The sequence below is a fragment of the Dipodomys ordii genome, unplaced genomic scaffold (genome assembly GCF_000151885.1).
Source record: "Dipodomys ordii isolate 6190 unplaced genomic scaffold, Dord_2.0 Scaffold35, whole genome shotgun sequence".
In the NCBI taxonomy this organism is placed as follows: domain Eukaryota; kingdom Metazoa; phylum Chordata; class Mammalia; order Rodentia; family Heteromyidae; genus Dipodomys; species Dipodomys ordii.
This window is the reverse complement of record NW_012267251.1, coordinates 7410860-7478895: the sequence shown is the minus strand read 5'-3', so window position 1 is coordinate 7478895 and position 68036 is coordinate 7410860. Positions and strand designations below refer to the sequence as shown.

At 51.0% G+C, this 68036-nt stretch overlaps 1 protein-coding gene across 1 annotated transcript; it reads right to left on the bottom strand.

The window, feature by feature from the left end:
- Positions 1–12992: 12992 nt before the first annotated feature.
- Igfn1 (immunoglobulin-like and fibronectin type III domain containing 1) lies at positions 12993–59344 on the bottom strand. The gene is made up of 26 exons (XM_013017308.1): positions 59339–59344; positions 54283–54334; positions 53676–53798; positions 52021–52160; positions 51000–51099; positions 49620–49664; positions 49363–49408; positions 48815–48992; positions 47789–47902; positions 46226–46394; positions 44270–44542; positions 41798–43456; positions 39323–40948; positions 38725–38849; positions 37767–37908; positions 37116–37415; positions 36245–36544; positions 35525–35698; positions 34240–34368; positions 33379–33681; positions 32534–32622; positions 30951–31146; positions 29114–29413; positions 27531–27857; positions 14288–14367; positions 12993–13085 (listed from the first exon to the last, which is right to left on the bottom strand). Exons 1-26 carry the CDS (start codon positions 59342–59344, stop codon positions 12993–12995), a joined length of 7089 nt encoding a protein of 2362 aa, XP_012872762.1.
- Positions 59345–68036: the final 8692 nt, after the last annotated feature.

Below are 68036 nucleotides of genomic sequence, written 5' to 3'. Positions count from 1 at the left end.
CAGCCCCCTCCCCCAAAGCCAGGTACCAGCCCTGAGAGTGGGGCGGGAGGGGAGGGGGGCGCGGTGGCAGAAGCACAGCCTCTGTCTGGCCCAGGGGCCTACCATTCCACTTCAAGGCAGACTGCAATGGGGACCAGATTGGAAATACAAAAGCACAAGGTAGCACTTCCTGGATTTTCTCCCCTATAAGATCAGTGGATCTCTGGAACTCCATACACAGCCCTTAAAGCAAGGCCTGGTAGGCAGAGTAAGCAACTTCGTGTTTTTGAATGGTTGACGTTAGCTAGTTAGCTAGTAAATTAAATCCTACCCAGAGCCTTACTGAAAATCCAGAAGTTCTCATATCCCTATAATGATTCCTCCCCAAATTTGTTGTTTCAGGGCTGTCTTCCTACTCCTGGACACACTCACACCCATGGGGACCCAGCAGTATGCTTCATGCATGAGGAAGCCCATGCCAATGAATTTAGTGAGTGTTTTAAAAAGTATTTAAGAGAAGCCACAGGCTGGTGGGTCACACCTGTAATCCTTGCTACTCTAGAGATGGACAGCCAAAAGATTTCAGTTCAAGTCCAGTCCTGGCAGAAAACAAAAGTTTGAGAGAGTCTAGTTCAACAACAACAACAACAAAAATCAGCAAAAACCAGATCTGATGGTATGGCTCAAGTAATAGAGCACCAGCCTGGTAAACACACCAAGTGTTGAGTTCAAATCCCAGTACCTCAAGTTCTTTTGTGGGGAGAGGGTCTTTTTAAAAGGCATCACATCTAACCTTGCCTCTTGATGACTGGGCTTCTGGGTCTGGGACCCATCATTGAACTGTAGCAATGCCCTCTGGTCCATCAGCTTAGGTTTGGGGCTCTCGTGGCTGTGTGATGTTGTCATAGCTGTCATCTTGCTGTCAGTTGTGGCTGTCCCTTTTACCTTGCCTTTCTGACCCAGAGAGGCAAGAATAACCACAAAGCTGTGTACTACGGGAGGATCAGGAAGACTGAAGGACCGGCCATCTCAGGCATCACAGAATGTTCACTCTCCCATTTCCTAAGAGGTGGGAACCCAGCTCTCCCCAAAAGACCTTGCTGGGAGTCACCTGCCCAGAAGATTATTCTAAAGCAAGGCATAGTTTCCTCTGGAAACACTTCAACACTTGAGAGTTGTGCTCCTGAGAACTTAGTGACAAGTAACTCAGAGATGCAACCGAAACCATGTCACAGTTAGAGGCAGAAGTCCCACAGCGCACATCCTTTGCCATCACTTGATATCGTCATGGCTTCCAGCCATGGACTGCCAGAGCCCGGCTCGACACGTCACTCACAAGAAGGAGTAGCTTGCCCACGGTGTCGTGGACAGTGTGGCCTCTATCCTAGCCAGTTGTGTTCACTCCTGGTCCAGTGTTCATTCTAACACATGATCCAACCTCTTATAAAAGTCCTATAAAATGAGCATTAAAGTACAGTGTACACTGGTTATATAAGAGCCTAAGTGTACTATAAAGTAAACATGACAGCATATAAAAACACAACCCTATTGTATCATGCTTTTGGCCTATCTGAAACCTAATATACAGCCACAAGAAACCTTAATTGCATCTTTAGATAATGATAATTTTGTTACCTTCTAGGATTTGGAAGAGCCCTGAAGGAGATAATAGAAGCAGCCTATATTCTTATTTAAAAAAAAAGTCTAAAATGTCTAAACGGATTATCTTTAAAAGTGTTTCCAGGTATAAAGTTCAGTTTTCTAGTCGCTTGTCTATTCTTTTTGTATTGGTATTGTTTTGTGATTCTACTGATCACTATGGGCAGCATTGGCTCTGTGCCTACAAAGTTCTATGCTTACAAACTGGGCATGATGTTGAGCTCTTTCTATGGAGCATGTCATCCTTATAATGTTTTAAATCCTTATCATGACCTATGAGGTGGGTACTAGCTCTATCACCCTTCTTTTACAGATGAAAAACAAGAGGCTCGGCAAAGTGACCCAGCTGGTAATTGGCAGAGACAAGACCAAAGGCAGGCTTTCTGGATTGAGAGCCTGAGCCCTCAGTGGAAGTGAATTCAAAACCCTTCCGCAGAAGTCAGGCTAGCTGGCTAGTGAGGCTGGCTTCCAACTGGAAGCCAGCTGTGCTACTGACTTGTTTCATGATATCCTCTTCGATGGCTATGATGCCTTTGTCCCTTACACCAACTCTCTAGAGTGACGTGATACATTTGTTGGGAACGGATATCCATTCTAGCTCCAGTCCTGTACGTCTGATGTTGTTCATGGGGTTTGTAGAGCAAGAGAATCTCGAATCAGTCTTTGTCCTCCAACTCTACCCTCCGCATCAAAGCAGTGAGGACTCTGAAAGAGGCCACAGGGAGGGCAAAGCCACCTGCCAGCCATTGCTGGGCCCCAGCGGCAAGTCTGCTTTGCATACGTTCATTTATCTAATCCTCCCAAGAACCATGGCAAGAGGTTTTTGTTTAGTTGAGGAGACACACCGAGAATGGCTAAGTTGGAAAGGCCTGACCTTTGAGCTAGGAAAAGAAGAGGCAATCAACCCACACATGTGGGGCCAAGAGAGGGAGGAAGAGGTGTGCCTAGCCCGGAAGGACTGGTGTGGGGTTCAGGTGTATGGTTTCAAACTAACAGAGAGCTGGAAGAAGAACCACCCTTATACTTGCCCCAGTAAAGCACCCCTCCCCTTCTTTATCCTTCTCCTCTGTGCCACTCTTAGGCTTGAACTCAGGGCCTGGGCCTGAGTTTTTTTTTTTTTACCCCTCAAGGCTAGTGTTCTATCACTTGAGCCACAGTGCCATTTCCAGCTTTTTGGTGGTTAATAAGACTCTCACAGACTTTCCTGCCCGGGCTGGCTTTGAACTGCAATCCTCAGACTCCAGCCCCCTGAATAGCTAGGATGACAGGCATGAGCTGCCAGTGCTCTGCTATTTCTTTGCCTCTATTCCTATTTTCCTTATTCTGCTCATCTCTCTGAACCTGCCCTTGTTTCCAGGTATTTAAACTCCCTGCATGGCAGCCTTGGGGCCAGCTCTCGATCATTAAGCCCTTTCTAGCTGAGATCCTTTGATGGCCACCAGGATCTTCAGTGGCTGCCTAAGGGCTCATGATGCCCGTGATGAACTCATGCCCCCTATCCCCAATCTCTACATGACCATTGTGTGTTTCCCCTTTTCATTCCATTTCTCTCCTAGCCTTCGACTCACTCACCTCACGCTGATGCCTGCCCCTGCCTTTGCATGAATACTATTCTTGTGTAGAGCATGCTGGGCCAGCCACTTCAGTACATAAGTACCCCAAGGGGACCAGGTACCACACCAGCCTCAGGAGATGGTAAGATGAAGAATACCACCTCTTGCTCTCCCGTGGTTTACATTTCTAGAGGGTTGGCCAAAGGGTACACTTGCAAATGAGCTAGCAAAATGCCTCCAAATGATATTAGGTGCCATGGAGACATCCGCTGAGAGGGACGCTTGCAGCTGTGGTGGCAGAGAGCGTGACAGCAGCAGGCCAAGGCCTGAAACAGTGAGGGTGAAAAGGCCATAAGCCTGGCCTACCCTTGGCACCCAGACCAGTGACAAGTAGGCACATGAGGGGCAGTCCGGCAGCACTGCCCCGAGTAACAACTGTCTGTCATCCTGGAACTGTTCTGTCTGCAGCGCTGTTTAAAATCAGCCAAGATGACACACACAATTCCTAAACAAAACAGCCACTTTTCTTTTTCTTTTTTTCAAATTCTTTATTGTGATTAAGTGATTACATAATTTCCCAAAATTTCACAGTATTGTGGGATAGTGATGCTCAGTTAAAGTCACAAACACATTCTAACTTTCATGGGGCAAATGGTCTATCATGGTCTATACCAGGTATGAGTTCTATGAGCTTTGTAATACAGTTATTTCTTCCACATTGGGTGGTATGTACATTTCTTTTGTTCTGCATAGCATCAGCTGTTCCCTCTTTTCCACTTGTTCCCTCCCTCCCATCGCTGCCATTGAGTTGCTTAGTTCATTTTGGTCAATGTCCAGTGCAGCTGATGGGGCCCACTGTTGTATGTTTTTCCCTGATTCCCTCTAGTTCTGTGTCCTCCTCCTGGTTTCCCTCTGGTGTGCACATATATACCATGTGTGTGATCAGCGGCATGGGGTTATTTAGTAGTGATTTGACCAGATGAGTGGAAGTCCTTTGTTTCTTAAGTCCTGTTAATTTTGTCGTATTACCTTACATTTTGGATTTAACATCCACTTATCAGGGAGACCATGTGCCATTTGCCTCTTTGCTCTTGGCTTACCTCGCTCAAGAGGATTTCTTCTAGCTCCATCCATTTCCCTGCAGATGCCATTATTTTGTCCTTTCTAATGGCAAAACAGCCACTTTTCAAAAGCTCGCTTGCCATGCGGGTTACAATAGCTTCTGTACCATCATGTGAACTTTCTGCCTGTAAGTATAAGAGTGACGAGAAGCCATTGGAAAGCCGTAATAAAGGGGGTGGCAAGACACCACCTTCTTTTTTGCCACTTTTGATCCTGTTATCTCTGCAGATGATCCCTAAGTCAGATTCAGTACCCCTCCTTTGACCCTTTGTACCTGGTGCCTCACTGTGTGACAGCCCTTGTTCCGTTTCATTCTATCCAGGGGCCCCCATGCCTGGAGCAGCTTGAAGGGAGGGATGTGTGCTGTCCGTTGCTGCTTCCTCCTGGTCCATATGAAGTAAATATTGGGTGCTCAATAAGCACTTGTTTGGATGAGCCCAATCTGAGTCTCCGCCATCTTTCTCGGGAGCAAGACCTGGTACGGATCTTTCTCAGGATTCTTCAGGCGACTGGGCTCCAGGCATCCTGGCCAAGCCTTGGCTCTAAAGGCCAGTGTCTCAGGCTCCCTTTCTCCTGCGTGTTCAGCTGCTCTTGGAAATGTGTAAGGCCCCCAGCCCACCTCTATAGGCATCCATGTGAATGTAGGGAACTTGTCTTTCTCAGTTCCCAAGGGAAATTTATATCAGGAAGCCACCATTTGTTCAATACTCTGCCTTGTCCTGGACACCCCAGGAACCATCTCTCCCCCTGCCAGGAAGTCATTTTACAAGAATCCCAATTTAATAGAAAGTCCCATAGAAACTCCATGGTAACTCCTTCACAACCCTGGATCCTACCTGCCCTCAGGGTAGCAGGCCAGGAATGGACTAGATTCTGTCTTACTTCTGGTATGACCATTGGCATCAGGCTGAAGGGCCATAGGGGCTGGAAGGCATGGTGGGGGGCAGTGCCCAGAGGCTCCCACCTTGGGCAGGGAGGAAGGGAAGAGCTGAGGCCACATTCCCAGCCCTGCAGCAAGCATCTCAACTGGAGGACTTGGTCATGTAACCCCAGCTTCCCTATGCAGGAGGACAGGGGCTGGAGGACCAGCCTGTGTCCATGCAAATGGATGTACCATCCAGCTGCTCTGGTAGGCACTGAAGGGCAGGGCTGGCAGAAGGACGGGACAGGGAGCAAGGGCCTAGGCAAGAAGCCCAGAAAGGAGAGCCTGGATGAGTCTAGGGCCTGCTGGGCTCGCCAGCTGAGGGGTGAGGCCAAGGTGTGCATCCAGAGCGCCTCGGCCAACGGCCAGGGCAGTCTGGGAGCTGCCCTTCTGGTCTCTCGGGGTGCGGTGGGTGGAGCAGCAGACGGCAGGGAGGGACCATGATGAAGAGAGCAGTGACCCAGCCCCGTGCTGACAGGCTGCTGTCAGCACCCAGCTTGTACTGCGCCCTGCCCCTCTGCCAACCCAAATTCTAGCTCTGTCCTTTGACATGTCCTCCTGGAGTTTTGCCTTTCCTTTTACCCTCCCTCCTCCAGCTGGTGGTGCTGCTTTGAAATCCTCAGAGCCTGTGGCCCACCAGCTAGCTGTCTCTGGGACCAAAAGCCATCTCAGTGCAGACTCCAGACAGGGCCCAAGAAGGATCCTAGGGAAATAAGAAATAGGACTATGGTGTGGATTGACGAAGCTGGGCCCTTCTTCCTGCCTCCCCACCCCCACCCCAGCGCCCCGCATTGCCTCCTCTAGCTGTATGACTTTGAACAGCCACTTACCCTCTCTGAACTTCACTTTCCTCATTTATAACATTAAGTTAGTTACACCTACTTTCCAGGTTCTTGTGACCAGCAATGGGTGTTACATATAAAATGTGCCCAATACACTATAGGTCCTTAAGAAGAAATAGAACTTCTCCTGTCTCCTTGCCTAACTGCTCAGTCTTGCACACTCTAAGCCAATCATGCAGAGCTACATTCCCAGCTCAGGCCCTTGATTCCTGGCCTCACAGTCCTCCACTGTCTGCTCTCCCTGGCATTGGGCCCATGTTCCTTCATGTTCCTCCATGTTCCTTGTGGCTTCTCTCCTCCTGCCCACACCTCTCCTCTCCACCCTACCTTGAATGTGTGGTTCCAACTGTTCTCTGCCACTAGTGTCTGTGGACACAGCAGAGGTGGATATTTAGAGATCCCCTCGTTTAGTCTCTCTGCTCATCAGAATTGACAAGCAAGTTCTAGGAGGTCTGGAGGTGTGGGCTTGCAAATGTTTGGGTCTTTGGGTCTTGCCTTCCCCTTTGTAGGGGTACAAGTTGCCTCCTGTCTGTTCAGTAGGCGGTGGAGTAGGGGGCTGGGTGATGGAGCTCCAGGCTTCAAAGAGAAACCATGGCAGCAGAGCAGGAACCTAAGCTTCACGGGGTCCCTTGCTGGCATTGCTCTGCTGCTCTGGGCTGAGAGAGTCGCTGGTGTTCAGGAGGTGGAGTCGCTGCCCAGAGAAAGGCCGTGGGAGCTACAGGGCTGGCCAGGAGCTTGGGGTGTGTGCCCAGAGCTGAGCAGGTCCCCGCATTCTGTATCTCACTGTCTCCTGCCCTGCCTGGCCTCCTGGTGGTGTGATGAGTCACCGCCTTGCCTGCAGGCAGGGCCGCCACACCCAGGGCAGCTGGCACTCCCCACAGCCTCTGCGTGGAGCTGCTGGGCAGGCAGCCTGCCAGAACATGGATGGGCACTGCCAAGAGGCTCCGGGCGTTTGAGCCAGGCCAAGAACCTGCTGAGTGTTAGAGGCTCCTGTCTGCACTGCCCCATGGCCCAGCCAGGTGCCTTCTTCATAAGATCACCGGTATCAAGGAATGGCACCTCTGAGAGCTGAATGCAATCAGACCTGGGCTGCAGGCTGCTCCCAAAGGGTCTGGAGTCTGTCCTGGGCCTAAACAGGTAGCCACTACCAGTCATGTATGTCTGTCACTGCTGTTCTGCACGGTGGCTCATCGGATCCTACCACAACTCTTGTCCTCAGCCCAACCCTGTTTCTCCCCTCCCCCTCAGCCCCCAGATGTGCTTGGCTAGAAGTAGCTCCTCCCTCTCCCAACTCTTAGCGTATGGGCACTTCTCTTGTGCTCCTGGGCACATCATGCTGTCTGTCCTGCTGTGCACCGTAAGCATTCTGCATCACCAGCACACCTACGACCACACTCTGAACATTGACATGGCCCAATAAACGTCTATCTGGTCAACCTACATTCCATTCATGTGTTCTGTTACAACATCCCTGTGCCCAGATGCCACATGGTGAAGAACACCCAACATGCCCAGCCTTCAACGTCTTCTAGGTGGGGCCTGGGCCTGGGCTCATGTTAACAGAAACCCCTCAATTCTCTGACACCCCATTCATCCAGTCATTTCCACTGTCAGGCGATTACTTGGCAAAGCTGGGCACAGCTGGGCACAGCTGGAGAGGCCCCTCTCACTCCTTTCCTAATTGGCACCTACTGATCCTGATCTTTTTTTTTTTTTTTGTCAATCTTGGGGCTTGAACTCTGGGCCTGGGTGCTGTTCCTCAGCTCTTCAGCTCAAGGCGAGCGCTCTAACACTTGAGCCACAGTAACACTTCCGATTTTCTGGTGGTTAACTGGAGATAAGTGTCTCACAGACTTTGCTGCCAGGGCTGGCTTGGAACCGTGATCCTCAGATCTCAGCCTCCTGAGTAGCTAGGATGACAGGCATGAGCCACTGGCACCCAGCTCTGATCCTGGCCTTGACTGTCGGACATCAAGCATCTAGGAGACTCCCTGCCCCAAGGAAGACCTTAGGCAGTCTTTATCATAGAAGATTCTGTCTTCCACCCTACAGTTTTAGAAGCTGGTCAGTCAATCAGTGATTACTGGGTTGAGTTGGCAAGATGAGTCATTTTGGAATTCTTCTAGTGTCCCCCAGATGATAGCTTAAGCCAAGTGTGCTAGCTCCGCAGCTCTCAGCTCTAGGGCTCAGGCTGGAAGTGAGGAAGGGGCTAGAGATGTTGAGTGAAGTAATAGGACAAGATTGAGATGGGATCTTTAAGGATCTAGGGAACACTGGACACCACAGAAATTGGAAAGGTGAGTTTGCAATTCAGGGTAAAGGGCTTTTAAGAAATACTGCAGAGGGAATTCATTTGATAACTCTGAAAAAGAGTGAGTGCATTTCGAATTACCCATTGGTGTCACAATTTTGCCTCTGTTTCTTTTCCTTTCTACACCATATCACGGTAACACTTGCCATCGATGGGAACTAGTACTCCACTTAGTGATTTCCTGACCTACACAGCTGGGGATCTGCCCTTCAATCCCTCCAGAATTGCGACTGCCCCTTCCCCTCTATATCTCACCCCAATGTAAGGATGAGGGGACTGAGGCTCACAGAGGGCATATGGCTTTCCTAAAGCCACTGCTGGTTAGGGGCAGAGCTGGGCTTCAAAGGAAGCCCTTTGTGCCACACCCTGCATGTAATAAGACATTGCTGGGGAGCAGAGAACTGTCCAAGTGCACACTTTTCAGTGGATGCTTTGGTGGGCTGAATGGTTTCACCTCTCCAAAAAGAAAAGTGTTCATATCCTACCCCTTTAGGACCCATGACTGTGATGTGTTTTAGCAAAGGGTCTTACGACATAATCTGAAGATCTTGAGCTAAGATCAGGTGCTTTTCTAAGTGAATACACAGGGAAAGTCTGAGATGCAGAGCCAGAGGCAGGGATAGGACTTACATTAGCACATGACAAACAGTGCCTGGGCCACCAGCGGCTGGAGAAAGGGTGAAGAGAGCCTCTAAAAGGGCGAACCCAGCCAGCACCTTGATTTGGGATTATGGTTCCCAGAACTATGGAACTATTGGGTTTTGTTTGTCTGTTTTTATGCCAGCACTGAGGCTCAAACTCAGGGCCTCTTGCTCTTCCTTGGCTTTTTTGCTCAAGTCTGATGCTCTATCACTTGAGTTGTACCTTCAGCTTTTTGGTGATTAATAGGAGATAAGAGTCCCAGGGACTTATTTTCTGTCTGGGGCTAGCTTTGAAGTGGGATTCTCAAATTTCAGCCTCCCAAGTAGCTAAGAGTATAGGCGTGAGCCACCGGGTCCTGGTACGTTTCTAGTGTGTTAAGACACCAGGTTTATGGCAATTTCTCCAGCAGCTGTAGGAAACCAATACTGACACTAACTCCGAAACTCTCCCAGCCAGGCTGTGTGAGCTGTCGGCTTGCCCCAGCAAACCCACTTGGCGTGTAGCTCAGGGGGTGTGAGACTCAGAGAGGTGGGGGTGGGAGATACTGGAATGACATAGTCCCTCAGCAATGACACAAAGCAAGGACCAGCTGGCTCCTGTCTAGCCCTGGACAGCCAACCTCTCACCCCTCTGCCCTTCCCCTGTGACACCTACCTTTGTTTTTATGCTTGGTTTCACCATACACCAAAGAAGAATGATGCTTCAGTGGGCCTGAGCAGAGGGAAGCGGCCATAGCGACATCATCATCCGTCAGGAGGAATTTATGAAGCCAGTTACACCTGTGCCAGGAAGTGGGCAGCGCTCAGCCTCTAGTAACTGCCAGCCTTTCAGCCTGGTGGCCCATCATTTTCCTACTTAATAGGATGTCTTCAGGCAGTTAAAGGTAACACAATTAAACACAACAAGAAAACATAATAGTACTTTGTCTTTCAAAGCCCTTCCTTTCATTCTGAGAGCTCAGGCAGCTTTATGGCCCTTGGGAAGCTTCCTCTTACTCCTTAGATGGATGAATTGAGATCCTGAACAGGAAGAGAGCCAGAACGGAGGCTGGCCAAAGTATCAGGTAAGGCTGCCAGGCAAGAGTTTGGTTCTGATGGTCTTTTGTGGATCTGAAAGATCACCAGACTTTAATTGGAAGCTTTTCAATTATATCCTTCTGCATTTTCTTGGAGGTGGTCAGAAGAGATGGCCTGCCCAGCTTGGTGGACATAAAAGTTTGGCAGGGCCCTATCTCAGATAGTACTCTATTTCAGGGAGCTAGAGTACTACATGGTGGTCCTAGCTACTCAGGAGGCTGAGATCTGAGGATTATGACTTGAAGCCTGACAGACAAATCTGTGAGACTCTTATTTCCAATTAGCCAGCAAAAATGCTGGAAGTAGAGGTGTGACTCAAGTGATAGAGCACCAGCTCTGAGCAAAAAAAGCCTAGCAGGAACACAAGGCTCTGAGTGCAAGCTCCAGTAGTGGGGCACACACACACACACACACACACACACACACACACACACACACACACACACACACTGAATGGCAGGGTTCCTTACTTGACCTGGGACCATGCAGAGGTCTGAGCCTAACTTGTCTATCTACTTGCTATGTGACTTTAGACAAGTCACTTGCCTTGTCGGGGTTTCAGTATCCTTGCTTGTAAAACCAGAGTGTGGGAGTTGATGCTCTCAAATCTTAAGGTGCATCTAATCACTGAGGAATCTTGCTAAATGCAGATTCTGGGGTAGCAGGTCTGAGGCGGGGCCTAAGGCTCTGCATTTCTCACAAGCTCCCAATGGATGCCACGTTGCAGGTCTTCTGAGCACACTTGAAGCCAGTCTCAGGCAGGCCATTCAATCCTGATCTGTAAGATGCCATCACCCCATTGTTACCACCTTCCTCAGGCTGCTGTTGGAAGAACAAATAGGCTAATGTGTATAAGGGCACATTGCAGGCTATACCATCCATCTTCTGTAAACATAGATCTTCTTTAAAAAAAAAAGATTACCAGGGCAGGGAATGTGGCTTAGTGGTAACATTCTTGCCTAGTGTGCATGAGGCCCTGGGTTCGATTCCTCAGAATCATATAAACAAAATAATAAAAATTTAAAAACATGATTACCAATAATATGATCAAAACTTGATATTTGGGGCAGGGTGGGGGGAGGCACTGGTGGCTCACACCTGTCATCCTAGCTACTCAGGAGGAGATCTGAGGATCTGAGGATCATAGTCCAAGGCCAGTCTGGGTAGAAAAGTCCGTGAGACTCTTATCTCTAATTAACCCAGCAAAACAATTGGCCGTGGAGCTGTGGCTCACGTGGAAAAGCACACCAGCCTTGAGTGAAGGCTTGGTGTTCAGAGCCGAAGGAGTTGGCTCCAGATCAAGTTCCAGCATCTCACCAGCTAAGAACTCCCCAGGCAAGCACTGCTCAAGCGGGAAGTAAACTGACCTTGTGGATTTGTTGGAAGGGTCAAAAATAAGAGGATGGAGAGCAGCAGGGCACAGAGGATCCTGGGCATGGAGGACCACCTGTCACCTGTCTTCCTGTTAACCATCAGAAGTCAGGAAGATGAGCTCTAGTGAGCTAAGCTGCTGGGACCTGAGACAATGGTCACTAGTCCCCAGGTTGCTCCTACAACACCAGGCGCCTCCACTTTCCTCCCAGTTCTAGAGACTGGACCACCACATCCTCACGCCTCCCCCACCCGCACTGGGAGGGTCTGTGGACATGGGCCTGACCAACCACACCCTAGCACTGGGGCTGTGTGCAGGAGGGAGGCCACTTGGCTTGAGTCAGGGAGTTCCGCCTTTCTCTTCCGGTGGAAACCAGCCTGCTTCCTAAAGGTGCTCTGGGCTTGGCGGGAGCAGCAGCCAGTCTCCCTGGCATGGCCCCTCAGTCCCCCATGATACACAGCTTCCCACCCTCTCCCAGGCCTGGACAAAGACCTCCTTTCTGCAGGCCCTGGATTTCCCTTTTCTCATTCTTTCCCCTAGCATGAGCCACATGCAGACAGACAATGAGGTATTGGAGAGCAGCAGGCTCTGTGCAGCCCTCTGGACCAGGCCTGCCCTCACTCCCCCAACCCGTGGCAGTGAAGTCTGGCTAGGTCTAAACAGAACAATTACCCTAATTGCTGTTTGTGCTAATTATATTGTCATCATTGGTCTGAAGGTAGCATGGGATTACTCACTCCGCTGGCCATGGAACAGGAGCCTTGCTGCAGGCCAGAGCCCAAGCTGTTGAGGGGTTGGGCCAAAATGCCGGTAGGACCTCCTGTGCCCAGCTCCTCTGTGTCTCTGTCAACCATGCCTCCCACTTTAGGCCTTAAGGACCCTTGACCCACAAGGAGATACCTTGTAGTTCCTAGATAGGAAGATTCAAGTGTATGTATGTTCTGTGTTCCCATAACATATTTCAGTGTGCAACCCCCCCCCCACCCCGAATTCTCTATAATCAGTTCTGCTGAACTGAACTCACAGGCCCTTTCTGATGGTAGTGGTGGAAGGTAACAGCCAACGACCAAGCAAACTTGCTCACTTAAGGTAACTGAGTTAGCCTGGATTCATTCAATTGTTTGGTTGAGTCAGCAATTCAAAATGGAAACACCCTATCAGAGCTGTTCTTGGTCATCCTGAAGGGAGTTTCCTCTTTCCTCCTGTCCCAAATGTCTGTCTGAGGGAGAAGAGCAGTTCCAATCTGTCTTGTTTTTAGAATCATTTGCTGTTTGAGCTAAGGGATCAAGAGAGCTCTCAGGGACAATGGCCGGACCCCATGCCTGCCTTGCTGGTCCTGGGTGCTGCTTTTGACAGGAACTCGTCCTTGCTGGGGTGTGCCAGCCTGCAGTGATCTGGCTGCCTTGCTCACTCCAACAGTAACTCCCTGGCAAATCTGCCAGTCAGCATTCTCAGCCTCATTTGTATGTGGAGCATGTGGAAGCCTCTAGATACCCTGCATGCCTCATGAAGGCTTAAGGAGTCTCCCTCAGTTGTCTGTCATCTGCTGTTCTTCCCACGAAGACCCCGAGCATGCTGAGCGACTTGTGATTGTCTAGGTCTATGTCCTGCAAGGTGAGACACGATTTTGTATAAGGATCACCCACCAAACCATTCTCTGGGTGTTCTCACTTGAAGGCACATCACCTCCCCTCTCTTCTCTGCTCTTGAACCTGGTGGTGGAGAGTGGAAGAAGCTCCCGGTCTCCTCAGTCAGGATGCAGAACGGTTTTCCTTCTCTTTCCTCTTCTTGCCCAGTGGAATTCTGTCTGCCTCATCCTTTCTTCTACATCTGTCCATGGGCAGTAGCTTTCTGACTTAGCCTAATCACAAGAGAACTACAGGGAAAGGAATGGGGGTGGGGAAAACCCTGGGGATGATATCAGGAGAGATTTGAGATTCACCAACTGCACTTCACAGAAAAGTCAAAGCAAGCTGGGAATGAGCTGGGCTCATTCGTTTCTGTCCCAACATCTCCTTCCTAGCTATGCCTTTTCTAGGCAAGAGATGTAGGAAAGGTTCGGGGCAAAGCTGGAGATTATCACATGCCACACAAAGGAAAATCTGCACTGTTACGCAGGAGTCATAAAAGTGATATTGGACTGTTGGGGTTCAACCTTCTGAATGACTCTCCTTTCCAAATTCACCTGGGTACAACAGCTCATTTTTGTCCATAGGTAGATAGATACACACACACACACACACACACACACACACACACACACACACACACACACACATACATACATAGATGAGAGAGAAAGAGAGTCAGTCTTGGGGCTTGAACTCAGGGCCTTGTGCTTGAGCTTTTTTGCTCAAGGCAAAAAAGTACTCTACCACTTGAGTCACAGCTCTACTTCTGCTGATTAATCAGAGATAAGAGTCTCATAGATTCTCCTGCTTGAGCTGCCTTCAAACTGTGATCCTCAGATCTCAGCCTCTGTAAAAGCGAGGATTACAGGTCTGAGGCACTGTCACCAGTTTTTGTCCACTTTATTAATAGCATAAAGAACCCTGCTGCTGAGAGAGAGAGAGAAAGAAAGAGAGAGAGAGAGAGAGAGGAGAGAAAGATTTAGTAGAGCCACAAGAATAAAGAGATGGTGTGAGCCTCTGTAGACTTCTAGCTGGCCACTTGGGCAGGCTTTTGGCACCCACATGTTTGGGTGCCATGATAACAAACCACGGACTGTTTTGAGCAAGGGCGGGGCCTCGGCTTCGGAGAATAGAAGCAGTGATGACAGCACCTCCATTTACTGGGTGACTCCACCAACCTGGCTCTCATCATGGTCATGTCTCTTCTGGCCAGCAGCCAGTGTCCACCCTCTCTCCGACGCCTCCTGTGGACACTTCCCTGTGGACGAAACCTCTGTGAGTAATGAGTCACACTGGGACCCAGACATGGTACATGGGAGTCTGGCGGTAGTGGAAAGAGCCAGTGGGCCGGACCGACTTTTCCCAGGGTGAGAGCCTCATTCTGGAAACAGCCCTGCCAAGCTGAGGACCCAACACCTGCGCACAGACAGGAACGGTGCTGGCTCCCGGAGGGCTCCGGGGGCAGCTCTGCGTGTGGGAAGCCAGTGGTCACTTCTACAGAGGCTACCAGTTCCATTGTCTGTCACTCGTCAGGCCTCGTATTGCTTATACTGACTCCAAATGAGAGAACATTGGAATGGTCTGATGATAGAACTTTTGTTTTCCCAAAGGCCCACTTCAAGCCAACGAGTGTCACAGGAGATAGAGCGCTTGCCTAGCATGTGCAAGGCCCTGGGCTGTGTTCCCAGGCCCCTCAAAGCACGCAAAACAACAACAACTCATTTTTAGACTCCCTTCAGGTCTGGAATGCGGGCTTTGAAGGACACCTGAGTGTGTGTGTGTGTGTGTGTGTGTGTGTGAGCGCGTGCGCGCGTGCTGGCACTACAGCTTGAACTCAGGCCCTCACACTCTCGCTTGGCTTTTTCACTCAAGGCTAACGTTCTACTACTTGAGCTACAGCTCCACTTCCAACTTTTTGCTGTTAATTGGAGGTAAGAGTCTCATGGATTTCTCCTTCCCAGGCTGGCTTCTAAGTCCCCCCCACCCCCACCTCCCTAGGAACCAGGGTTACAGACCTGAGCTACCAGAGCCTAGCTCCAACCGATTAATGAACACTTTTTAATCATGGTAAAGAATAGGTCACACAAAAGCCACTATTTAAGTTATTTTAAGTTAGTGCATTTATATCGGGAGGAACAACAGTGCTCTCCATCTCCAGATCTTAGGTCATCCTAAACTGAAAGTTACCCCCCTCCCATCTGCCCCCCTACCCTCTCAGACCCTGGCAGCCACATTCTACTTGCTGTTGCTGTGATTCCTCTATTCTATGAATCTCTGCCAAGTAGACTCACATCGTGCTTGTTATTTCAGTCTGGGTTATTCAGCACAGCATAAAATATCCTCCAAGTTCCAGCATGTTATAGCATGTGGCAGAATTTCCTTCCTCTTTAAGGCTGAATAATATTCCACGGTGTGTACAGACCCTATTTTGTTATTCTTATTTTCCTCTATCAATGGACACCTGGGTTATCTCCACCTTTCGGTCTTTGTGAATAATAGCAGTATTATACAACTATATAGCCAGCTCCCCGTTTTCCATTCGTATTGTCTGACACGCAAGCATTTCTCCCACTTTTCACTCTGCCACTCCACCCTGTTTAGTTGCATTACCTACAAAGCCTTCTCCATTTCTACCTTTCAAGTCCTTTAGCTTGCTCAATTCCAAGAGTCTGCCTGCTACTAACTTACACTAAGTCCTGGAGAGGGTGTCTCCGTGAGGGGAGGGGGTTGGATGTGCGTGTCTCCTCCAGGTGTAAAGCTTGCTCTACAAAACTCCACAGCACACACCTATCCCATCAAGAGCGGCTTTCTAGAACCACCCACCAGGTATTACACACCTGCTCTGCTTCCCTATGCTTTACGTTTCTCTCCCCACTTCACACCAAGTTATGTTTTCTGAGTAATTTTCATTTCTCTCACTGTAATTAAAGCACATTGTTATCTTGTGTTGTCCTCAATAAGCTCCCAGAACAACCCCTCGGAGCCCTCTGTAATTATACATTTAGAAGTTCTCTAGGACCTGGGAAGTTCATATAGCTCCAGCCTCCAATCACCGCATTCAAAACTCAGACATCCGTTCTGTGGGCCTGTGCCCAGAACATGCCAGGGAGAAGCACCAAGACTGGAGAGGAATGAAGCGTGGCCTTGTCTCTGGGGAGGCCGTAGGCAGGAGGGCAGGATTTATGGGCATGAGGCAATCCAGGGAACAATACAAGACAGATGTGATTCATCTGCTTTATATCAAAGCAAAGAGAGGGTGTGGACCGAGCTGCTCATGTTAGCATAAGCAATATGAAAAGAAATAGCACAGCAACTATGAGAACATGGTAGGGGGCAGGGCATGGGAAGAAAGGCTGGGATCGGGCCGGAACACAGCATGGAAAAGCTAGGCGAAGAATCGAGTCTGAAAGAAAACTTAAGCCAAATGCAGAAAGAAAATTCCTCACTAGTGTTTCATGTGTCAAAGTGTGTTTATGGGGTATGAATTCAAGGACTAATTATAAAACCCAATGAGATGAAAAGAGATATCGGTGTTAGGAAAACAAATTGAGAAGGAAAATACAATTACCTATCTAGTAAGTGATTTCAAAAGTAACCGCCAAGGCTTAAGGTAGAATTGGCAGCATGGGAAGGCTTGAAGCCATCCCAATAAACGCAGAGGAAAACTGAGATTGGAACAGCTAGAGAAAAAATGGCAGTTTGGAGATGAGGCTCAAGTGATAGAGCAACAGCCTTGAGTAAAATAAGCTAAGTGGGAACTCAAGACTGAGTTCAAATCCCAGTACTAGCACAAATGGAAGTTAAATGATTTTTTAAAGCAAACAAATAAATATAAGAATAATTATCTGGAGGTATAGCTCAAGTGGTAGAGTACCAGCCATGCAAGCATGATCACAAGATCCATGAATTCAAGTCCCGGTGCTGGCAGATGTGTAAGCTCATTGTGAACAGATATTCAGTGAGCTCTGGCTGACTCAAGCTAAGGAGCCTGGGAACAGAGGACCCAGGTGAGAAAGGCTGGTGGCTAACCTTGGCTCCATTTAGAGACACATTTGTTGCAGAGCAAAACTATAAATGTGTAACACTCCTAAGAAAATGATGTAAGCAACAAAAATCAGGAGGTGGAAGAAGGGCAGGGCAGGCACGGAAGCATAAGAGACCATTTCTTCTTTCACACTAGGTCATCAGCCAGATGACATAAAATAAAAGCATAATTTGAAAAAAATCGATGACTATAGCCTATAGAATGAATTTTTGAGGGAAAGATACTGAGGTTTGAACTCATAGCCTCGTCTTGAAATGATTTTTAAAATAACTTTTTATGAGCTGGGTGCTGGTAGCTTATGCCTATAACCCTGGCCTCCTTCTGGAGCCCAGTTGACAGTCTGGGGACAGGAATGAATGGGATCCAGGAGAAGCTTATTTTTTATTTTTATTCATTTATTCCGATGCTGGTTCTGGAGTTTGAGCTCAAGTGTTCTTGCTCTTGCTTGGATTTCATACACACACACACACACACACACAAATTTGGCACTCAAACACAAGCCACACCTCCATTTCTCATGAATTTTTCTGCCTAAGCTGGCTTTAAACCACGATCTCAGATCTCAGCCTCCTAAATAGTTAGGATTAGCAGTGCCCAGCTCCAGGGGAAGGCTTCTGGAGGCTGCAAGGCTTGAGCTGAGTCTTACAAAATGGGAAGGGCTTGGAGTGGAGGAGGGAGGCGTGTCTTTGCCAGGTATCACATGGATTGACCTGTCTAGGCAGATGGAGAAGTTAGCACAGACTCCATTTTAAGAAGCAAGAGGGAGAATGCATGGGAAGAACATGCTAGACAGAAGCACCAAGCACTGGTCCTTCAGGGTAGATGGGAGACCTCCGGATAGTGGGAGAGCCATTGGCAGTGTGGAGACCTGTCCCCAGAGGCCTAACCCGAATAGAACTCTGAGAGAACACATTCCAGCAGGATGAACCAGGTCCCCATGAAAGGCTCCGAGGTAGAACCTTGTTACTGTGAGAAAAAGGACGGTGGGTGTCCTCAGAACTAAATCCCGCGGCAACAAGACCAGACAGGAAATGGCGCAGTCACGGTTCGATGTGGGGACCAGCAATCAGCAGTGGAAAGAAGCCTCGATTTGGGTTGCAGGCCCTGTGCTGAAGTCCCCACGTCTAAGAGAGGAGAGGCCAGGGTGGAAGCTGTGGTAGTAGCTAAGGTCATGGTGTTTACACCCACCCAGACCTGCAGGGCATGAAGACTCAGCTCTCCACTGGGGTCATGCTCTCAGACATCATAAATAGCTCTCCTGGCTCCTTTTGCCTCCCAAAAGGTCATTAAGTCATTAATTATACAGCAAGTGGCAATAAAATGGTCTTGGTCTTCCTCATCTTCCCCCAGCTCAGGGCTTCAGGATTCAAGGGCTCTATCTGGAGCCAGCTCCCTTGCTCCATCTGTCCTTTGCCATATGCATTGGGTAACTTCCTGAATAGAGGCAGAACTGTCAGAGCACAGGAGTGCCAGCCCCTCTACCTACCCACTGGATGACCATGGCAAAAGCATTCAGTCCTTCTCACCACAAACACCAGGGATGAATCTGAACCCAGACGTGCAAAGGGACTCAGAATGTCCCCAGCAAACATCGGGCTGCTCACCATTGCCTTGATCTGTGATGTCCATATCTTGTCTCTCTCCAGGGACAGAATTCCTCATCCCACTCCCCAGTCTGAGATGCTGAAATAACCACATGGGACACGTGGAAGCATCCAGGTACCGAAGCCCATTCGATTTGAGTGGCATCACGGCTCTGCCTCTCACTAATCTTGGGATCCAGGTGAACTGGTCAACCTCAGTTTTCTCAGACATTAAATGGCGATAAGATTATCTACCGCATGTGCCTGTCATGAGGTTTAGACAAGATGGCACGGATAAGGTGTTTCCTTATTGTCCTGTTTGCTGCTTCCTCCTCGCTCCTGGCTCTCCTGAGCCTGGATGCACTGGTGGCCTAGGGGCAGTGATGCTTCCTCTTGGCCCTCAGTTCTTCCTTATCTCTGACAGGCTACGAGTTGAGCCCAACGTGTAAGCCATTGGTCATCTGCCCTGCCCTGACCCCACATTCTGCCAAGCCCCATGCTAGACAGAGCCCTAGGATTCTGGAATGAGAGAGAAATCCATGGGAGATATATACAGATCACTGATGTCCAAAAGGAAGAGCATATGATCCATATATATAATTTTCTAACATACTCAAAAATGTTTTATTATGTCTTATTTATGCCAACCTATCAAAGAATATTTTGATCTTATTTAAATACGCCATCCATGTAAAATTTTACATCCTTTTTTTCTCCCACAAAGTGTTTGAGATCTGTGTGCTACTGGAGAGAACAGATTTTTTTTTTAACATAAGAGAACCTAAGCCAGGTGCCAGTGGCTCACGCCTGTAATCCTAGCTACTCAGGAGGCTGAGATCTGAGGATTACAGTCCAAAGCCAGCCCAGGCAGGAAAGTCCCTGAGACTCTGATCTCCAATTAACCACCAGAAAACTGGAAGGGGCACTGTGGCTCAAGTGATCGAGCACTCGCTTTGAACTGAAGAGCTCAGGAACCAAAAGAGGGAGAGAGAGAGAGAGGAGAGAGAGAGAGAGAGAGAGGGAGGGAGGGAGAGAGAGAGGGAGATCCCAAAATGTAGTGGTGAGGAAATTGGTGTGGTCCAAGGAAGTACAATGAACCATTCATTCATTCATTCACTCATTCAATAACACTCTGGATTCTGCCTGCATATCTCCCCAGGTTCTCTGCAGGAGGCCCCTGATTTGGGTCACCCCTCCCTCTCTGGTTGCAGTTATAGCCTGTCCCTCACCTTCCTCCCTACCCTTGTTGACATGAGTCCTGCTTGCCCTATCTAGGGACAGCTCTGTCCTAAGTTGTACAACATGGGTCCTCTTCACAGCAGCAGTGCTCATCAGGGGTCCTAGACACGGGAAAGGCAGGGAAGAAGAGGGGCAGAGACAAGGCACCCCTGGATTTCTGTCCCTGGGGGATTTGGGGCCATCTTCTCCTCTCTAATTTAGTTCCTCACATTGGATGAGGCAGTCCAGTGGCAGGCCCTCACGGGAGTGGAGGAAGACAGGACAAATGCCGACCTCACAAGCTTCCCTTTCAAAGGGAATGGACTTGCTCGGCGCTCATGAGGTTTGACACAAGTCTGGAAGAGGAGTTCCTCACCACCCTGAAAGGCTGAGCAGGTAACAGGGGAGCTCCTCCTATAAAATAGGACATGCAGAACCCAGACCCCACACACCAGCACCAGCCTTCTCCTTCTGCCTCCAGCAGCTCTAGGTGACCCAAGCAGACACTTGGTCTCTGCTCGGGAGCCCAGCCATCTGATACTCATGGTGGCATGGGTCTCATCAGGCAGGTTGGGCCCCCATCCCCTACTTCCCTCCGGCCCAGTGCAGGGATGCTGGTCTGCACGGCCACTCAATTCCTGAAGGAAAGGAAGATCCCATGCTGTGGCGCCATCAGGGAGGGAAACATAACCCTCAGGCCTCCTGGTGGCCACAGTCCCATATCTTGTCCCCACTGCATACCTGGCATGCTTGTTGAGTGACTGGTCTGGCCATTGTCGTAAATCTTCCAATACAAGAGTGACGTCCATTGGAGCCAGGTTTTTCCCAACTCACTGGACTCCTTGCCATGACCCAACTTTCCCAGGGGATGGGGTTTCTGTCACGAGCTGTTGTGTCATCCTGAGTAGTTCCTGTGTACTCCCTGGATGCACTTCCTCATCCACCAAACGGGGTAGGAGCCCCTGCTTGTAGTCGGTGGTGAGAACTGATGGGGTCATGGATATGAAGATTGACTCACCTGCTAAGCACTCACTCCATAGTTATCTGTTTCCTCTCCCTTTCACTGCTGTCCAAGGGGGAATGTACCCACCTATCCCCCAGCTTACAGTAAAGGGTGCCACGGAACCCAAAGATCTCTTGGGGGCTTCTGCTCAGGCATGAGGCTTACAGTGCCACTTCCTAGGAAGGGCTCAACCTCAGCCTCAGTGCCAACATCTGGGCACAGGCAGTACATTGGCATTTCAGACAGAGGTTAGGGGACTCAGCGAGATTGGGGTAGAGCACAAAGTCAGGGCACATTAAGACCATGGGAGAGGATCTAGCCTGACCCCTAGGAGCTCAATAGGGTGGTCCTAAGTGTGGGTACACAGAGACCCCTTTAAGAGGGAGTCAACATGTGCAAGGAAGATAGATCAGTCAAGACAAGCCTTTCCACATACAACACCGGGCACGAGGTGTTGGAGGGATGGATGCACAGGTGGTCAGGACACAGGTCACTATTCTCAGGAGGGTGTGAAGAGAAGGTGCTATAGCTTGGATTTTATACACTGAACCCAAACTTGTCAACATGTACACATGTAAGGTTTGTGCTGTCTACTGTATATACATTGTACTTCAATGACTTTTAAAAAAATCACCAGCCAGGCACTGGTGGCTTACGGCTGTAATCCTAGCTATTCAGGAGGCTGAGATCTGAGGACTGTGGTTTGAAGACAGCCTGGGCAGAAAAGTTCCCATGAGACTCTTATCTCCCATAAACCACTTAAAACCTAGAAGTGTGCTGTGGCTCAAGTGGTAGAGCACTAGTCTTGAGCAAAAAGAGGCTCAAGGACAGCATTCAGGCCCTGCGTTGATGCCCCACAACTGTCCAATAACAACAACAACAATAATAATAATAGATCACCAGAGGGCATTAGACCACCACCCCCAAAAGCAGATAGATAGGACTGTGCCTCTTCTCCATAGGTATGAGGAGAGATGGGTGTGGCTCCCGGTCTCCACTGAAGCCCACGAGTGACAAGATGGGTATTCAGTCATAAGCCAAAGCTGGACACACCCATCTGTGTGCTTGTGCATGCATTTTTACCAGAATCTGCCCTCTGCCCAGACCTTGCTTCAGTTAGAAGGCCACACCAAGACCTGTGCCTTGAGTCCGGCCTAAGTCCCTTCTGTCCTCAGCCCCACCCTTAGGGAGGCCGGGAAAGAGGATTTTTCAGCCCACAGAAGACCACCGACTGTCCTTCTCCTCCAGAGACAGGGTCCCCAACTGCCCCTTGTGGGGGAAGGTGGGGGGGTAGCAATGGACCATTTGCAGAAAGGGGTTCTGGGGAGCCCTTGGGGAGCTGCAGCTGCCCCAGATGACAGGGCGTGCGCTGTCAGAGGCTTGAGGAGGCAGTCCGAGAGCCATGTCTCATCGCTTGGGAAGCCGGGTGCAAGCGCGGACAGCTCCCCTGACGCAGGTGGGGTGTGTGTGTGTGCGTGGGGAGGGGGGTGAGGGTAAAGCAGCTGCTGCCAGGGGAGCAGAGACTCTCGCCTGCCCTGCCTGCTGTGCCAGCCCTCACTGGAGAGCCTGCCCGGGCCGGCGAAGGAGGAAGGCCACAGCGGGGCTTTCCATGGCCCCAGAGGAGCCTGGGGTTGAAGCCCGATTGCTCTCCCTTAGCTTTTCCCTTCCTTCCTTCCTTCCTTCCTTTCCCCCCCCCTCAAGACTACTTCTCTAACACTTGAGCCCTAACTCCACTTTTGGCTTTTTAGTGGAGTAAGAGTCTCTTGGACTTTGCTACCCAAGTTGGCTTCAAGTCATGATCTTCAGATCTCAGCCTCTTAAGTAGCTAGGATTACAGATGTGAGCCACTGGCACCTGTCTTCTGGGCTGTTCTTTTGGGAAAGGGACAGCACTGTCTGTTTTTGTAGTAGGGGGCTTCTAAGTAATCCCTTTCCCCATGCTGGAGAGAGAGAGGGGGGCGCACTAGATATGACCCCCAGGAAACAGACCAGTCATACCGCTCTGGCCTAGAACAGGTGTCAGCTCCCATTCCTAGCCTCCCTGGGTCCAACCCATCCCTGCTCTCCCTTCCCCCTCACCACTGCTACCATGAGGCAGGCAGGCCCTGTCATCTGTCCCCTGCTGAGCGGCCCTGGACCAGAGGGGATTCATCGTAGCTCCTGGAGGGAGGCCAGCTTTGTGGACCCCCAGAGGAAATCATGAGGGAAGGAGCAGAGGGCCCAGGGGGGTGTCTCCAGCTCCAGGGCCACTCAGGGAGTTGGGAGGTGTCCCCAATGCTGCCAGGATGAGTGAGGTGGAGCAACACACAACGCCCAGGAAGGAGTCTGCAAACGGCAGCTCAGCAAAATGGGGGCTGTGCCTCTTCCCCAGAGTGAAGAGCCGCAAGACGAGGAACTGGGGGGGGGACTGGAGGAGGGCTTGCCAGGGCCCATCTCAGAGCATACAGTGGCTTGCCCTCCCCCTCCCCCAAAGCAGGCCCGCCTCTGGCCTAGTCCGTCTCCACACCTCACCCGTTGCCCAGTGCTCCAGCTTTGGAGCTGGGAGTGGCTGGATCAGCCAAGGCTAGCATCAGAGATGGACCGAGACAGCAGAGACTAATAATGGACATCCATGCCAGCCACAGGCTCCTGATGTCTAGTAATCTGAAGACTCCTCAATCCGGACCCCAGGTGGCCTTCTGAGACTTCATAACTGGAGAATCGGCCCCTGGCTACCCTTGGGGATAGGAAGGGGACAGGAAAGGGCAGAGGGCCAGGGAAGATAAGCTCTGCCAAGAGCTGCCAGGGAGGCTGTCAGGGATTGGCCCTGGCTAGAGGGGTGTGGGGCCAGGAAAGCGGTGGTTGGAGATGGAGGCCCTAGCTGAAGGGGCAGAGGGGACCGCCCTGAGCTGAGGGCCTGGGGCTCCATCCCAGCTACTCGGTGCACAGCACCTGCAGACAACTGTGGAAACACTCCTTCCCTTCCCCCAAAGCCCCACCCGCCCAGCCTGTGCCCAGTCCGTGCCCAGCCCATGCCCCACATCTCGGGCACCTCACCCAGGACACCATGTCCCAGGAGTGTGACAGAGCTGTCAGCAGTTAGGCCGCACCCCTGAGGTACTGCCAGCTCCCCGGGCCGAGGTGCGTAGGGTGAAAGGAAAGGGCCCTGCTCTATCTTCCAGTGAGAATGTCTCGTGGAGAAGTGCAAGGCCGGTTCCTAGCAGCGTCTCCGGCTAGGCCTGGCCTTGCGCTCCTCTCTCTCCAACCCTGTCCTGGACCATGATACTTGATGGGACACTCCACAGGCCTGTGCAGTCTATTCATCTGAGCGGAGGTCCTGATGGAGCCCCACTGTGGCCATGCCTTAGATTCCCCCTGCCCCTACCTCAGAGAGACTCCACGCTTTGGCCCAGAGAAGAAGAGAAAAGGGTCTGCTGTATGGGCTTAGTCTCTGCTCGACACCTAAGTCCCCAGACTCTAGCAGGGTTGAGGATGAGGTTTGGGGTCTGCCCAAGATCTGGGGGGTGGGGGAGAGGGAAGCAGAGGAAGGTGCCACAGAGGAGAGGTACAGGGCCAGAAGGCCAGGTAGATGGAGGTGGCAACAGGTTAGTTCCTATCAAGGGCCCCAGTACTGGCTCATGAACATGCCATCTGGGACACCCAGGCTGCCCAGGGCCCTGCCCATTGCCCTCCACTCTGAAGACCTTGTCAGTGCCACCCAGACTCTGAACCCCAGCCTCCAGAAGATCCCAGGCTGACAGTATGCTCAGGTGGAGGCCTGTGGAAGGCAGGGAACAGGCACCTGGAAAGGGAGAAACCCTCCCGCTCTCCCCAGGCACAGGGGTCCTGAGGCCAGTAGGCAGTTCTCCCCAGAGAGACGTGCAGAGATGATGGGAACACGCCTGCTGGTGCCTAGGATTTCCACACCAGCTCTCCATTCCTTCTCTACTCCCAGGCTATATACCGTGTTCACAGAGGGCCCGTTAGCCTTGCTACAAGGCCTGCAGCACCACCTGGTGGTATGTCCGGGATAGCAGGCAAGTAGACACCAGGGATTGGAGGAGGCTGGTGATGGTGGTGGGTGGTATCTAGGGCCCACCGTCCTCTGTGGCCCTCTCCTGACTGGGACTCTCCTAACTGGGACTCTACATCGCTGCTCTCTTGCTCTGGCTATAATCAGCCTGCTCCTGCCACAGCTACAGTGCCCAAAGCCACCCTTCAGAGGGGTTGGAGAGCTGTACCACCCTGGCCCCCACCTGAGAGAAGAGAGATGTAGAAATAGCAGTGAGGGGGAGACAGGTGTGCTGGAGCCAGAGTTCAGGCTGTAGAGCACCAGCCAAGGAGTGAAAGCATCAGACAGTGAGTTCAACACCTGGTCTTCGACCCCCCCCCAAAAAAAAAGTAAGGAAGAAATAGCAGTGCCATGACATTAATGTTTGACCCTCAGAAGTGGAAGTGTGGCTCAAGTAGTAGCATGCCAAGCCTTGAGTGGAAAAAGCCAAGTGAGAATGCAAGGCCCTGGCTTCAAGCCCCGGGACTAACACATACACACAAAAAGAAAAAAATGGGTGATACTGGATCCTCACAGCCCCTCTCTCTAGAGGAAGATGATGTTTGAGGATGAAGGCGGCTGAGGGTTTGGGGTGGAAGTTACTGGCTGTACAGAGGTGCTCTTAGGAACCAGAAGCCTCCATCCCCCCTGTCACAAAGGGTAGTGGGCTGAGGAGAAGGTGAGGAGGCCCTGGAGAAACTTCCATCCCCTCTGACAAGGGCCTCAGCATGAACCCTAGAGGGTGATTCTTCCTATTCCGGATGAATTCAGGCCCTGGGGAGGGACAGGTCTATTGTGTGGCCTACCAGGCAGCCCTAGACACCCATCCCTGCCTGTGTCCCCCCTGATCTAATGCCTAGGGGCGGAGGATTGTAGCCTCAGGCTTCTGCGGGGCAGAGGCATGTGGAGGCCTGGGCCAGGAGGGAAAGGTCTTCTCTGCCACACAGACATTCTGACTTTTCTTGGCTTTTCCCTTCTGGCAATCAGCTTTACAAATCTGGCCTACAGGAACGCCCAACTGTGACCTCAGTCTTTTCTTGAGCCGTCCCCCCACCAGGAGCCACCTGGTATAAAGCTTTGGCTTTGGGGTTTCCCCACCAACATGGCGACCCTCCAATTAATTAACCTGCAAAGGTTTTGCCTTCTTAGTCTGATAATTTAATGAAGAAGTTCAATGAGCCCTCATTCCCCCCCCCACACACACATACTCCCTGCCTTCAGTGCCCTCCTCCTCACCCCGGTCCTCCCCTGTCCCTTACTCTCCCTCCTATGGCCATAGAAGACTCTACTGTTCCCACCAAGGGCTTAGCCTAATAAACAGCAGCTGGCTTCCATCTCCAGAGGTGGAGAAGACTCTTCCACAGGGCCTCAGACATCTTGTTCGGTGACTTAAGCTCAGAACCAATGCTTCCACCTCTGCGACCCTCCTGGTCATTCCTCCTCAGAAGCCCCCTTGCTCCTGAGGCTCTGGGCATGGCCTCCATCCTTCAGAACTGACTCCCCAAGCCAGTGTGGGTGTCCAAGTAAAGCTTCAGAGATCTACCATCCATCCGATGGCCAGGCAGGGACATCCCAGGTAAGGTAGGGCTAGGAGCTGGATTCTGCAAAGATAGGATATTCCAGCTGTCCTGCCCCTCCCACACCTGCCCCCTGGAAAGGCAATGTTGTAGGGGGGTTACCAGTTCTGGAGGCAGTGGGCAGGACGCAGGCTCAAACCTTCCTGAGCCACTGAGTATTCTGTGAGCTTCCCTGGCCTATCAGCAACCACACCTCCTGCTGAGGCCTTTGAGGATGGCTTCCTAAGGAGCCTAGCCTAGACATCCTAGAGGGATATCCTGGTCTAGTGCTGAAGGGCACAAAGGTCAAATCTGAGTAACTAAAATTGCTCAGGGGCTACTTTTTATTTCTTACTATTCACAATGTCCCGTGTTTTAAATACTACGAGGGAAACATGTTTTCTTATTAACATATATTATTTGTCTTGGAAATGGCCAGTGAGAGTCAGCCTCTGAAAAAAGGTAGCCAGTGAAGGTCAGCCTTTGAAAGGAGGTGGCCAATGAGGGTTGGCTTCTGAAAGGAGGTGACCAATGAAAGTCAGGCTCTGAAAGAAGATAACTAATGAAGACTGGCTTCTGAAAGGAAGTGACCAATAAAAACTGGTCTCTGAAAGGAGGTGACCAATGAGAGCTGGCCTTTCTAGCGCTCAGCATCACATCTGGGTGTGCACCTGCGTGTATCTATAGCCTGTCATTCTCTTCCCACTGCCTGCTCAAGGCCACACTTGGACACTTAGTGGGCAGTACCCCTGTCATTCTAGTCCAAATGTCTTATTTTCCAAACTGGTAAATCAAGGCCCTGGGAGGGGCCATGGTGGCCAGGTTAAATAATAGAGTTCACACAGAAGCAGGGAGAGAATCTTGGTCTCCTGGTCGCTGGTCCATTTGCTCTAGAATGGCTTCCTGAAGGCAGGCAGGTGGCTGTTCCTCTGGTTCTCCCTCCCTCCCCCTGCTGGCACTGTCCACTGCCAGGGCAGCCATCATTACCTGTGACAATGAGGGTGGCGGTACTGATAGCCTGGCCCAACGGGTTCTCCGCCACCGCCTTGTACCTGCCACTGTCCTCCGGGGAGACGCTGGGGATGATGAGGGAGCACACGCCCAGCATGTCAGTGCTGTACAGCGCACGGTTTCCGTCCAGGCTCTGGCCATTCTTGAACCAGGTGACCCGAGGCCGGGGGGTCCCCTGCACGGCACAGGTCATGCGGCACTCACAGCCTGGAGGTAGCAGGTGGGGCCGCAGACCCACCAGGAACCTAGGCTTCTGGTTCAAGTCGGGTTCGCGGTAGCTCGGAGCCTTCACGGTGAACTTGTCTGTAGCGAAAACCAGCAGAAGAGGGGAGTGTCAGAATGTAAGGAAAGATCTAGAAAATTCAGAGTGCTGAGGTGTGCCACATCTCTACTTCTGTTGTTGTTGTTCCTGGTTAGTTGGAATCTTAAAGATTTTTCTGCCTGGGCTGGCTTCTAACCAAGATCCTCAGATCTCAGCTTCCTGAATAGCTAGGATTATGGACATGGCCCCGGGTGCTAGACTCATCCAGGCTTATCATCTGTCATCTGCACCTTTTGATTCATTGTCTTATCCTTTTTCCTAAAATTCTTTCTACCTTTTGATTGACTACAAGCTAACATGTTTACTATGGACCAACACATAGAGAATCCAGAAGAGCAAGATAAAAACCAGCTATAATCTTGCCTTGTTGAGATGAGAGCTGCTAACATTTTGATATAGAGCCTTGCAGACCATTTTTTTTTTTTTGTCAGTTGTGGGGCTTGAGCTCTGGGCCTGGGCGCTGTCCCTGAGCTCTTCAGCACAAGGTGAGTACTCTACCACTTGAGCCATAGCACCACTTCCAGTTTTCTGGTGATTAATTGAAGATAAGAGTCTCACAGATTGGGACTGGGAAGGTGGCTCAGTGGTAGAGTGCTTGCCTTGCATGCATGAGGCTCTGGGTTGGATTCCTCAGCACTACATAAGCAAAAAAAGCCGGAAGTGGCACTGTGGCTCAAGTGGTAGAGCGCTAGCCTTGAGCTGAAGAGCTGAGGGACAGCGCCCAGGTCCAGAGTTCAGGCCCCATGACTGAAAAAAAAAAAAGCATCTCACAGACTTTCCTGCCTGGGGTTGGCTTTGAACCTCGATCCTCAGATCTCAGCCTCTTGAGTAGCTAGGATTACAAGCATGAGCCACCGGTGCTCAGCTCTTGCAGACATTTGTAGTTCATACACCTGAAATCACTCCAGTTGATTTTATAATCTGCTTTTTTTTCCCTTTGTGGTTTATATCTTCTTGATTATAAAATATGCTTTATTTTCAGAGAACTATTTCAGAGAAACTTTTACTTATCTTATACCCCACCCTGCTTCTGAGAATCTACCCTGACGCCCACACCTCCCCACGGAGGCCAGGGCGCAGAGGACATCATCCTCACCATAGGTGGGTTTCAGGCGGGAGGGGGTAGAAGATGGCTGCCTCTCCTCAGATCCTGATTGACCCCCATTCCACACCTCCCACCCACCTGGGACGCACGGCTTCAGCCAGCTAAGCCCTTCCCTCCTCAGGAGATGCTTACCTCGCTGCCGGGAGAGGAACCAGGGCTGGCTGGTGTCTGAGGGTAGGCTGGCCCCCAGGTCATTCTTGGCTATCACCCGGAAGTGGTACTCGTGACCCGGAAGGACTCCCAGGAGAGTGAAGTGGTTGGTGTGGACCCGGTCAGCCACCTCCCGCCAGGCGCTGTGGGTGGAGGAGCGCACCAGCACTGTGTAGTGCAAGGGTGTGTCCTGGGCCTCGTCCGGAGATGGTTCCCACTGCACCGTCACTGTCCCGGGCACGTTCTCCTGCAGGTAGATGGGCCCTGGGGCCTGAGGACATGCTGGAAGAGAGAGGGCTATTGGACTCACACTGCAGGGCCCCCCAGATGGCTGCTGGGACAGTCCTCCACCAAGCCCCCTATGTCTTCTGGGGCTCCTGGGGGAACGTAGCCTCGCCTGGCAGGTAAATAGAGGCAGAGGGAGCTCTTCAGAGATCCACAGTTATCTCTACAGCATGGGAAACGTATCCCCACCCCTTTATTTTTTTTTGAGACAAGGCCTCACTATGTAGTCCAGACTGGCTTAGACTTAGAGGTCCTCTTGACTTGGTCTGTGTGCTGAGAGTACAACCAGGTGCCTCAAGACTGGTTTCAGAAGAATATTTCAAACTCAGTTTACTTTTTAGATAAAATGACCCAGGACATGGACAAAGGTAGCATTCACAAAATCAGGATACACTCTCTCTCTCCTCTCTCTCTCTCTCTCCCTCTCTCTCTCTCTCTCTCTCTCTCTCTTTCTCTCCTCTCTCTTTCTCTCTCTCTCTCTCTCTTTCTGCTGGTCTGCTTTATTATTTCTGCATATCCAGGGACTCTTCCTGGTCAGGGGCCCCAGTGGGTGTCTCTTTAGGAGAGGACACACATTGCCTTGCCAAGGCTACAGTGTGGATGTCTTTGCTTATTAATGCTAAATGAGCAATAACGGGTCTGGGAGGCGGCACAGTGACTCCAGATCGCTCGAGTCAGAAGGACAAGGGAAACCCCTCTCCTTCCCTCTGCCTTCCTCCCATGGCCAAGTGCAAAGGACAGGGTGCAGTGCTGTCGCCTTGATACAAGGCAGTAGAAAAGCAGGCAGGAACTGAAGCCCAGACAACTCTAGGATGGCAGGGTAAGCTGATAAACCAAGACCTACCTGCCTGACAATAAAATGGAGGCCTGGGGCTTCAAAAGGATTAGCCAGGCACCAGTGGCTCCCTTCTGTGATCCTAACTACTCAGGAGGCTGAGATCTGAGGATCCCAGATCAAAGCCAGCCCGGAAAGGAAATTGCATGAGACTCTTATCTCCAATTAGCTACCCCTCAGAAGCCAGAATTGGAGCTGTGGCTCAAGTGGCAGAGCACTATAGCCTTGAGCAAAAGAAGCTTGGGGAGAGAACCAGCATGAAAGAAAAAGAAACAGTGAAAAAGACAGACAGGCGAAAGAATGAGGTGTTTCCTCTGTTTGAGTGAGGCACTGACTCTTCGGTGCTCTAACCTTACAGGAAACAGAAAGCAGGCTGGTCCTTTACCAAGACAGCTTATGCCGCATACTCCCTTTCTCTGCTGTATTTCTTTTCCAATAACCATGCATGTCTGCTGTGTTTGCCTCTTGCCTGAATTCTTCTCTGGCTGGACCCAAAGCCTGAGGTCAGTTTAGCTGCCCTCAATTTCTAGTCACATATTTTGGTTCATTGGTTTGGAGGTCAGGGATTAAGTATGTCTTTTTCTCCCTGGGATTCATCGAAAGGTGTAATTGCAGACCCAGACCTGGGAAAATGGCCTGTGTCCAGGCCAGATGAAACCTGCATACCACGGTGTGAGCCCAGAACCATGCCTGCCTTACCTGCCACCCTGATGAAGAAGCTATAGACAACCTCCTTCCCCTGAAGGCTGCGCAGCACCACCGTGTAACGGCCGCTGTCCGAGGGGCTGGCTGCGGGAATCAGAAGCTGGGTGAGACCATCCTTGCTAGTGGTCACGCTTCTTTTGGGTAAGGGCAGGCTGTCCTTCAGCCAGCTCACCTCAGGCATGGGGGCAGCCTGGAAAACAGGAAGAAGGACAAGGTGAGGAAAGGAACGTTTTGTAGGAGTCATGGCATTTAGGCTGCACCCGAGGGAGAAATGATGAGAAGAACATGCCAGAAGGGGAGTTCTCTAAGCAGATAGGCTTGATGAGAAACAGGCTGGTGGGGAGGCCCCTCAACATCACACCCATGCAGACATCTGGATTCTATTCTGTGAGCAACCAGCTGCTGCTGTGAAGTGTGGAGCAGCACCATGCTGTTAGTTTTGCATTCACACAGGAGCTGCTGGGTGGGAGTGAAAAAGGATCTGCAGGGAGGGAACTATTCCTCATCTTGGTACCTAAGAGTAGGTAGGAGGTGACTTGGGAACCCCCGCAATAGGTACATAGTGGGAGAGGGAGGATTTTGGCGGCCTGGCCTAGGACTGGATGACCAAGACGGGTCTGGAGAAGCGAGTCTATCTGCTAAGTGACCACGCATCCCACTCCCTGTGGGACCCTTGATATTGGACAATCTGGGGATGCTCACCATAATGTACTCCATGGGAGTGTGCCGAGGACTTAAAGAGTTAACTATACATGGAAAGCACAGAGACTCCACCATAATAAACAGTTCATAGTCATTATCATTGTTGGTGTATAGTTCAAGAACTAAGATCATGTAATGTAGAGTAAGACAGGTGTGAGTTTGAATCTGTTTCTGCCACTATGAGCTTTCATCCAGATAGTAGTAGTATAGTAGTAGCAGCAGCAGCAACAACAACATATATGAGGTACTTTCCACATGCCAGGCTCATTTTATATATGTGCTTTCAGTGAGTTAAAGTCTCAGATCCTCAGAACAGAACATTTTGAGATAGGTTACTATTATCCTCCCCAACTGAGAGATGAAGGACTTGAAGCATAGAGGGGCTAAGGCATTTGTTCAAAGTCAAACAGCTAGCGAATGATGATTTCAGGATTTGAACCCAGGTAGTTTGTGCTTTAAACTACCATTCTACTGTTATACCCTGTATAGAGTCAGGTGGGATTGATATTCATTGAAAATTAAACTCAGGCCATGCATTTGTACAAAACTACATTCTGAAGTTAAAAAAACAAAAAAGAATTATCCATACTGAAAACCTCACAAATTCCCAGACTAAGGAATATAGATAGAAAAACTGTCCTAATTTGAAGGTGTAGTACCAAGACACACCACTAGAGGGATTTATCCACTGTACAGGTAGCAAAATGGCTGACCACTCAGGGGCCCTGGCCCTCACCTCAGGCCTGATTTTCAACACAAGCCCAGGTCAGTGCCTAGGGACCAGACAGGGGCAAGGAAGAAAAGAGAACCCCAGGGCTGTCTAGCTGCCTTGCCTGCTTGGGGTTCCCCTCCCTGCCCCATCCAGGTATACTCACTTCAAAAGAAACAGGAACTCGAATGGTGTCCCCAGCTTTGAAGGTTAGTGAGTCCTTTGTGCTAGCGTCCAGGAGGAACCTGGGACAGACTGAAACACACAAGATGGTTTGCCACTTTCCTTCGTAGTTGGGCACAAGCCCTGGTCACCCAAGGGGCAGAGGAAAGGCTGGGTGGGTAGAATTGCCACTCTAGGGAAGACCTAGGAGCTGGTAGGGACAGAAGAACAGAAGGCCAGGAGAGGAGACAAGGACACGGTAGGAGAAGGTTAGGTGACCGCTTGGCTCTTCTGCTCCGCAGATGGGATGGACAGCAGTCTGACACAGGAAGTGACTTGCATGGACACATACCAAAGTATGGACAGAGCCAGGACAAGATTCTAAAATTCTGGATTTGTGCTTTATACAGTACTTGTCTCCTATTTTCACTGTGACAACGAGAATCAGTTGGGTTGACACAGGCAGCTTAGGTCAAAGACGAATCAGCTGCGTTCGTGATCAAGGCCCAAAGGTCAGCACAACCTGCCTTTTGATAACAGGGCACCCAGAACAAGAACCATTGAGCTGAGCAACAGGTGGGCCTTCTAGTCACCCTCTTTATCCTGGCTCTGCCTCATACCATGGGCAAAGTGTCTTTGGACCTCAGTTTTCCTTCTATGTAAATTGGGAATCAAAGTTTTAACCTTGTAGGATTGTTAAAAGTTTTCATGAGAAAACATGGCTGAAAAGGGTTCTCCTAGCCCAGTGTGCAGCACACAGGAGATACTCAAATTGGAGATCCTGACTACAGATAGCTGCTCAGAGACCCTGCTCAGGAAGGGCTTGGGAAAGAGGGGGTCCTCACTCACCAGTAACAGGCATGGCATTCACTAATGTATCCAGGGCCGTGGGCTGGCTGCAGCCTCCATCATTAACTGCTGTCACACGCACGAAATAGCTCTCTTGGGGCCGGAGCCCCTTGGCTGTGAAGGTGGGGCCTGGCACAGTGCCTGTGTGGCATGGGCTCCACTGGAGACTGTCAGAGACACACAGCTCTACCACATATCCCTGAGCTCGGTCTCCATCCGTAGTGTCTGGCCCCACCCAGCTCAAGGTGATGCTGGTATTCGATGTGTCTATGACCTGGAGATCCCGCACAGGCCCTGGCGGTCCTGGCCGAGCACAAAGAGAATGTCAGAAACGGCAGCTGCCTCAACAGAGACAGCCACTCGGGGTGGACAGTCACTGGCCTTCCTATGGGGAACTGGGGATTTCTCTTAGCTTTTTTCTGAGATTCCTACTTAGAACTCACCCTTCCTCTCTCCAGCACTTTACCTCACTATGCACACAGACCCCAAGCCGCCTCCCCCAATCCATCCACTCACAGCCATTGCATAGCAAATGGAAGCTGAGCTTTTTCTGTTACCTGCTTCCCCAAGGGATGACAGGGAGAGAGGATGGTTAGAAGACTGGACCAATGGGCCAGCTTGGGGACTGATTGCCTAGAGGTCGAAGTAAGTGACATGACCTTGAGGGAGGAGTCTTCTAGTCCCTACTAGGGACTGCTAGGCCTTTTCCGTGTCAGTTTAGGACCCTTAATCTAAGCCCCATCCCAATGACCACCCAACCCTTTCTTGTCTCCAGTCTTCTGACCATTTCCTTCAGAACCCAAACCTGCATGCCTACTACCCACCCCACCCCACCTCGATCCAGGGTGGAGCCCTACTCACTCATGGGGTCCCGAGCAAAGACAGCATCCGATGGAGGACCAGGCTCTCCAGGGCCTGAAGGAGCCACGGCTGTGACCCGGAACTCATACTGGCAGCCCTGCCGCAGGTCTGTCACTGTGCACTTCCTTTCTGAGAAGGGGATATCCCATATGAGGGACCAGGAATGGGGAGAGAGCTTGGCGTCTCTGAGGTCAGGAGAAAATCAAGCCTGGGGTCCAGGACATGCTTCCTGCATCCAACCAGCCAGGTGACATGATTCTCTCCAAGGTGAGGAGCGCACTGCGTTCAGGGTTGGGGGCCTCAGTCCCTGTCTAGCTCTGTCACCGAGTGCCTTAATCTCTCGGGCTCACTCTGCCTTAGAGTTGCAATAGCTAGATGAAGCAAACTAAATGCCAGAATTTGAAGGATGTCCTTAGCTCCTCTCTTCCCTTCCCATGTGACGATACAAGGCCCCAAAAGGCACAGCTTCCACACTGCACAGCTGAGGTCAGGAGCCGGGTCTCAGTTGCTCTAAGCTGTCCTCTGGCTTCTGTGGCTCACACAGAGCACAGAACAGAAAGGGTTACTCCAGGCTCCATGGCATCCTCCCAATCCTTTGGCTTTCCCAAGATCTTTCTGATCTTAGAAAGCAGCTAGCTTTTCGGACTGGGGACCCTGCTTTCTACTTTACGGATAAGGAAACTGAGATCTAGAATAGATGGCCAAAACTAGAGCTAACGGCCTCTTTCTGGGCCCATGGCTTCATCTAAGCCAATTTTCCTTAGTCTCTGCTTTCCTGATGTTTTTGCCAGATCATTCTTTGTTGTTGTCATTGGCCTGGTACATAGTGGATGTTTAATGGCTTCCCTGGTCCCTTCGCACTGCATTCCAGGAAGCCTCTAATTAATTAAAAATGGCTCTGACTGGGCACTGTGGCTCACATCTGTAGTCCTAGCTACTCAGGAGGCTGAGATCTGAGGATCATGATTTGAAGCCAGCCTAGGCAGAAAAGTCTGTGAGCCTCTTTATCTCTAATTTACCACCAAAAAGTTAGAAGTGGAGATAGGGCTCAAGTGGTAGAGCATCAGATAAAGCTAAGGGACCGGGCTGTGGCCCTGAGTCCAAATTCCAGAACCAGAACAAAAAAAAACAAACAAACAATGGCTAGGCATAGCTCAATGTCTCTCATGCGGAGCATGTGGGGCAGACAAAGCAGATAAACCCACTGTATTAAACCAATCGGGATTGAAAATGCCAAGGGTTTTGGATGCCAGACAATGAGTCATGCCGGCTCAGGCCTGCTCACCAGGCATGGGCTGGTCATTCACTGCTGTCCACGTGCTGCTCCCCTTCTTGCGTTTCTCAACCAGGTAGCCCAGGATGTGGGCGCTGCCCGGGCCCCGAGGAGCTATCCAGGTGAGAGTGATACTCTGGCTGGAGGCTGACAGGATGGCTGGAGTGGAGGGAGGCCCTGGGACAGCTGGGCATAGAGAAGGTGCCAGTCAGTTAGAGGCTGAGGCTGTGTCGTGGGGAGGGTCTGGGGCAGGAGACATAAGGCCTCCAGGGACAGGGCCATTCCCTGTCCTTTCCTCCAGTGTCAGGGCTGAGCTAACCTTTTCTGGAACATCATTCTGGCTCTTGGGGAGCGGGGCAGGAATGAAGGGAAAAGAAGGTACTGTCTTATAAGCCTAAAGCCAGTCCTCCAGGACCCTTAGCCTACACCTCTGATCGGCTGCTCCAGAGCCAGGCTAGCTGGTGAGGAGAGCTACTGAGTTCCACCAAGGCTCACAGAGAAGCCACTCTGTGTGTTTGTCCCCTTAGACTTGAAGACCCTAGAAATCTCATGTCTTGACCTAGATGCTAGAATCCATATGAACCATAGGGAGAGTCTCTGCTGGGCTCAAGAAGGGCCTGCAGCCCCCCCAAAGTACAAGCTGTTTCCCCTCAGTCTTGGGGGCTAGTGCAGGACCCACAAGCCCATGAATGCCCTCTGCCCCCTCTACCCTGCCCCAGCCGTGATGCTCACCATCGGGAGCCACCAACACCTCCTCAGACTCCAGGGCCTCCCCAGGTCCCTCTGAGCTCACAGCCCGCACTCGGAAGGCGTACTTTCTGCCCTGCTCCACGCGGGTGTCAGTGAAGGAGGTGCTGTGGGCAGGGAGCTCGGCCACCGCCAGCCAGGTGCTCCTCCCGGCCTGCCGCCTCTCCACCACGTAGCGATCCACAGTGCAGCCCCCGTCATCCCGGGGGGGCCGCCAGGAGAGGCGGACACCAGCGCCCTGGTCATGCTGCACCTCCAGGGGGCCTTGTGGGGGCTGAGGCTTGTCTGGGACCCATGGAGAGGAAAAAGGGGTCAGAGAAGCTGGAGAGAAGCTGAGGATAAGCCTGCAGGGGATTGGACTGCCCAAGAACCTTGAGCATGATCCACAGGGCCCACACACGGTTCCTGAAACAGCCAGGTGGCCCTCGTTTCCACCCGTGCCCGCCCGCCAGGGAATGGCCCAGTCTGGGCCTTGGCCTCACCACCAGTGTTGGAACAGGTGGCTGCCCGCTCAGCCCTCTGGATGTGACAGTCCTATTCTACTTGGTCCCATGGAATCTGGGTGAGTGGGGGGGGGGCACCAGGCCACCCCAATCACCTCCTCCCAAGGGCCCAGTGCATTAGGGCTCACAGAAGCACAACCAGGCCCTCCCCTGGCAGGGGCCATGCTCAGCAGTTTGCCTACATAGTCTCTTCCTGCCTCTTGTGAGGACCAAGTAGGGGAGGCTTTGGGGTTTAAACAGCATGCAAATGAGCACCCAAGCCAGACCATGCCCGTTTCTGGTTTCTGCCTGGGCAGGCGGGGAGGATCCGGGACCCTGCAGCCACAGCTGGGGAGAAGGGCTGGGGCTGGCACCTGTGACCTGCAGGATGAACTCCGCCTGTACAGAGCCACCCTCGCTCCTCAGCGTCACGCCGTACTGGCCACTGTCCATCCGGCCCACGCTGGGGAGGCACAGCCGGGTAAAGCCATCACCCAGGGCCACCTGCGCTCCCCTCCGACCCATGCCCACCACCTCGGCCCCATCCTTCCTCCAGGCAGCCTGGACAGGGAGGCGGCTCTGGAAGGGGATCTTGACAGCCACCGGCTTCCCAGCCTTGACTAGCAGTGGCTCCCTCAGCTTCTCTGTCACATCCCGAGCGATGGTGGGAGGATCTAGGGGGGAAAAAGTAGAACAGGAAGGTCAAAACAGATGGAGCCTAAGTCCCCTGGGGGGGGGCAGAAAGAGGAGTCCAAAAGGAAGAAGGTTGGCAAAGGATATGAAGTCCTCCAAGAACGGGCTTGTCTGCAGCAGGAAGGACCAGGGTTTTAGACCTCACCAAACACTTCCTGGCAAGGAAGGAAGGAAATACGATGCTGGGATTGGGGAGGGCCAGGTTTGCATTCCTAAATCATCTTTGCAGACTAAGAAGTCTACAGAGCAGCCACAAATCCGGGCCTCTAGAAATGGAGTCCGTCAGGTGGTTCAGAGACTTTGGGGCAGGGAAGGGCAGGGCTGGGCCTCACCCTGGACTGTCAGGGTGGCCTCACTCTGTTCATCACCGGCGACAAAGGTGTACTTCCCCGCCTGGGTCCCCTGCACGTGGGCGAGGAGGAGTCTGTGCACAAGCCCATCTTGCTCAAAGATGATCCCATCCTGGGCAGTGAGCTGGAGACCATAGGAGAAACGGTCAGGCCCACCCCTCCCCTGCTTCTGCTGACCAGCGAACTCCCCACCCATACAACAGCTGTCCGAACAGAATGCTCAAGTGCCACACGTGTTCATTCTGACCATGCCCACCCCTCCTTCAGCTGTCACGAGACCACTGTGAGGGTGGGACTCTTAGCAGGAACAAGGGGTGCGCCCAAGGACCTGGGCATCTACAGAGGATCTGGCTGACGTCACAGTGCCGCCTCTCTCCCGAGGTGGTGGGTGTAACTGGAGAGAGGGCTGGGCAGACACGGGTGAGCCCCCTGATTCACAGTGGGGTGCCCAGAGGCCTTTGCAGGAGGCAGGTGTGGGTAGAGGAGGGGGCATTTGTATAGTAGTAGAACAGGGGCGTGTCACGGGAGAAGTGACTAGGATAGACCTTCATTTAAAAGTCATCATTTAAAGCTGGGTGTCAGTGGTTCACGCCTATAATCTTAGCTACTCGGGAGCCTGAGATCTGAGGATTTCATTTTGAAGCCACTCTGAGCAGAAAAGTCTATAGAATATTCCTCAATTAGCCACTGAAAAGCCAGAAGTAGAGTTGTGGCTAAATTGGTAGAGCATCCGCAGTGGCACAATGATTATGATAAGATTCTTCATTTTAAACACACCAATGTGTTAGCTATTTAAACCTCTCCCAGATGGGTATACTAGTAAGACAAGTAACGAAATAATCTGTCTTGCAAAGCCTCTATGCAGACCTATTCCCTGCTCTGCCTCTGTCTTCCAACCCACATCCCACATTAGCTGGTAAACCATGAGAGGGGCCAGTACCTTGACTCCGTCCTTAAACCAGGTGCCGGGTCCCAGGTCGCGAGCGAGGGTACAGGAGAGCGTGGCAGTCTCCCCCTGCTGTACCTCTGTGTCAGCCAGGCCCTGAGAGAAGTGGCTCATGGGGCCTGGAGAGACACAAAAGGAATCCCCAGGGCCCAGCCTTCCATCTCTGAGCTGCAGTGCACCCTGGGAAGTCACTACGGTCCTGCCACCTGAGCTCAGTCAGTGACCAAACCAATCTCTCCTTTGTGTCAGCAGGTCCTAGGCTGAGGCTGAGATCTGAGGTACAGAGACCACCCGAGCCACGCAGGTTGGGGGTCTGGGTCACCCGCAGAGAGCTAAGCCAACACTATGGTACTTGGACCTGGGGTCTCAAGGCCAAGTATCCAGCAGATCTCTGAGCCTCACGCAGCCCGAATCCCACCAGCACAAGGAGGAAGAGGTTCTTCCTGAACTTGGAAGAGATCCCACCAGGGTACTGGCAGGGCCAAATTTCTGGACTGGAAACAGAATTAGAATTGACCCAGGAAGTACTGCCCCCTTCCTGACCCCGCCCTGGCTCTACCCTTGTAGAATCAGCCCTGCTAGTAATACCTACCTCGGGCCTGTGTAGAAGAACTGCCAGGGCTGGTTTTGTATCTGGATCTGGGGCTCTGGCTGGCATCCTTCCCCTTGCCATAGGCATCATGTCCGTCCTCTTTGGCACCTCTCCGGCTGTCAAGATGTCTGTGGGGTCCCCGGCTCCCATCTTCACTCCAAGTCTCCCTGAGGTGACCTCCGTCCTCACCACCAGTCTCAGCTGCCCCAGACTCGCCTCTCGACTGTGCCTGACACCACCTGTTCCTGTAGGGGCCAGGCCTCCTGCCTGACCTGCCAGACTCCTCTGTTGCCCGTCCCCCATACTCTTTTAAGGCCCAGGGACCTTTCCCGTTCTCATCCACCCAGGCACCTTGCTCTCTGAGGGGCTTCTCTCCTTCCTGTCCTTTGCTCAGATGGGAATGTGAGCCCTGAATTCCTCCTGATCTTCCTCCAGAGCCTGTTCTGCCAAATTGACTGTCTAAGCCTTTACAGGCTCCCTGTGGTCCTGAACCCCTAGGTTCTGGGGTGATGCCATCCGCCCATTCAGTGGGGCCTGGGCCTTGACATCCACCAGCAGCCTCCTGACCTGCGTCTCCTCCACCCCCTGAGCCTCCAGGCCCCTTGCTGGTTCCCCTGAAGGAGGCATTGTTCTTCTGCAGAGAACTGGAGCCTGAGAGCTGGTTCACAGCCCCAGTGCTGCCTCCAGGAAACCCCTGGTCTTCCCAGCCTGGGGCCCAAGCATGGCTCATCCCTTGTATCTCATCGGGCCCTGATACTGACTTGCTGCTACCCCCTGGAATGGAGCTGCTATCCACAATCTGACCTGCCCTCGGTGTGCTTCCAGAACCTGCTCCCATCCTTCTGTCTCCCAGCAGTGAGTCCCCAGCATCCTGAGGTGCCAGTCCCCCCTGGCTAGCAACTCTACTCCTGCATGTTGGCCCTGAGCCTGCCTCCTTAAAGTTCCGCTTCTGCTCAGACTCTGGAGCCGCGATCCCTGCCTGTGCCTCACCCTCTGCTGCACCCCTGCCATCAAGAAGGCTAGATGACCCCAGAGTTCCTGCCTGACCTGCAGAGCCATCCTCTCCCCTGGCTGTCCCGCTGTCTCTAGGAGCCCCTGGGATCCCAGAACCCCGGGAACTCATAGCCCCCAAGGCTTCGTGGATCCCTGAGGTTCCGTAACCCTCATGACTACTCGTAGTGCCCCACCCTGGGCCCACAGAGCTGTCCCCGAGTGCTGCACCGTCTGCAGCACCCAGCATCCCGGCTACCCCAGAGCCCATCCCCGCTCCAGTCCCATCCGCAAACCCCCTGCCCCTGCTCTTCTCTGGACCACCTTGGGAGCTTGTGGGACCCACTGATGCTGCCCAGTATCCAGTCTCAGGTTCCACCATCTTGTGGTTTCTGGGGTCAGCCTCATGCTTCATTCTGGCCAGTGAGCCGGCTCCTCCAATCTTCCCTGGGCCATCTCCATAGTGCATTCCACCTTCTGTTTCCCCAGATCGGCCTGAGCCTCCTTTATGACCAAACTCACTCTCTGACCCTCTTCCCCCAGCTATCCCAGTGCCACCCTTAACGTCCACCTCATTCCGTGACAAAACGCCCCCAGAATGCTCCAAGCCACCCCTGTAGCCTGCCTCACTCCCTGCTGGAATTGTCCCAGAACCCCCAGTACCGCCCCCTTGAACTGCCTCACCTGCCAATCCCATTCCTTGGAGGCCTTCTGGGCCATTGCTAATGCCCCCCTCACCCTTTGGCCCTGTTCTCCCAGGCCCCAGACTTCTTGGCCCTCCTCCATAAAGCCTTCTGCCTCCAGGTCCCTGGGGTGCTGGGACTTCAGACCCATCCCTGTAACACACCCCTTCTCCAGACCCGTGAACCCACTCGCTTTCAGATCCAGCCCCAGCGTAAGGGGCTGGGGGTCCGGAATGATCCCCATACACGGTTCCAGCCCCAGATGTCCAGGCACTGTGTCCCTCAGCCTCCTTGCCCCTTACCCTCAGAGAACCTGGATCCATGGCTCCTGGTCTCCCAGTGCCATCTTCCCAGCCCCCTTTGCCAGAGGACCCCAGAGCCCCTGAAGCTCTGGAGTCCCCATCACCCCTAGTTTGACCCCAAGACTTTATTCTTCCAGAGGCCCCTGGTTCTGCTCCCACATGTCCCTGCCCAGCCATTTCTGCTGTTCCATAGGCCTCGAGACCATCTCTACCTGCAGACCCCACTGTCCCAGGGCTCCCCACATCATCGCCAGGACAAGGCCCTCTCCTGGGGCCTGCTGGTCCCCAGCCTCTGGATGCATCCCACATCCGGGCTCCCTCCATGGGCACTCCCTCGGGACCCCCCGAGCCATTCTCAACCCCTGCAACAATCCCAGACCCCCTTCCTACTGTACTATGGTGATCTTTGTTTCTGGACCACATTTCCCCAAGAACCCCTGAACCATGCCTATAAGCACTCCCTTCCTCAGACCCTGCTCCCACCGATGCCCCACCCACACCATGAGCAGACCCTGCTTCTGCTGGCAGCACTGAGCCGTCGCCATAATAGGCCCCATTGCCAGGACCTGTTCCCCTAGAATAGCCTTTGCCATCTCCATATACAGATTCCACGCCCCCTGGCCCTCCTAAGCCACGCTGATGGCTGGTCTCTCCTCTAAATCCTTCTCCTCTGGAGCTCCCTGTCCCATTCCAGAAATCCAGTCCAGACCCAACTGCCCCTGGATCTCTTATACCTTCCCTGTCTCCTAGTGTCCCATCAGATCTCGGAGTCCCCAGGCCTGAAGACCTGACTAGCCCGTAGCTTCTGGCTTCTCTTCCCTGACCAGAGTCCATAGCAGCGTCCACCTGGGCATTGTCCATGCTCTCTTCTCCACCAGGGGGTCTCATCCTGGTCCCAAAGTGGGTCCCAGTCCCCCTGAGGCTGGACCACGAGTCATCCCAAGGACCTGTGCTTTCAGACTCTATTCTGCTGGGGTCCCCCTGTCCCTTCTGCTGTGCTGTCCAGCTCTGGGGAGACTGGAGGTTTGGGGAGCCAACCCCTGTTCTGCCCAAGGCCCCAGCTGTGTCCTGGCCATATTTCCCCTGGATCCCTTGCAGGCCGCCTTCCCATTCCCTGAGCTCTCCTGGGCCTCCAGGGCCAGTTGTGTAACTCCTTTCTCTACCTACAGTCCCAGCGCCTTGCTGATCTGCCCCGGGCAGAGATCCCTTACCTGTGACCTCAAGACCTCTGCTCCCCAAAAGATTTCTGTTTCCAGATGTCTGTCCTGGACATTCCCCTAACTCCCAATAGCCCCTGGCTTTTCCATGACCATCTTCTCTACCTCCCTGAGAGCCACAGGACTCAGGGCTCATGCCTGCCTGGTTGCTGGAACCTCTTCCTCCAAGAAGCTCAGAAGAGCTGCTGCCTCCAGCTTCCCCCAAGCTGACCACACTGGCACACCCTTCCCTGGCGGGTCCTCCACCCCTCTCCGTTCTCAGCCCGTCCTCCCCTTCCATCTCATCCTCACGGCTGTCCTGGAACATCCCCTTCCCTTCCCGCTCCAGCCAGCTCCCCTCAGGATCAGCCCGGGATCCCCGCAGAGCCCTCTTTCTTATTCCAGCTTGGTCCTGACCATGTCTGCCCAGATGGCTGCCATTGCCCTTTCTGGATTCCTTTCCTTCCAAGCTGCTCCCCAGTTCTCCAGCCTGCGAGTGATTGGACCCAGCTTCCCAACCTCCTGCTGCGGTGCCCTGGCTTCTGTCCCCGTCGTGGTCTCTGCCATAACCTTGAAGTTGCCTTTCCATGAAGCCCAGGTCTCTCTCTGATTCTGAGCCCTCTCCCTGTCGATAGGGGCTTCCATGGGGGGCATTGTCCCCCCTGTCTCCTGCTTCTAGAAAGCCCTTTCTCTCCAGCCCAAGTCCCCAGGCTGTGTCAGTGCCCCTTCCGTTCCCCATCAGGGAGTCGCTATGCCTGCCAAAGCCATCCCTGTCTGGGTCCACTGTGAGCTGGAGCCCAGAGGCAAGTCCAGGCCCCCCAAAGGGCTCCTTCGTGGGACCCTGCTCTCTGAGTTTTCTTCCCTTGCCACTAATATCCCCGGAGTCTTCTGCTGATGTCTCAGCAGCTTGTGTCTGTAGCCGGTGGTCAGCACGTGTGGTCTGAGGGTCTTTATCTGTCCCAGCTTCAATGAGGTATTATCCATGTCCACGTGGAAGGGCATCGCCCCCGGGGAGAGACAAGAGAAAGACCGCAACCCCTGATCAGTCACGCCAAAGCACCTGCTGGCCCTCTGTTCCCCCGGAAGAGAAGCAAGCTGATTGACTGGGAAGGACACCAATATGTTAGGTTACTGGAACAACCTCACAAGAGCACACCACCAGGAAACTACACAGACGTGAGCCGAGAATAGCTCAGGAGGCTGAGATCTGAGGGTCGCAGTCCAAAGCCAGCCTGAGCTGGAAAGTCTGTGAGACTCTTATGTCCAATTAAACAACCAAAAAAAAGCCAGAAACAGAGCTGTGGCTCAAGTGGTAGAATGCCAGCCTTGATAAAAAAGCTAAGTTATAGTGCCCAGACTCTGAGTTCAAGCTCCACCTCGACCCCTCCCCCCCCGCAAAAAAAGAATAGATCTAAGGAACCTTCCTCATTCCTCCCTAGTGAAGAGAATCATTCCAAAACAAACCATTGGGCTGGGAAGGTGGCTCAGTGGTAGAGCGCTTGCCTTGCATGCATGAGGCCCTGGGTTCGATTCCTCAGCACCACTTAAACAAAAAAGAAAAAAGCCAGAAGTGGTGCTGTGGCTCAAGTGGTAGAGCACTAGCAATGAGCTAAAGAGCTGAGGGACAGCGCCCAGGCCCAGAGTTCAGGCCCCACGACCAGACCCCCCCAAAAAACCCCAAACCAAAACAAACCATTGACCAAAAACCTAACCTCCCCCAAATCCTAAGGCCCTACCTTGATGACAGCAGGCTGAAGTAGAGCTGTAACCACTCACCTTCAATCACCAGCCAGGCACTGGAGATGTAGAGCCCAGTATCCAGTGAATAGAGGCCCTTGTCTGGGATACAGGCCCCTCTCACCACCAGCCGGTGAGTCAGCCCATCAGGGGACACAGAGACTTCGTATTTGTCACTGGGCTTCAATGGCCGATGCTGGAAACGCCAGGTAGCGTTGGGGCAGGGGTTGGAGAGAGTACATTCAAAAACTGCATCTCCCTGCTCCTCACAGCGGGCCTCAGCCAGAGGGACCACCACTCTGGGGGGGATGGCTGCAGGGGAAGCAAGAACGGGGGGTGTCTGCTTAGCAGTATGGGAGACACCTGCTACAATAGTTCTGGACTTTAGACACCCAGATGTGGACCAGCATGCTTGTATCCCCTTGGTTGCTTTCCTCCCTCCCCAGGGGATCAGTGGCCCCACATGTAAAATGAGGGGATATAACTAGGCTGTGACCATCCAGGTTTTCAGCTGTATAATGCTATAATCCTAAACCACCAAGTTCTGTCTGGGGCTCAGGTGGGCATATAAAGGACCCAGGACACTAAGAGTGCTTTATGTATGCAATCTGGGAATCCCTATAATCGCCTCCTAATGACTTCTTATGAGTAAGGAAACTGAGGCTTAACAGTTAAATGACTTGCCCCAGTCTGGTCTCCACCTGGCATCCCAGAACACCTAATGGATGAATCCAAGTCTGGGCATCTTGGTGTTCTGTCCAGGATTCACACCTGGCCCTTGCTGACTGCAAAGCTCCTACTCCTCTGCCCACACCATACTGTTTCCAGGCTTTCTGGGTACCTTAGGCCTGCCAAATATCGATCTTCAGATTTTTTTTCTAGCACTGGGGATTGAACTCAGAGCTTTGCGCTTGCTAGGCAGGCATTCTGCTGGTGAGTCATGCCTCCAGAGCCTTGTTGTGTTGGTTGTGTTTGAGCTGGGGTCTTACTTCCTGCCTGGGCGTGCCTGGACTTTGATTCATCTATTCGGTTTCCTGTTGTAGGTGGGATGACAGGTGTGCACCACTGTCTGGCTTGGAATGTGATGCTCCTGACCTCAGCTTCTCAGGTAGCTAGGATGGTAGGTTCTTGCCACTGCCTCCACTTAGGGCTTCAGAAGAGGTCTTGAGAGCTTTCTGTTCAGGCTGATCTTAGTTCTCCTGCTCTCAATCGCTAGCATTACATGTATGAGCCACTAGTGCCCAGTTCAGCCGTGACCTTTATCATATGAGTGCCAGAAACTTCCTCCCCCAGGCCTCTCCTTGCCCTTCCAAGAGGCCCCTCGGGCTGTCAGGCGCCCTGTGGATGATGTGGGCACACAGGTCCTTGGGCTATGAGGCAGAGTACCATAGAGAAGAAGGGCAGCTTCTAGAGTGGGGTTGGGGGATCAGGAAGAGGTTCTTCACAGTGGAGCCTAACCCAGCTAGGGATTGTCACTTGGGGGTTGTGGGGAAGAACTGTATCACACCAGTAGACAACAGAGAGAGGCCATGAAACCAGTCTAGATCTGACCTGAAAATAAGTTGCTGTATGGGCTGGGAAGGTGGATCAGTGGTAGAGTGCTTGCCTTGCATGCATGAGGCACTGGGTTCAATTCCTCAGCACCACATAAGCAGAAAAAAGCCGGAAGTGGTGCTGTGGCTCAAGTGGTAGAGCGCTAGCCTTGAGCTGAAGAGCTGAGGGACAGTGCCCAGGCCCAGAGTTCAGGCCCCAGGACCGGACCCAAAAAAAAAACAAAAGAAAAGAAGTTGCTGTGGCAGAAGGGCTGTGTGTGGGGACATAATACATGTCTGCATCTAGTAGATGCACTACTGGATCTAGTAAATCCAGTAGAGCCCAGCTGGAACCAACAAAAGACAGGACCTGGGGTGCATCCCTCCCCTCAGTCCTCTCTCTCCTCCCACTGCGGCATGGCACAGACCCCATTCCTAACTTCTCTCCAGCTTCCGCACTCACTGCGGGCCTCGAGCTCAGTGGAGAAGACCACGACATCCTCCACCATGACCTGGTACAGGCCGGCATCCTCGGGCCGCAGGTCCTGGATCTGGAATTGGTAGCGTTTCCCCAGACGCCGCAGACAGTGTTTGGTCTGATTGTCGAAGCCGAAGGGGACCATCTCACCATCCTGAGGCCAGGAAAGGGAAAAAGCCTGGTTCAGCTGGTTCGGGTGCATCCCAGACCTTCCTACCCCAACCCTTTTCTGACTACTACCCATGGTTTTCCCCAGAAAGGGCGTGGAGAGGACAGGACAGAGATCAGGGCCTAGAGGATGTGGAAGCCACGATTGCGAAGTAGGTGGGAACACAGGCCCAGAAATAGCTGTGCAACTTAGCCACGGGGAGGAAAATCTGTGTTACGCAGAGGTAACCAGCTCTGGCTGGGAAGAGAGGTATGGTCAATGCAACCCTGCAGGCTGCAGGAGAAGCAGGGGTGACAACTATGTCCAGCTCATCGCTCACCAAGTGAAACATTCAGAGAATAGCTTTATGATTCCATACAACCCAGTACTTTAAACATATACCTATTTTGCTAAGCCCTACATTGCTTTGCTACTTACTGAATATTAATAACAATCGTGATACTTAACAGATGCTCTGTATGTGTCAGATACTGCTGTAGGAACTTGAGATAGTATCAATAAATAAAACACACATTCCTGCCCTCGGGGAGATAAGACCCTATTGGGGAGACAGACAAATAATGTGCATCATAAGTAAGCAAATAACCTGTGTTATTTGCTAGTAGTATTTTCCTAGGAGAACTAGGAAAAACAGGGAAGAAAGAGAGTAATGGCTCAGGGTAGAGTTGGGGAACACACCCAGATCACATAGGGTGCTCAGGGGAAGTGTCAGAACCGGGGAGAGAATGACCCAGGAGGACTTGAGGAAAAGCACAGCAGGCACAAGGAGGAGCTGGTGTGATGGGAGGAGGCCAGGGCAGGAGGAACGGAGGAGCAGTAGGGAGGACGGAGGAAAGAGGACAAAGATCAGGAGAGGGGAAGACTGTGATCCCATTTGGGACTTCAGTATGCTGAGACAACACTTGTTTACCCCCACTTCACAAACAAGGAAACTGAGGCTGGGTACGTTTTCTCAGGTTCCACAGTCTCCAACTCCACACATCTGCCTGGTCTCACGTGGTCCATGGGTAATTACCCCTGAAGCCCATGTAGAGACAGACTGTCTCTGTCTGGGAGCTCAGATGGGAAGGAATGCACTTTCTCAGAACTTTCTGTCTCCAGCTTGCTCTGGTATTAGATCCAATCTATGCTCTGGTATTAGATCCAATCTATGGCATCACAGGCCTGGCTGGAGACTTGGGGGTTCCATGAGCAGCATCAGGCTTCTGTGGATTGTTTAGGACCTGACCCAGCTCCAGCCAGGAACTCCACAGAGTGAGTGCTCACCACCTGTGTGCTCCAGGTGTTCCCTCAGGCGATCCCAGGGACCCCCGCTAGCTCCGCTCTAGAGTCCTTGGCTTCTCTGCCGTACTCCCTGCCCACAGCCCTTGCAGCCTCACCTTATACAAATAAATCTTGCTCTGAAGGTCCTTGAGATCCAGCTCCAGGTCAAATGTGGCAACTCCCTCCTTGGTGACTCTGATATGTCTCAGGTTGGAGACGGCACTGACGTACTGGAGGGAAGACCAACCATCAGATGGGCTCTCAGAGGTCTCTCTTTGGGACACACCAAATCTGTACTGGCTCTAGCCCCATCCCTGGCCCACATTACCCCAGCCCAGAAAACATTTATTTGTCTCTTTCACAAAAGGAAGACTTAAGTCTTTCAAGGAAGGAAATTCTCCAAGATAAGAGATCAGATCAAGAAGGCAGCCAAGGATCCTAGGTGACCAGGTACTCTAAGAACATGCCAGAGCTTCCCTAGTCATCTCTTCTTCCAGTCAATAAATATCTTGGTTAAATACTTATATGCAAAGCTCTGTGCCGCGTCCTATGTTAAAGCGGATGTGAGGAGGAGAAAAGATGGAGGCCTTCCATGGATGAAATGCTATTTTCAAGATAATGAAAATGAACTATGAACTGCTTTCCATTTCCAGAAGAAAAATTAGGCTTATAATTAAGTTAGACATAGGAAAGGACTTCACCCTCATAGTTTGTCAGATGCTAGAATTACAGTGCTAATGGCCACTGAAATTCCCTTCCTTGAAATCCTTGGATAAAGGCAGGTACCTCACATCTGGTGATGATCAAGGAGGTCCTTACTGTGTGTCTATATATAATTGGCTAAGTGCTGTTATCCATATCAATAACCCTATAAGGTAGACGTAACTATAATTTCCATTTCACAGATGAGGAAACCATACAACAAAGGCCCTTTGTCCGGGCCCAAAGTTGGGTTAAGTATCAAATTCAAGTTCCTAAACCTGATGCCAACTCAGAAGCCTGGGTCCTCACTGAGGACCACATGGAAGCAAGCTCTGGACTCCGTTGGGTTTCCCAAGGCCCACCTCCAAGGTCAGCTCCAGCAGTGAGGTCTCCCAGGGCCTGTGCCTAGGGGGGCAGAGGGTGTGGGCAGAGCCAGGTACCTGCGCCATCTTGTCCTCTTGCTCCTTCTTCATCTCCTGCAGCTTACGCAGCATGCCCCGGAAGTCCACAATGCCGTACTTCATGCAGATCTTCTCATAGTCCTTCCGGTCTGCGGTCATCAGAAGCTGCCATACCTGATCTGACTCCATCTTTTTCTCAGGGGCTGGAGGTGGGGCCCTGAGGAGCACAGTTGGCAGGTCAAAGGTCAGAGGAGCCCCAGGTATTGGCTTCCTGGCCTTGATACTCTGAGAGGTCCAGGGAAGCTGCTCTGTGTGTGCTTGAGGACATTGACACAGGGACAGAGATCTTTGGAGTTGACTACTGTCTGTTGCCAGAGATGGGAGACATATCCCTTCTCCCTTCTCTCCAGCTTTCAGGGGTGACTATGCCCCTAATGACCTATTGTTAATTTCTGATGTTTTTGGGGTGGAGTTGTGTAGCTCGCTGCTTGCATTGGAGGTGGAGGTAGAGGCCCATCCCAGCTGCTGGGGTTAGAGAGTGCAACCATGGTGCTTTCAAACTCTCCTGAGGACAGGTGCAGACTCACCTTTTTTTCAGCATCTTCCTCAAGTCCACCAACTCCTTTCTGAGGTCTAGAAAAGAAGGATTGAAGCTCCAGTCCTGGCAGGGATGCCCAGGGGCTGAACAGAGCTCTACCGCATGGCCCAGAGCTGACAACCAAGCTTTTGAAAGGAACTCCTGCAGTCTGGTGCTGCCATCAAGTGTGTGACCAATTGGCAAGCACTAGGTAAAAAGGACCCTATCCCACAAAAGTGCACGGGGATTTCTGACAAGTCTACCTACCTTCCTGGGGTTCCTTTTGCCTCTTCCGGTTCTTCCGAAAGCCAACTGGACCATCCGGGAAAGAAAAGCGTGAGTTGAGGCGACAAACAGGGAAAGAGGCAACATGTTTATGGTCTTTCTGAGAAACGCACTGAGTTGCAAAGCCTGACCTTCCCCCATTGCTCCTTTAAGGAAAGGCGACACTCCAGCAAGGAGCAAAGAACAGGGGAGCTGGCCATCAGGGGCTTTGGTGCCCTAAAAGGAAACTATCCCAAGCACCTTTGTATACATGGGAAGCCCATTCACAGGGCCACAGGGCCCTGGAGCTGACATGAATCAGACAAGTGGCCACTGGCAGCCACGGCAAATCACAAGACATCTAAAGGGAAGTTGTTCTTTCCATGCATCTGATAGTTGCCATTTCAGGAAATTGGCCCTATGTGGCCAAATATGTCAGACATATTTGACTGTTTGACTACTATTCCTGCAGTAGTTCATAAGCCTCTGCGTTATTTGATTCTTCTGAAGAGGTTGGAAAAACAAAACACCTCCCAGTTTCCCTTGCAACTAGCGGTGGCCATGTGGCAAAGTTCTGGCCAATGAGATATAAGCAAAAGCTTTCCCAGGAGTTTCTGGGAAAACTTTCACTTCCTTGAAAGAGATGTGGTTATCCTTGGGGCCAGCGTCTTTCTCCTTCTTTCTTCCTTGAACATGGGGTAAATTTGAATCTGCAGTTGGCATCTATGACTATGAGGTGATCAGCCAGTGAAACAGAGAATCCAGCTCTCCAAGACAGCCCTTAGCCCTGGACTCCAATCTCAGGACCTCTTACTATGTAAAGTAATTAAATATCTTTATTTCTTGGATTACTTGTAGTAGGATCTTTTTCTTTTTCCTTTTTTAGGTCCAAGACTGGGACTCGAACTCAGTACTTGACTCTTTTACTCATTGGCTGGCACTCTACCAACTAAGCCAAGCCTCCAGCCCCTTGGTAGGAATTTTTTTTTCTGTTACTTCTAAGCAAACCAATTGTAAGCAGAATGGAAAGATTAGATTTGCTTTTCCGAGTGGTATCTGTCTACCTTCTAATTGCTACAAGCAAACAATGAACACTGTGCAGATCAATCAAAGCATGTCTTGAGATAAAATCTGGTCTTCACGTTGCCTACTTGTCACCTCTGATGTATTAGTGGAGAAACTGAGGCCCAGAGAGAAGAGAAAGCTAGTTAGCAGAAGATCCAGAACTAAACCCCAGTGTCTAGCTTCTGGCCTTTTCCAGAGCATCTGCTTTTATAATCACACACAGACTTGATGTGTGAGTGGATGATTCTCCCCATGCCCTCTGCAATCAGTGGTCTTGCTCAGTGCCCCGTGCAGTGCAGACACAGGGAACACGCCCACCTTCGATGACTGTGAGCCTGACTGAGCACATGGCTTCTCCATACATGTTCAACGCTGTGCAGCGGTACAGGTCTGAGTCCTCTCCGGTCAGCTTGTTGATCTGTCGGGAGAAGAAGAGCAGGGCACAGGACTGGCACTTCCATTGATTACACGTGGCTGCGTGCTGGGGGTGGGGGTGAAGATGGCTAGCATGCAGTCCTTGTTCTCAGGTTACTCCTTACCAGGTAACACAGACACCCAAACAAAAACCTGGGTCTGGACAGAAAGCCCACATCCGTCCCATCAGAGGCGAGGTGGATTGGCAGAAGGGGCTCCCTTTGGGAGTCAGCTGGATCTGGGACTGAAAACAACCTGTGGTGCCTTACTCAGTGGGGGGCTTTGGGTGAGCTATCCAACCTCTCTGAGCTCCAGCATGTTCCCTTGTCAGAGGGGGACAGTAATAGCTCAAAGAGTAGTGAAGAGTCAGGATTAAGCCCTGTGATCCATATTAACTAATTAGACCATATTAATCCATCAATCCATATTAATTAGTCAATAGTATGCATTTCATGGTTCCTAGTTATTATGAATGTTAACCAAGATTGGTTTGAAAGAGCAGATGCCCTTGACTTTCAATAAGGTTGAGTCAAATCATTGCCAGCTGAAGACTACCTGTACCCACTATAAGGCTGATCACGAGCTGAACAATCATCCTCATAATAACATCTCAACATAGGCACTTTAATATTATCAACCCACTTTCCATATGAGGAAACAAAGGCAGAAAGAAGCAAATTATCTCTCCAAAACCAATGTGGTAGCCTAAGACTGTAACCCAGGAGGTCTGATGCCATGACTTAGGCTTGCCTCTGGTCTAAGCCATTTCCCAAGCTGAGGTATCTGTAACTTTCCAAATAGACTGAACTCCAGGTAGGAATGCCTCTTCTTCATCTGCAGATTCGAGGCCACCAAGGAGACCTTCAAGGGCTGGTCCTCTCTTTGGGAGATGGGCTCTAGAGCAGAGGAAATCTGCACCACTCACCTGTAGCACGTGCTCCTTGCTACCAGGGGCAGAAGAGATCTGGTACTTGCTGGAGTTGTGCAGCTCTCCTTTGGCATTCTGCCAGTGCACCTCAGGTTTGGGATCCCCACAGACCACTGCCCGAAAGATGGCATTTTTTCCTATGACAGGAAGAGGCAGGTGGAGAGTCCAACAAGTGGAGGGCAAAGTGACAGTATACTTCTCTGAGATTTTTAATTCATGTCATCCTCCCCACTCTGAAGTATTTCAGCTGCCTCTTCCAAGGAAGGTACCAGGCCTTGCTGGTCCCCTTGACTTAGAACCCCTAATACCAGATGGAAAGTAGGGGGTTTCCAGGGGCCCAGAAAGCAGTACTGGGCTGGCTTTTATCATGTATGAGCTTAGGCTCATGAGGAGCGATCTGGTTGGACTGTCCAGGCAGTGAGGGAGGCAGGCAGGTGTTTGACACCCACAATTAAACATCCCCAAACTAGGGATGTTTAATTGTGGGTATCAGTCCTCTTCTCTGGGTGGGGAGGGGGGGCGGGAAGGAAATGATGACCTTGGAATCGCTGGCTGTTTGGAGCTGGTCCTGAGACAATAAGATTCATCCTCAGAAATGACCCAAAGATCCATGCTAGGCAAAAATGTCTGGGAGCACCATTTCCTCAAGGGAGCCAGATGGTCTCCCACCAGGAACACCCCAGGGGAAAGCAAAAAAATGGACTGAAGTCCCCAAGGTTCTTCCCAAATCTAAGATCTCATTTCAGATTTAGAAAAACAATCATGCACAGTACCATTATGAGTCTTATGCCAGAATTCCATGAACTAAAATGTATGGCAGGGACCTGTGTTGGGAAAGGAGATTGAATCCCCACCTGTTCCCCTGAAAGCCTAGGTGGGAAATGGCTAGTGCTCACTGGCTAACGCTCTACCAACTGAGCCACACCTCCAACCTTCCTTCCTGTAGTCTTCTAGAACTGTCTTCTTCAATCTACCTATGAATCATTGGACATGTGCTGTCTGAGGCACGGTTGGGAGGCGGGGTTTAGATCGTACCTCTCTATAGCTGTGGCTTCGAGGCAAGAAGTCTCGAGAAACAGACTAGGAAACCCCACAACCTTGCTCCTTGGTTTGAATTTCTTGTCCTTGTCCTCTTAATACTACTTTCCTTCCTTCCTTTTTTTTTTTTTTTTGGTCTGAGACCAGGACTCAAATTTGGTACCTGAAGCTTTTGCTCATTGCTCTACCAACTGAGCCACACCTCCAGCCAACTTTTCCTCCTTCCTTCCTTCCTTCCTTTCTTCCTTCTTTCCTTCCTCCTCAGTATTAGTGCTTGAACTCAGGGCCTTGTGCTCTTGCTTGGCTTGCTCACTCAGGGCTGGTAGTCGCAGACAACTTCCTGCCCTAGCTTCAAACTATGATCCTCTAAGTCTCAGCCCCTTGACTAGTGCCCGACTCCCCTGATATTTCTCATGTCAGCATAGCATTCCCTACTTCCATTCTTCTCATCGTCTCTACTAGATATCCCAATAAGCAGATATAACATGAGTATGGGAAGGAGATATAACCTGATAAATGGATTCAGGGGCTGGGCAAACCATCCCCCTTGGGCACGCTAGGAGATGGGACAGCAGGACCCATGTCTTGCTCAGTAATGCCCTCTGGAGTCTCACCTTCCTGCAGAGCCAAGGTGACAGGCTTCTGCACAAAGTCTGGTGTGCTGCAGCCTTCTGGGATCTCTTCCACCAGCTGCCGGATGCTCACCCCAGGGAGGGAAGATTTTTTTAAGGCCTTTCCTGGAAAAAGTGGGATAGAGAGAGCAGGGCCTTCCTCCTCCTCTTCATCGAGTGTCCCTCAGCAGACTGGATTATCTGCCCACTCATCCAGGGAGTCAGGCCCCTCACTCTCCCATTGCTGGGTAAGGTCTTCCTGCCCACCTCTGACCTGTGAATGGGGTAACTTTCTAATGAGAATCAGGTGGCTGCCCTCTGGCTGTGTGAAGGGCGCCCTTAGGAATTAGCACAGGGCCTTGTGGGAAGACCCTGAATGTATCACTTGGGAAAAGCTCCTTTTCAGGAAATGAAAATTCACTCTGCACCCCTGACTCAGAAAAACAAATCAAAGCCAAAGCTGAAAAGAGCAGAGAAATAGGTGAGTTCTCAAATAAAATAAAATAAAACCTCTGACTTCCACAGTTTTCCCCTATCTCCACCTTGGTGAAGAGTTCCAATGGGGAGAGGGCGGGGCGGGGCTGGGGCTGGGGCGATGTTCCTTTCTCACCCGCCATGCTTCTGGCTTCTCCTTGGATCCTCCGTAGGTAGTCCGTGAGCACCTGAAAGTGGAAGGGGAAGTTTGTAGGAGAGGGCCAAGGCAGTCTCGGCCCACCCTGTCCACACCATCAGTGTACCAGCAAGTATCTGGAGTGGAGGTATCGGAAAGCTACTGCGTCCCAGAGCTTGTCTCCCTCCAAGGAATTATACCATTGCTTCCTGCAAACCAGTTTTCCAAAGACTAGGAAGGAGGCGGTTTGCTTCCCAGTCAGTATCTTTCCCAAGTAAGAGAAACAATGGTACTGAATCTGAATGTTTTACCCAAGGGCCCAACCACCAGAGAGGGTAAGACCCAGCTTTCCCAAACCTAAAAATCCAAATCTATTCAGGAATCTTCAGGCTTTAACAGCCTTGCCCCCACCTTTGCCTTGAAGTGACTTTCCTGGCCTGTTGGCTCCTCCCCTTACCCTGATTTTCTAGCAGAGCCCAGAAGCCCATCTGCCTCCCAATCTCAACCAATCTGGACTCCTTCAGATCTCAAGGACTGCAGAGGAGAGTCCCTGACTTGGCTGCCCTTAAGCTCTTCTTTACCCAAGCCAATGGGATCACCATAAATCCATCTGCTCTCCCTCCCAGCCTGTGAGTTATAGCGTCAGGTGAGCACAGCGTTTCTCAGCCTCTCCCTAGCACCACCACCACCACTATCGATTCTGGGTTGTTCTCAATGGCATCCATCTATGATGACCATGATATGTCACACAGGAGGGGCAGGGCGTGAGCTCTGGGATGGGAGGAGAGCCATGCATGTGTGGGAGGGAGTTTTGAAGGAATTCTCCAGCAATTCCACCTCCTGTGCAATTGGTCCATGGCCAAGTTGGTTCTATTTGGGGGACTTCAATTCCTGCCCAAAGAGCCTGGCCGTCGATATAGAATCACACAGGACAGAGCAAATCCCTCCCTCCAACTGGTACGCTTCCATTTCATAACTGCCCACCCGCTGACTCCATCAGCCCCAGGATGTCCCCTCAACCATCCACCCGCTGCCCCCCCAGAGTGCTGGAATGCCACAGCGCGCCAACAGTGTCCTGGAAAGGTCACCGCACCGCAGGCGCCACAGCCGCTGGGCCGAAGCGAGTCACAAGGGAAAGGGGGGGCGGGGTGTGCCAATGAGGAGAACTCAGACTGCCATGCTGGAAAAAGGGGTGCCAAAGTCTCTGCCGCACCATCTCTGCAATACAGTCATCTGGTAGAGGTGAACACATTGGCACCTGGCCGGTGCATTTCCCCACTCGTAGAGTTCGAGTCCTAACATAATGATCTTAGTCTCCATCTTCATCATCGTCACAAGCAGCTATCGGTGGATTACTTGGTTATTCATCATGCCTCTTAGTATACTGCAGACACAGCCCCTTCCTTGGCCTTCCGCCTATAGGTCCAGTTGGGAAGCAAGAGAAGAGAAGCCCGGGGTGGGAGGGTAGGGGTCTGATTTAAAGCCACCTGATCCTCTTTAAGAATACACTAGATTGGGTGAATGGTCTGTGACAGACGGCCATTTGGTAGAAGACTAGAGGCATGTGGCTCAACTCGAGAGGAAGGAGAAGGAAATGAATTCTTTCCTCCGCCACGCTTGTCCATATTCCAGAAGATTCTCAGTTCTCAGCTTAAGCAGCAACTTGGTGGCCTTGTAGCTACCTATCCCAGCCAGCCACTCAGCCCTGATCCCCAGCCTGTGCCCCTCTGAACTCTGGCAGGACCTACGGCTTTCCACTCCCAGCCTGCCACCTCCAACTTCTAGACTACAGGAAAAGCCCGTGGGTTTTTTCTCAGTTGCTCTGACCAGAGTGTACCAAGTCCCATCCCTGAAGTCCTTAGTCCAGACTGCTCGTGCGATTTTATTTTATTCTTTAATCTAGTTGTCTATCACACTCTATCCTAAGCAGAAAAATCAAAGCCAGGGCAGGGCTACGCAGAGAGGAGTCACTGAAATTCTCTCCTTCAAATAGGCATCTCAGCAGAAGATCAGCCAGCCACAGAATGTTCCTGGGGCTGAGCTCCTGCCCATTGGGTATGGAACAGGTCAATGTCTCTGTCTCTGTCCTCCTTAGCTTGAGCATGAGGGGTAATACAGTATGTCGTGGCCACTTACCTGAGTGCACCACTGGCCTCCACCTCCTGTCCACTCCCTCCTCCCGTTTCCAGCTGCTGTCTGCAGTAAGAAGCTCTGAGTCCGCGGGTGTAAGACAGGCGGCACTGGAGCAGATGTAGGTCACTGCTCACTCCCTCGCCCCTCCCACTCACCCGCCTCCCTCCTCCTCTGGCCCAGGCTTGGCAGGGCAGGGCCCCCAGTATGAATGTCCTAGGCTTGGAGGAGGACAGAGACGGAAGGGTCCTGTGACATCAGTCCATCCAGTGCCTTGTTTTGCAGTGTCTTAAACTCTTAGCTGAACGTAAGTTTGCTCCGTGATGCCTCATTTCTCTGGTCCCATTTAGCAAGGACATTGTCATCATCCAATGCCTGAAATTCTCAGCTAAGCTCATCCCTTGGGACCACTGACATCATCAGGCACACACATACATAAAGTCATTGTCCTTTTGAGAACTGCATCCCCAAAGTGGTACCTGTTAGTTAACAAGTGTTGAAAGCTCATCACAGACCTACACAGACAGAAGGGTGGGATCCCAATGGCTGGGTCTAAGAACAGCAGGGAGGGAGAAGACCCTGAGCACTGGAGATGGTAAGTTTTCATGTGTTCAGGTGCTCTTTTGAGAATGGGGGTAGGGGGGGGAGTGCCCAATGGGCTTTGGGCAGAGCAGATGGCTGGGGTTTTCAGGTTGTGTGGACGGAAGGTAGGAATCAGAAATAAGGTAGCTGGCAACAGATCTCAAGCATAGAGGAGGGTTGGCAAGGCCCAGAAGAAGGTGGTAAGGTCACTTTTGGAAGAGTCACATACTCCTTAAAAATAACAATCAGAGAACTCCTGTCTTACTCCGACAAACCAAGCTCACTCACGACTTCAGATGGAAACAGGGAGGAAGTTGGAGTTCAATTCTGGTACAGCAGGTACCTGGCATCCCAGCCACGCAGGAGGAAGAGGCAGGAGTATCAATAGAGCTCAAGAGTTTGAGACCAGCTTGGGCAATTTAGCAAGATCCTCATCTTAAAACAAAAGGTAGAGGGGCCAGGAATGGTGGAGCACTTGCCTAGCATGCCTGAGGCATTGGGTTTTATCCCCACACTCAAAAATCAACTAACCAATCAACAAGAGTGACTCAGGTGGAGCGGCATAGAAATGGGACTAATATTTCCCTCCAAGGGAGGACATTCAGTGTGTGTGCGTGTGTGTGTGTGTGTGTGTGTGTGTGTGCACACATGCGCACAAGCATGTGTGCTGGTCTTGGTATTTCCATTGGCTCAATTCTACCATTTATAGGAGCTCGCTCTGCATGTGCCCTGAGGAGAGGCCCCCACCTCTAAGGAGGTGTGCTGTGCATTTATATGTCCTTCCTGTGTGTTGACATTCATGTCAAGGGATGGTTTTCCATGTACAGAGAAAAATCAGTGTTCAACACCTACCCTATACTGGGTCGAGACTCAGTGACCCACTGTTAGAACCTCAGAATATAAGGGGAAGCAAAGGATAGACTCCTCTCAGAAAGCTTATAGTCTGGCTGGGCACTGGTGGCTCACACCTGTAATCTTAGCTACTCAGGAGGCTGAGATCTGAGGGTCACAGTTCAAAGCCAGGCTGACCAGAAAAATCCATGAGACTCATCTCCAATTAACCACCAAAAGACAAAAGTGTTTCTGTGGCTCAAGTGGTAGAGCACTAGCTTTGAGCAAAAGAAGCCCCAAGACCAGCACACATGCTGTGCGCATGTGCACACACACACACACACACACACACACAGCTTACAACCTGACCACCCAGTTCTAAACTAAGCTATATGGTTCAGGCTCTGAAGAAACCAATAGAAATCTGGAGGAACTGAAGCATGGAGACCTATGGAGACAGGTAAACTCTGGAAGCCACTGGAGAAGTTTGATCTCTTTGGAAAGGGTTATTGGAGTGGGGACAAGATCCAATTGACATTTTTTCAAAGCTCATTCCAGCTGTAGGCAGAAAAGGGCTTGGAGAAAGATAGAAGTGAAAGGCCAGTGTCTGGTTCTTAAGGCAATCCAATAACCCAATAATATTCTTACTTAAAGAGGGCCCTGAGCTCCAAGAGCCTCCTGGTGTATCATCCTAGCACTTCAAATGCCTTTACTGACTCCCAGAGAGTGGCAAGCTTGTCACTGAAGCCTGGAAAATACCAACAGACCTGTGAGTCACCTTGGGCTCTTCAGCCTGGCCTCCATTTCTCATGTTTTATGACCAGTCATGGTAGGGACTACTGCCTCTCTGTTCTCCATCATGCTTTGATCACTTCATTGCCATCAGATGACAGTTTTAGATCGCTAAGAAACTGAGATGAGTCAAATAGTTTTCGCCCATTCCTTATACTCTATCAAATGTAATGCCCAATAATATGTAGCTGTGCTTGGGAACTGTCCAGTGTTTTTGTGAAGATGAGACTCTTCAGCTGTGCCAAAGGTCCTGCTCCAGACACTTGTGACTCCCTGTGACTGGCACACAGAAGAAAGGGGTTGAGGTAGAAGTGTGGTTCAAGGGGAAGAGCTCCAGCCTTGAGTGAAAACGAGAACTCAAGCCTTGAGTTCAAACTCTAGTATCAGCAGAAAGAAAGAAGGAAAGAAAGAGGAAGGAAAGGAAGGAGGGAAAGAGGAAGAAAGAGAAGAGAGAAGGAAAGAAAAAGAAAAGAAAGAGAAAATGAAAGAAAGAGAAAGAAGAAAAGAGAGAAAAAGGGGTGAAAGGAGGTGCCAAGTCCCTTCTGGAAGGTTCCTGGCTCACTCAAGCCCACAGGCCTGCTGTTATGACCCTTTTCCTGTGACCTTCCCATTGCCCAGACTCCAGCCGAAGGTGGCCTGTCTCCAGCACCTCTGCAGATGACATATCTTTATCACATCCTTTGTTAGATTTTCCTTTGGGAGACCAAACCTGAGTCCTTACCTTCATGTCAGAAGAGCACAGGAGGTCTGGGTGTATGTCTTAAGTCTTCCCTCTTTGCTGGTGCCCTACAGAAAGGGCTCAGTGAGCTTGAGTAGGGACGCCGTTACAATCTATTAAAGTTCACCTGGCCCCACCAGGGGGAATGCATTGTATGGGAGGAAGCAAGAGGCTGAAGGCCTCTCTCTAGGCCTTTTTGTTCCCTGTTCCCTGGCCCATGTTAACATTCCATAATCCTGTGTCTGGCTAAGTGTGTCCCATAACTTGAAAAGCAAACATCTCCACATGACTGAGGAGTGTTTGAATTGATTGGCAAGCAAAAAATGGTAATATCCCACTGGATGAGCCAACCAAGATGCTCTCCAGGGGACAGTGTTGGATAGGGACAGCACAGGATTCTATTCAGCCACAATTCTCACTCAAGAAGACAGAGCTATGATAGCTGGTCAGAAATACCACTGCCCCCCCCCCTCCATCCCTGGGCTGCCTGTCTCTAGTCCAGCCCCTGGATTATTAGCTCATCTTTCTCATTCCACCTGCAGTGTAATGGATCCCGTTTGGCCTTGTTGGAATGAAGGCCTTGGAGACCCCAAGAGCAATTTCACGCTCACATAACTGCTTTCAGTCACAGAGAAACCTGAGTCAGGAGTCAATCCGCTAATCTGAAAAGGCCTTGTCCAGAGGCCTTTTGGGCTTGAGGCTGTGCAAAGTGACTCTTGAAATTCCCTCCCCCTCCCCCCACTCAGTGGGATAAACCGGGGGAGGTCCCCTTTTCCAGTTTTCTGGAGCAATGTGGTCACCATAGGCATCTTTTATTGGAACAGAGTAGATCCTTACAAAAGACCAGAGCTGGACTGAAATTCTGAGGACATCTAACAATAATGAAATAATAATAGTACTTGACCTTCATAGAGCTCTTGGTACATGACAGACCTTCTTCTAAGTCCTTAGATGTATTAACTCATTCAATCCTTCAAGGCAGAACTGAGGACTAATTTCATTTAATAGAAGGGGAAATGCTAGCAGGAGTATGCAGAGCCAGAATGTGGACCAAAGCAGAACAGCACCTCATTAGCCCTTGTCATGATGAGTGCAACTTCTCCTTTTAGGAGATGGGCTTCAGGGCCTGGTAGGGAGCAGGGAGACTTGCAGACAGCACATAGAGTAGTAACTTGGTTCATGGTTCACTTCCCTTGTTACTCCTCAGTAACACTAAATGCTATATCATTCAAGAAGGCTGTTCCCCCAAGATCCCATCAGGGATGAAGAGGTGAATAGTCTATTTCTGCCACACAAGACACACCCCCTCACTCATTGCTAAGGTTCCATTTTTTATATAGTTGGTCATTTAATTTTTGGGTGTGCTAGTACTAGGGATTGAACTCAGGGCCTGGGCAGTGTCCTTCAATTTTTTGTTCAATGCTCGAGCTCTATCACTTGAGCCATGCCTCTACTTCCAGCTTTTTGGTAGTTAATTGGAAATAAGAGTCTCATGGATTTTTCTGCTCAGGATAACTTTGAACCGGGATCCTCAGCTCTCAGCCTTCTGAATAGCTAGGATGACAGGCATGAACTACCACTGTCCAACAGGTATCCAGAATCCTAAAAAATAGATAGATAGGGGGTACCATTTTGCTTCCTGGTTGTACTTTTTTTGGCAATAAGCTTTATCCTCAAAAAATATATACTAGGAAAGGTTAAGGGGGGTATGGATCAAATAGCAGAGTGTTTGTCTAGCAAGCATGAAGTCTAGTGCTGTTATAAACAAACACAACACCTACCAGGAATGATGAGCAATTGAGAGGAACCTAGCCAATTGCAATATTAGAGACCTCTGTTTTATTTAATTTTTTTTTTTGGTCCGGTTGTGGGGCCTGAACTCTGGGCCTGAGCACTGTCCCTCAGCTCTTCAGCTCAGGGTTAGTGCCCTACCACTTGAGCCACAGAGCCACTTCCGGCTTTTTTCTTTTTGCTTATGTGGTGCTAAGGAATCGAACCCAGGGCCTCAGGCATGCAAGGCACGCACTCTACCACTGAGCCAACTTCCCAGCCCTTTAATTTGTTTTTTTCATATATATTTTATTGTAAAAATGCTGTACAGAGGGGTTACAGTTACATGAATAGGGTAATGAGTACATTTCCTATCGAGCATTGTTACCTCCGCCTTTGTTTTTCTCCTACCATCCCTTTCCTCCCCCCTGCAACTCCTTCCTCCACACCCCAAAATTGTAAAGTTCGTTTTCAATATAGTGTCTTGTACAATGTTTTTTTTTTTTAAGAAGAAATGATAAAGCCATCAGTTGGTAGTTCATGCCTATAATTCTAGCTACTCAGGAAGCTGAGATTTGAGAATCATAGTTCAAAACCAGCTTGGGAGGCAAATCTCCAAGACTCTTATCTCCAATTTACTATCAAAAAGCTGTAAGTAGAGGCATGACTCAAATGGTAGAACACATTTCTTTTTTTTGAGAGGGGGGCGGGGGGTCCGGTTGTGGGGCCTGAACTCTGGGCCTGGGCGCTGTCCCTCAGCTCTTCAGCTCAAGGCTAGCACTCTACCACTTGAGCCACAGCGCTACTTCTGGCTTTTTTCTTTTTGCTTATGTGGTGCTGAGGAATCGAACCCAGGGCCTCATGCATGCAAGGCAAGCACTCTACCACTGAGCCACCTTCCCAGCCCCCTAAGAACACTTTTCTTAAGTGGAAAAAACTAAAGGAAAGTACAAGGCGCTGAGTTCAAGACCCAGGAGCAACACACACACACACACACACACACACACACACGCTGATAAGACAGGGATAAAAATGGATGTGTTTTAAATATTTATATTTAACCATTTATCGCTTTATACTCATAGACATAAAATGCCTTTCAATGTAATTGTGTTATTTGGGGCTTGCTATAGGATTTACAAAGTGGTTAATTGTTGGTCAGTGCCTGTGGCCTGACATGGGAATGGACACAGAGCTGGTGGTCAGTAGAACTCAAGTAGCCTCTCCTCCCATCACTGATTTTCCTGTGCACATGCAGAGGACTCATTTGGAGATGATGTTAAGTCTCTTCGAGGACCAAGCCCCCCCCCCTCCCCAAGAGAGCTTCTGCCAGGCTCCAACAGGAATGACGGAAGCTCTCTCACCTCTCCAGAGTCTCAACACAGTGGCCACAGCTCCCTAAGCCTGAAAGGAGAAAGGAAGAGCAGTTGACTGGGAAGAAAATGCCCCTTGCCTGTCTCCTGCAGGACAATGCTGAAGAGGGGTCATGGATCCCACCCCACCTCACCTCACGGCAGCCATGCCACCTGGCCCTGACAACCATGCTGCCACCCTTGTCCTGGGGGCTTCTGGACCAGCCAGCAAGAGGCTGTGTGCTGGCAGGAGTCAGGGCAGGGGCTCCCTAGACATGCCAGCAGGATACTCCCATGAACCTTCACCTGGCTCCCGGCTAAATCGAGCCCTAACCAACTCCAAGAACCCAAGTCCGAAAGGCACTTTCTCAGGTAGAGAAACCAAGGCCAGCTGGAGCCAGGGATGCTAGGTAAGCAGCATGTGGAGGAGATGGTTCCTAAAAAAATCTAAAGAACTCCCTGAGACCAACGAGGGTGGGGAAGTGGGAGCCCCAAGTCCTGGTTCTGGCTGGGCTCTGGACACCCCGCAGAGCAGCCTGACTCAGACAGCTCAGATTAGAAACAGACCCCATCCCCTCCGGCTGGGTTTGGAGTACAATCCTTCTGCACTCTCCTTGCAAGGAGCTGCAAGGAGCTGTGCCACACATCTCAACCCTGCATGGCATCTGCAGCCTTTCTACCAACTGACACCCTCCCGCCTGACCTCCTGCTGGCCTGTCCTCACTCAGCAGACTGGCCTCATTCTGAAATGCTAACTTTCCCTGTGATCCTGTGATCCCCATATTAAGTGGCATCTCCATGTGACTGCATTAATTCCCTTCGGTTTCATACCACAGGACTGTCCCAGAGGCACGCCCCGCCTGCCTCTCATTTCTGGGAATTTTCCAAGGGCCCTAACCTACCTCTCCTTCCCTGAGACCACTCTCTAGTCCTGTTTCTGTGCCCAGGGCAATTCTCTCTCATAGGACATGTTTGCCTCACCTCATGCAGTCTCTAGGAGGTCGGAATGTGTATTTCCCCTGGTCCTTTCAAGCAAAAGAGAGTTCTGGATAAACATACACTTAGCAGACATCCACAAAGGAGCCTCAAACTAACCAAGCTCCTTGACATAGAAGGAAAGAGTCATTTACCAGCAAATCACCCTCTCACCCCCCGGGCGTTGTACCCAGAAGAGCGAAGAGTATCTTTGTGCTTTGCTGTGGTGTCAGTATTAGAGTGATAGAGGGTGGGTGGCTGTGGAGGAGTTCAAGCAGAGAGATCTAAAAACAAAACCCTTTTTAAAGAGAGCCTGTGGATATTGTAAACTGGTAAGATGGTTACACTGGAGCAGAAAAAAAGTCATCTGAAGCCAAGGCCTGTCTCCCTCCACTAGCCTAGTGTTCTCCAGGATGTGAGCTGGGTTCCCCATATCAGACTCGGGGTGCTCTGAAGACCAGGGACAGGGACTCATCACCCCTGGGTGTGATGCCCAGGGATGACTGACCTGTGATGGAAACTGAGGCCTAAGTGGACATGACTTGTCCCTGGGAGCCCTCACTCCTGCTAGCCAGCTGAAGGCAGGATCCTGGGGATGAGACCCCGAGCCCGATCCCTCTGCCTCTAGCATGGCTCCTTCCTTGGGGTCAGCTGTCCTCTCTCTGGCACCAACATCTAAATTCCCAGCAACCTAGCCACATGCAGCTGGTGGTAAAGATCAGGCTGAAACCTCATCCCTGACTATTGGCTTGGCCCTGGAGCCCTGGGCCAGTGCAGGGCACCACAGACAGGGCCTCGCCGAGGGGTGACCGGGCAGGGAGCTGCTGGAGCTTAAGGCCTCTGGAAGCTTTGCCACCAGAGGCAACTCCTCTGCCTAAGAAATCTTAGCACAGGGCCCCTCCTGTGAGGACTAAGGAGGAGACAGCATCTACCCTCAGGAGACCCTCTCCTCTGATGGAGAGTGAGGACACAGCCCCCCGTTCTGTGGGTAATGATGGAGGCACAGCCCAGTCAGACAGCTGCTGGCTGACTGCGGAGACACAGTCCCCTCCCCCGCCCCACTATCAGGTCACCAGGGAACAGTATCCATTTTATTGCTGTGGCGGCTCTCACAGCCACTCAATGACAAGCAGAGATGGAAAGCAGCCCGTGTGAAGCATCTCCAGTGGGTTACTATGCAGGGCACTTGGAATTACCATCTCATGAAATTATCTGCTTTAGTGGTGCTGTTTCAATGGAGGCTTGTGGGACCATACTTGTACTTATCACGAACTCTGCCTAGCTGATTCGTCTTCAGATTGGTTCCCTGCAACCTTTGGTTATCCAAGGCAAAGCAACTAGGCTTCTTGTCATTGAAATTATCTTATGCATGAAAGGTAATCACACAAGGGCATTTACTTGTTAATTTACTTTAAGCTCATGATTGAAAGGGGCCTGGCTTGTTCAGTGAGTTCAAAATCATACTTGGTGTTCATTTGTTCAATGACTAGGGTGTGAGAGGATCTACAAATAAAGCATGCCTGAGTCTAATCTGGAGGTAGGGGAGGAGGGAGAAGAGCAGTGGTTCTGCTCCTGACACTTGGTTTTATGTCTGGAGACTTGATGGTGAGCAGGACGTCCAGAAGGCAGGGGTGAAGATGCAGATTATGGCTCTGTTGATGGGACTGTAGGAGACTGGAAAGATGAGTACTCCGTGGGAACTACACAAATGGAAGCAAGGTTGTTAGACATGTTGTTGGTCCTAGCCTAAAAGTTAAGAATGAGGATTCAGGACGCATAGAGCAATCCTTTCCTGCCTCAGCCTTGAGGATAGCATTACCAAGTGCCATCTTCTCCTAACTCCTAAATGGGGATGAGAATTGGTTAACAATTATTCAGTTGCTCAATGGAGCCATGATGGATAGTCAGTTCACATCTTCATTGACTGTAACTCAAAAAGAATGATAACTCAAACCACCCAATCACAATTTGAGACTCCAAAGCATAGGAACTCCATCAAATACTAAAATGTTTGGTGCTGGAAAGGTGGCTCAGTGGTAGAGTGCTTGCCTTGCATGCATGAGGCCCTGGGTTCAATTCCTCAGCACCACATAAGCAGAAAAAGCCGGAAGTGGTACTATGGCTCAAGTGGTAGAGTGCTTAGCCTTGAGCTGAAGAGCTGAGGGACAGCGCCTAGGCCCAGAGTTCAGGCCCCATGACTGACAAAAAATAAACCTTAAAATATTCTCAGACACAATTTTTTTTGTCTCCCAAAAAACTATGTAAAAATATGTCCATTTTAGGGGCTGGGGGAAGGTAGCTCAGTGATAGAGTGCTTGCCTTGTATGCATGAGGCCCTGGGTTCGATTCTTCAGCACCACATTAGCAGAAAAAGCCAGAAGTGGTGCTGTGGCTCAAGTGGTAGAACACTAGCCTTGAGCTGAAGAGCTGAGGAACAGTGCCCAGGCCCAGAGTTCATGCCCCATGACCACAAAAAAAAAGAAAAGAAAAACAAAATATATATGTCCATTTTAGGTTCATTTCATGTCTCACTCATGGCTCTTTGAGTGTCTTTTCCAAAGATTAAAGCTAAATTCTGGAATGTGTGTGCTCTAGCAGAGTCCAGCAAATGATGGTGAGGTCAGGTATGCCTAAAGACTCCCACCAGGTCGGTAACTAGGTGCCCTGGTCAAATGGAAGTGCCACACTGGATTCCTACCCAAACTTTGTTGATAGGAAACCTGAAACAGTAGAGGGGAAGCAAATCTAGGGGACAGAGTGAATTCTGACTGATGGAATGTCCGAGCTGGGAATATAACCGGCAGACACGCTCCTCTTCACCTCCCTCTCAACATTTGGTCTTCTGTTTTGATACAAAAAGATCTAGAACTATTTGCCTTCAGCCCTGCTCAGTTCCCTATAGACATTCTTCTCAGAGAGCCAGAAAAGATACGAGAAGAAAGATGGAAAAGGGAGGAAGGAAGAAGGGGAGAAGGAGCTAAGAAAAAAAAAAAAAACCCAAAACCAAGCAAACAGGAAACAGAAAAAGAGGATTCTACCCCTAGAAGAATACCCTTAACACCAGTCCCGGGGAAAGGTGTCAAGCCCTCTGGTTTGTTTAGCTCTATGATGCCGTTTGGTGCTGTTGGCTCAGCCTGCATTAAGTGATTTCAGGCACCCACACTGGTGCATCTCCCCCTTAAGTCCCTACCTCCCGTTTCCTAAACCTCCATGCCTCCCTCATCTCTGCAGTTTATTCTGGAAAAGGCCCTGGTCTTAGAGCATGTCCCCAGTGACCACCTGTCAGCCTAGTTCATTAGATGCTTGCTCCTGGGAGATTGACGGGAGCCGGCTGGATCTCATTAATGCCCATGGCGGAAAAGGGCTTTGCTGCCTGGTGACTGATTTGTGCCCCTAGAGGAGCTCGATCAGGAACCACTTGACAGTCTGCCAGCATGGTGGCTTCACAGAACCAAGAACCTGAAGACCTGACATCCATTCTTGGTCAGTCTTGGATCCCTCTCTGTAGAGTTTCTCTGGTGCTTGAGGAAGTTCTTCAAGACCCTCAGCCCCATTTCTCCTCATTGTGGGCCTGGGATCTGATCCATGTGAGAAGGGCGGAGGCCCTGGGCCTGGCGTTCTTTCTCAGAGCTACCTTGTCTGATGGCCTTTGCTCTGTCCCCTCTGGTAGATCCATGATGATAGGATCAAGGCTTTCATTGGCTTCTCGGGGAGTGGGTCTCCTTGGGTGCCTCTTTCAGCTTAATTGACAAAATCGTGTGGATGAAAAGCTATCATCTCTGCATGGCGGGAGGAGGGGGGTTGCAGCTGGACAATTGAGAGTAAGGGATCAGCCTGAACTACAAAAAGAACTGGAGGTATGGCTTCACGGTAGGAGGATTGACTAGCAAGCTCAAGGCCCTGCCTGAGTTCAAATCCTAGCACCATCAACAAAACGTCACAAGTCTAGGTAGCATGAGAATTTAAAGGAAGAGGAATTTTCATGTCCTGTCTAGCTTTCTGAGGTTGGTTTAAACCAGACACAAGCTAAGTAGAATTGAGAATGTCAGGGAACTTGGTATATGGTGCCTTGGGTGGTCAACAATATCATTTTCTGTTACAGGGGTGACATTGAGCATTCTCTACATAGGATTCACAATTATGCAGACCTGAGCCCAAGTCTTGGTTGTCACATTTCCAGATCAGATGACTTAAGCTCATTGAGGTATCCTCATTTGTGGAAAGGGCTAATAATGTTATCAGTTGATGGCTGACTTTTGAGCCAGACAGACTTTTTATTACCACTCTGTTACCTAGCTGGTGAGCCTGGAGTGGGTAGAGCAGAGGAAGAATGAGATCAGATCTTATGGAAGAAGCAAAGGGACAATGGTCATATCAGACTACAAGGACATGGTAAGGACCTTGATTTTCACTCTGAGTGATTTGAAAAGCCATTGCAATGTTCTGAATAGAGAGATCACAAGATCTGACTCAAGCAGCTAAAGGAATATTCACCTTGACCACTGGGCTGAAGATATAGACTGGAAGGAAGTAAAGGTCAAAGGAGGGGAACCAGACATGGCTGGTAGTAATCTCATGAGCAAGTGAGATCTGGGACTGTGGAA

Bases quoted from the DNA above. Each gene is read 5' to 3' on its own strand.
- Igfn1 (XM_013017308.1), bottom strand. The intron at 43,457-44,269 runs GTGAGTGGTTAC...ACCTCATTGAAG, and splicing joins TGCCTGGCTGGTGATTGAAG to CTGGGACAGATAAAGACCCT. The intron at 32,623-33,378 runs GTGAGTGAGGAC...TGTGTGTTTCAG, and splicing joins GAATGCCATGCCTGTTACTG to TCTGTCCCAGGTTCCTCCTG.